The sequence below is a fragment of the Pagrus major genome, chromosome 1 (assembly GCF_040436345.1).
Source record: "Pagrus major chromosome 1, Pma_NU_1.0".
Taxonomy (NCBI): Eukaryota; Metazoa; Chordata; class Actinopteri; order Spariformes; family Sparidae; genus Pagrus; species Pagrus major.
Window position 1 is genome coordinate 7,792,327 of NC_133215.1, and position 61,726 is coordinate 7,854,052.

Sequence of the window (61,726 nt, forward strand, 5' to 3'; positions counted from 1 at the left end):
TCAGGGTAACACTGGAGAACATGTGTGTGTGTGTGTGTGTGTGTGTGTGTGTGTATGGTATCATTTCTCTGTGTGTTGTAGTTGGGTAACGATGGCCGGGATGGATGGCTCAGGAGGTTTCCAACAAAACTGAGCTGCAGGGTCAAAGTTAAAGGATGAGTGCAACCAAAAAAATGAAAATTCAGTCATCATCTACGCACCTCTGTGTCGATGGAAAGTCAGGGAAAGTTTCGTAGTCCACAAAACATTTCTGAAGCTTCACAGCAAAACAGTTTTGCAGTATTCTTCTAAACAACTGACGTAGATGGGGATTTGTTTTAAAATGTAAATCACACTAAAACAAAAAATGGCTCCATACTGCTCGTCCAGTATAATCCAAGTCTCTGGAAGTCCCACATTTATTTGTAAATACATTATTTCTACACTTTTAAAAGCCTAAATCTTCACTGTAGCCGCTATGCTAAAAGCATTAGCGTGCTCCCACTACTGTTGTTCTTTTATATTTAAAAAAAAAAGTCCCCATCTACTTCAGTTGTTTAGGAGAACGCTGCAACACTGTTTTGCTGTGAAGCTCCAGAAATGTTTTGTCGACTACGAAACTTAAGTCGACTTTCCATCGGCATGAGGGTGAGAAGATGACGACTGAATTTTACCTTTAAGAGTAAATTAATCTATATTAGTTCTTGATTATGATGCAAGAACACATGCCTGCCCCACTGTGCCACTGTCAGTTATCTTATATCATAAAACCAGTTGTTGTTTTCTTTCCGTCTTCAGAAATCTGTCTGTCTTTGTACGTTGAGCTGGTTCTTATTAACTTGTGTCAGACCTGTAATTCAGACGCTCCATCCTCCCGGACCAGACTGGTGAGAAAAGCCTTTGTTTTAAGATAAGGAACATAAATAATATCCCCCATCTGACCTTCTACACACACACACATACATGCACGGGTATTATATACACTAAATAATACAGGAATCCATCACCTCAATCCTGTCTGAGAACATCAAAGGAAGAGAAGAAGATGAGCAATTTCCTCTGAGGTCGTGGCTGCGTGTCTACAAATTGGAGCGTCTGTGTAATCTCTGTGAGGGTTTTGTGTTTATACCTGAAACAGCGAGACAATAAATTGGTCTGGTAATGCAGAGGCAGCTGACGCACGGTCAAACAAACTGTCTGGTGGGCACAGACAGGAAGTAGAGAAAGAGATATATATATATTTATATATATGTGTGTGTGTGTGCAAAGAGGAAGAAAAACAAACGTGTAATCCTGCGCTGACCTGCTGCCTCAGCAGAGGAAACAGAGTTGTGCGATGAACAATCATAGGCGTCTAACAAGTCAACTGTGACAACACTGCAATGCACTGTACTTACTGACTTACTTTCTCTGATACTAACAGCTTAATTTATTTATTTATTGAATTATTTAGAATTTGCATTATAATAATTGATATTAAATGAATAAATGCAGTCAGACAAAAGACAAAAGACTGTATAAAAGCTTATTAAATTCTTATTTTTTTCTAAATCAATAAATCATTCATCACTTTTGAACCGGCCGTAGGTGCATTTATTCTTTGAGTGCTGCTGTCTGAAGATCACAGAGCCTGTTTTCTGCTGAAAAAGGGTTTTACTGATTTTGTTTTCTCAGGAGAACATGTGGCCACTTCCTCAAGATAATGAGATCATTTGTCTACTTCATACGATTCATAAGAACAAGCCATGACGTACACACTCTGGTCTGGTGGGTGAGTTTGGGAGTTTCAAAGCAAACTTCATGAACTTGTTATGAACGTTTGCCATCTGGATGTTTCACGTATTGATTTGATATGAGGGTATTTGCATTACGGCTACAGTAAAGGAGGTGTAACAACAGTATTGTGCACTTGCTAGGAGTGGCGTGGAGTGTTTAGGTTATTTTTATTTTGTTATTAAAAGATACATAAACCCAGTATCACCAGAAAATAATCTTTGTTATCTCAAGGTAATGTCATTAAAAAGGTAACTGCACCTCAGACCATTCTGTGCTTTCATCCATGCAGGCCACCCAGCACCCATAAGCTGAGTATCACTACTGTATGACATCATTAACAGGAAGTGTAAAATTACACTTCTTGCACAGTGGGACAGCGCCGACGGTGATTTACGCCGTTATGCCAACCACCGAGGAGGATCTTTGATGTGAGATGGCAGCACGACAATAAATAATGTGTGGATCCAGTGTTTGGGCTTTCAGCATCTGTGTGATTTATGCGGGCCGCAGTCAGCAGGGAAGAAGGAGAGCAGGGCCTTTGACCGGCCCGGGATCCTCCCTTATCTGACAGAGGGAGAACAGATCATAGACAGCTGGAGATGAATGAGAACACATGGGGGAGAGGCTAACGCTGCTCAAGCCAGAGAGGAAGAGACATGGAGCCAAGGTGAGGTCACTGCCCTCTTTTCTCCTCAACGTTAAGACTCAAAGGTGAGGAGGCGATGACCGTGTTTTGATAATGTTGTTTGCTAATCTACGTCTGCTCACATCACATTTCAAGTCTGTCGTGCCATCTGTTTATCAGTTTTTTTTATATACTGACGGCATCGCCACGTATTTGCCTGTGTAGACCACACTGAAACAGGTAAGGTGTCAAAATAGATAACGACAAGATAAGAACAACAAAAAACTTTAATTATTTAATGAGTTTGTGTTCTGCCTGGAGGTGTTTTGCTGCTGCAACCTGCACGATGTTGTTCTTCCTATCTTTTTGTCTCCACAGCACAACATACAGTAAGGGTAGGACATCTGTGCCAGTATGAATTTACACATTATTCATACAGAAAGTAGATCCTAAACATTAAAACACTTTTACAGTGATTGATATGTCACTGAGGGCAACTTTCCCTGAGAAATCCTGAGAGTTTTATCCAGTAGGTCGTACCAGATGTTAGCCTGCCCTCTGCTGGAAGGAGGGGAAACTACAACCGTGGCATGAGTGATAACAGGACACTTGGTATGTTATATGTATGTTACTTGGTGTGTTGCAGGGTTGGAAAGTATATTTTTTCGTAGCCTGTTCAGTCCTCAAGACACAGTTTACTAATCCAAAGACACTATGACCTAATTCATAAGGATTTTAAAAATATGAATAAAAAATGTTTATAATGTGATGAGGTAGAGAATCAGTCTGCTGTTTTTAAGAGTCCATCATATATTACCGTCTCTATGAGGGCTGATACAGCTCAGGAAGGCCTACAAGCCATTTTTTTACACCTGTAAAATGTACTTACTGTACATGATCCTTTTTAATTTATCTTAAATGCAGTCTAATGAATATGATCCATTCCGCATTCAGTTCCGGGCTTTTTGCTCCTCTGCCAGTAACTCGTCATCTGTGAAATGGTCGTTGTCATCAAGGCGATCACCTTTGAAAGGCTGCAGTCGCTCACAGGATGCTTGGGGTCGACAATAAACATGTTTTTTTCGGGAGGGTCGGTGGGGGAAATGCCCAGACGTTTCATGCACATCCCCAGGTAGACGTCTTCAATGTACAGAGGTTTAATCTGCGGAGAGACTCCCAGGATCTTCCCAGGCAGGTCCAAGGACATGATGTAACACATGCCCAGAGGATATGGAGGGTACTCTGGCTCAGCAATCACATCCGTCGGCATGTAGAACTTGTTGAAAGGGTTTCTTAAAACCGGGCTGTGCCACCACACCAGACCCGTCATGTAGTTTTGTTTGGCTGTGCTGGGATCAAGCAGCAGTTTAACCAAATTCTTGACATGGAGTAACACGTCTGAGTCAATCTTCATGACATAGGAAGCCTCGACACAGTGCGCATTTACCCACTCCAGCATCATCATAGTCTTGATGGTCAGATTGCGGTAGCTGTCCTGGAAGTCGCTCTGGATCAGGTCGTGGTGCTGCAGGTTCTCCTGTTTGAGCTTCTCCTGCTGCTGCTCTGCAGCAGCTCCTCCAGGCAGGCCCAGTATGAAGAGAGTCTCCACCTTCTGATCCAGAACCAGTTTCTCACTACCCCACGTCTTTCGGATGGCATCCCGAGCTGCAACATTATTGGGCGCAACTGGAACCATCAGGAGCAGGAAAGGAGTCGTGTTCTTGCACGTCGGCGTGTCATCCATAATGAATTTGTAGTTTCGTGGATAGGCCACGTGATACGGCCCAGGATCCGCCCATTGTGGTTCTGGTGGAAGGTAGTAATATACAAGGAATAATGTCACTTCTACCAGGATGCAGATCAAGAAGTATTTTAAGCATCTCCTCCAGTTCTCCATTAACACTGTAAAGAAAAGAGACTTGCATTATCACGTGATGGCAGCACTTTGCTCGGCACATATAATTCAGCAACAACAAAACAAAGCAACAAACAATTCAATAGAGAAAAGAAACGTGATTGCAAGCAGAAAAGAAAATGGTCTTCAATATCAGTGTAAGATTATCAGTGGGGCTGGGCAATATGGTCTCGTAATATTTTTAGGCCATATTGCGATACACAAAATGTATCTCAGTATTTTTAATTCTCCTCAGAAGCACTTTGTAAATCCTCGGACCAGGTTACAAATAAAATATCAAAATATTTTTGACCAAATATCTTGACATTCAGACAAAATCATAGGGATGAGGGAAGATTTTTGGTAGGGAAATGACAACACTTATAACAATGTCCAAAACCTAAAACAATATATAGTTTCATAGCACGACATATACTAGTGCAGCTGCAGTATCTTAGTTTAGTTATCAATACCAATGATATCATTTTCAATACTCTATTTTGAGAAATAAAACTGTTTCTTCCTGTGTTACAAAAGAAGCTAAAATGCTCAAATGCTCCGTTGTCTTAACACAAATCTGCTGTACAAGTGCTTTGAAATGTTAAGCTTCAGTGCCGACACATTTCAGCTGATACCGACAAATTATTGTTTCCTATCCTGCACGTGTAAACCTGAAAGAGCTAAACTGGGTGACATGATGCAAATGCCAAGCTCCCCTTGGGCCATTTAAACAAAATCCAATGAAAACATTGCTTTGAAAAGGTACTGGAGCACCACGCAGGTGCACATGTGTAATGAGTCTTCAGAAATCTGTCTTCCTTGAGTCAAAGTCGTTGATATGACTTGTGTGTGTCGGGTCTGAGCCAATCACACTTTCTGCTCAGACTATAAGCTGCAACACAGAGAGAGACGCAGGCTTCACACTCGACACAGTGCAACACTACTGACTCAAGGGGTTGATAAGCGATCGCTTGCCTCATTTACATCAGCTTCCAACAGGTCAGTCAACATCATCCGAACTGGAAAAACTACCCACCTAATCAAATATCAACTGGTCTGAGAACGAGAGAGGGACGACAGACTGACGGGCTGCCACTCTGCTAACTTTAAGGAAGTGGTAGCTCTGCTCTGTTGCTGACAACCGTTGTTTTGACTTTCACTTTATAATTTCATACTCACTGTGTACCTTCCACGCCGCACACAAGCAGTGACCTGTCAGAGCAATACATCAACCAGACGTTTAAGTGACAAGAGTACAAACTAAGCGTCGCAAGTGCTCCACCAGTCCTCTCCACCGTGAAAGAGGAAGTGAAGTGCTCACATCCTGTTTACGTCAGACAGAAATCAAGCTCCGCCCCTCTAATCTAGTGAGATTTTATGAAGTTTAGACACGGGAGTTAGTACAAATCAGTTTTCTTTAGATAAAATACAAGATATTGAGACAGATAATAAAACTCTCAATGTAATCTCCATGTACCATTTGTAATATCTTAAACATTTTAACACTCTCCTCATCTCTCCTCCTCCGGCAAAGTTGGTTTGCCAGCAGCCAATAAACACAGAGAAGAAGAACAACAACTTCTTAAGTGAGCTTTTATGTGATACATAAAACATTTGCATTATTGCATTACACATTTTGACATTCATAAGGGTTCACTCTGCCGTGGCCACCCCACACTAGCTCTGTGTGCCGCCCCGTTCAAAATCTCCTGTCTACACCACTGCTGACGAACAAAGCCTCTCACTTGTACTGACTCGCCCCCCGACAGTGTTTTCATATGACTTCTGAACCAGTGGACGCTTTTTGCAATAAACTGGCATACGACTTTTTAGTATTAGATTTTCTTTTATGATTTTATATCACATGTACATTGTCAATTTGATCATTTTTCACAAAGTAGTTTGAATTGGGCTACTTTTTCTAACTAGCTTTAATTACCGGCACACTACAAAAGTTTTGGAAAAGAAATTCAAACACAGAAAGGTAATATTTCTGTTATTAAAGGGGCAGTATGTACGATTTTAACGTGGGGAGCTTAAAAATTGGCTAAAATGATCAAATGATGTGAAGAAAAAGCAGTTTTGATGTTATGACATCTGTGGATTGTGCTGCAGAAGTTAGCATGCTAACCGGCTAGCCCAAGGACGTTGTATTACATCTGGACACAGTGTTGGAGGCGGGAGCTAAAGTTTGTATCTACTCAGGTTTGCGTAAGAGACTTGGCAACTTTACGCACACAAACGCGCGTAAAGTTACGTCCGTCTCGTTGCCGCTCCTTACCTTTTACTGATCCGTGGCTCTCTTTAAGAGCACTGACGTCTTCTCTCCTGTGGTCAGACCCTCCTTGAGACCAGTGGCCGTATTATCGCAGGTTAGTTGATCCTGTGGAGAGAGCTGGCGGCCAGTGCAGCGCTCACCTTTACCTGCTGTGGCACCGCCCACCACGAGCTCCTCACTCCCCTGTTGAGTGCCACTGTAACCTGAAACCTCCTGGGCGGCCCCTGCAGAAGTCACTAAACATCCAGATCCTGACAGATAATTTAAATATTTAGTCCATACACAGATTTTTCTTATGGGCTATATAATTATTTTTTTTTAAAAAAAGGCCAAACATTCATGTTCCAGCTCTGTTACAGTGAGAAATATCAAAATCTTCCATCCATCTGCCTTACAGTAGGAAACATGTCTCGTGTATTGTGGGACGGATATAAAAGCACTTCAGTGGTTGTGGAGGGGAATGGATTGTGCAATAACTATCGTTGTTTACAGGGTTTTAGTCTTCTAATGCATTAGAAGACATAATATTAGACACAGACATAATATTCAATAGTTATGGGTGGCTTCATCTCCTTCAAAAAGGTCTGAGGGGTTGTTTTTATGTAGGTGTGTGTGAAGCGAGTACCCTTGTATTATAAATAAGATAGCAATATACATACATTCAGATATTCATAGTAATTTACTGTAATAAAATCACTCAACATATATCTGTGTTTCTACTCCAAACCTTACAAATAATCCCCAACAGATTAAATAAAAAAGTAACTCACTTCGGGACAATGTTATGGGCCTTTTCCACCACTAGATGTCACGCTGTGCTCAATGTTGACTAATCATTGGCTCAGTCATCCAAGTCAAATGAAGCTGATAACTTTGTTAAAGTCATACTATGACATAATTCATAAATGACCTCACTTAAATAAGAGTTATGATTAGTTCAAACACCATTAGAGTCAGATTATGTGTCACCCGATCATAAAAAGAAAGCAGATGTCTGTAATGTGAATCTTATCAGCTCCAGAGCTTTGCAATGCAAATCTTAATCCATAACACATTAACAGATGAGACCAGGGATGCCACCCCACACTGTAAACACAGACGTAGTTTTTTGTGTCCATATCTCACTCAGCTGTCTGCAAACATCATGGTAGAAAGGCAATACTATCAGAGGGCAGGGATGCCGCTCATGCATCACAAGACTGTGAATGCACCTTCGTATCCTGTCCTTGAATGTCACGCATGAACACCTGATGGGGAAAAAATACACCTGATGACAAAGCAACAGTGCAAGAAAACAGAAGAACAGAAACCTGCAGAGTTATATGTGCTAAATAGATCTGGGGAACACTTTCTAATGCTCCTTTTTTATGCCCACACACGTGCACGCACTACGCTGCAGCAGGTCGTGGTGGAAATGTAAGTTTAACTTATGCACTGACGTCGTAGTTAATCTGTGAGGCCTCGGACTGTCTTAAAGTTGACATTCTTTATGTTTGGAGGCTTTGAGTGTGCAGACGTTCAGATAAAATGGAGGCCTTGAGGATGTTCCAGACTCCCTTGATAATAGTGAATAAAAGACGGTTTTCTCTCCTCGCCGGAGGCCTGATTATACAGGAGTCCGTAAACAACTGAGGCTCGACGAGTTCTCCTTGTATTTCATTGAAATGAAGACTGGCCACATCACAGATCTACTGTACAAGCATGACAAAAACGTAAAAACAAATCCACCTTCCTGAATATGTCACCCATATTTACAAGCTTGTAAACTTGTTGCATATTCACAAACTGAAGAACTTAAAAAAGCGCCAGTTTACAATGTTTACAATGTCATAAAGTATTCTGTCGTATTCAAAGGTTGTGGCTTCCCCCTCTATTTACCCAGCAGAGAGCTAACAAAGTATATTTCATTTTCAGGAAACGTGAACTGTATCCTGCACTGGATCTCACATTTACAACTGAAAGGATCAGTGTTATAAAGTACTCAAAAGTCGTACTAGAGTAAATAAGATACCCTGTTAAATTATTGCTTTGGTAAAGTGAGAGTCATATAGTCTCAGAGTATATGATATTAAATACACCTAAGTATCAAAAATAGTCAAATTCAGCTGATTAGCCACCTGGACAAATATCGGATCCAAAATTCAGCATTTGTTGAGCGTTTGTGTTTGTTTTGTTTGTTTTTTTTACATTTAATTGCCATTAAAACAATCTAAAACTGCACTGCTTTGGCTCTGACGCAGCATGCAACCTGCAAACTAATAGCAACTTAAGTTTTCAAATACATGTAGTGAGTATAAAGTACAATATTTACCTCCAAATCGTAGCAGGTTTGAAGCATAAAGTAGCAGAAAAGGGGAAATAATCAAGTAAAGAAACTTTTCTTTACTTGATTATTTCTCTTCTCCGCTCAGCTCATAATTTACTTAAGTAAAGTACTTAGTTATATTCTATCACTGAAAAAAAACAAAACAATTGTAGCTTGTAATTCCTTAAATAATGTCAGTATTGTTTCATAAATGCAGCATAAACAGTTAAAAAAGGAGTTAAATGACAAAATATTATTGGATTCCTTTTGGTTTGGTTGTATGACATTTACAATTTGAGGGAAATATCACTTCATTGTCACATCTGTTATATTATTATTATTATCACATGTTCCTGACACTGTGATCTGCACATACTGTTGCTTTAGATAAAACAGCTTGTCACAAACTGTCTCTGTTCAGATACAAAGGCCGCAAGCGCTCAATCTCCTTGTTGCTCAAAGACAAGTTGGACCGGTAGTCCTCAGCCCTCTGGCTCCAAATAATCTCACTAAATCATCAGTGATGCTTCTGAAAAGTTCTGTAACATTTGAAATGAACCCACTGGGCTTTTAGGAGTGTAAGTTTAGCCTCGCGCCAAACAGTGACTCGCCATTCTCACATTCACATAAACGTCATCACGAGGCTTTGTGGCCATGTGTCTGCTGCAGCTCCAGTCTGAGTATTGCACCAGTGACGAAGGAAGGTAAAAGTAAACTTCCTCATGCCTCTGTGTTCTGTGTACTCTTTCTGAATGAGTCATTGCAAGATGCAGCTCTTCATTGGAATTCCTTATAATTACTCAACCCCCCACTGAAAAAAGTACTAAGACGATAAATATCAGGCTGAACTTCTCCAGTGTGAGGGTGTAGATTAAAAGGATGATAAGAGACACCAACAATTAAGGGTGATCAGAGAGACCAAAACAGATCCCCGTGGAGAAAAAAGGTTCTTCCTGAGCTTAATCTGTTGTTAGTTGCGAGTTATTTTCCTTTCTGTTTAGTAGGGGCTTTTAGAAATTACATCCAAGTGCTTTTTCTTCCTCCAGTTGAATTTTTATGAGAGGAAATAATACAGTACTTCCTCTTCTTCCTATCACGCAGCCAATAAGATTCAGTGCATGGCCACGAACAATAAATGTCTACAAGCACTATCCCTGCAAAGATCATGAACCCTCCCGTCAGTGCTGTCATATTGTAACTGTTATCATTTTGCATGCAAATATTCCAGTTTTTCCAGTTTAGGTTTTGATTGTGTTGGCGTTTTTACGTTCAACATGTGAAAGCTTGTTATTCACACCCCCGCAGCACTGTACACAGCCTACAACATCTACAGCACTCGTTTCTCTACCAACAGAAAATGCTCAGAAAACTGGTTAAGGTGCCAAATATCCCTTTCGAGCGAGTTCAACACACCCAGGATATGTTTCCATTATTTGGCTTCACTAACTCCAGCAATCAAAATCACAAAAGTGGTCACACCAAGATGGTTATCGACTAGATAAGTCAACCTAGGTTTTCCATATGTAGCCACGAGCACGTTCACATTAAAGAGGATGTGTTTGAGGAGCATGTGACCAGTCGCAAACGTGGACAAGTGTACTGACAGCAGAGTGGAAGAGAGCAAACTGAGCTGAAAAGAAGATGTTAAAGTGCATTTAACAGGCTAAAAACACAGTATCTGGCAGTCTGACAATGCTTTAGTGTTTCAATCTGCCTGTTGTAAAATGATCAGTATAATAAAAAAAAGCACAATGAAATGGCAAATATTGCCTTTGACACAGCCAACAGGAAAAAGGGAAATGACAGGCGTGGGCACACAGCAGAACACCTCATCTGACCTCACGACCTCGCGCACTCAGCTTAGATCCCTCGATCTCCTACGAATGATAAAACCACTCTCCAGAGAGTCGACTGGACAGAAGCCGGGGCTTTTTCTATGTGTCGATCTGTTGTCTTGAACGCAACCTGCTTCCCGGCACAGGCCTCTGGTTTCTGAAGCAGGATATGGTGTTTTAACACGTAAGAGGGATACTGGGAAAAGCTGGACATAACAAGGATCTGAATTATTTGACTCCCTGATATCGTATCGGCCCCAACAGTCCAGTATTAGTCAGGTTCTAACTTCGAGGGTTCCAGGACTTCACTTTGGGAACCTCGTGGATAGAAAACTCTGCTGTTCATGGCAAAATAATGACAGGAACGTAAGTAAGTGGATGTAAGTAAAGGATGTTACTGACGTCATGTACCTTACGTAGTCATTTTAACCCAAAGTATGATCTTTTCCTAACCCTAACCAAACCGTAAAGGCTTGACCTTAAAGCTGCTCTGAGCATTGTCAGTGTTTTAACTAACTTCCTGTCCGTTTTGCAGTCAGCGTTCCCCTCCCCCCGCTCCACGTCACCGCATGAACTTGCAGCATTAATCAGCAGACACAGCAGCAAACAGGAGGATCCTGCTCTCTGAGAGCTATAATACAGCTATTTAACACTTATTTTGATAAATAAGACATGTTGCTCAAAATAGTGTCAGTGGGGTATTCAATAGTTTGGCCTCTTTAATAGTAAAACATTTTTATATGTACATTCATCTTTAAAACAGACAGTAAAATAAGAACTGTTTAAGAACCCATATGGCTTATTTCCTATCAACCCTGCATTTGTTGTCATTAGATTCGAGTGCCTTTCCTGCACTGAATATGACTCATTGTTACCTTCACGCAGCATCCTGCAGTTACATTTACAAAAATCTGTGTCCATGCGTCCTAGTGCTCGAGGCATTAATGCCTGCCTTACATGTACAACCAAGATACAAACAATAAATAACCTTCTTGTCAAAGCATTTTCTCTACAGCTCCATTAGTGGTCAAAAGCTTCCCGGGGCACCTTTAATGACAGACATTAACATTTCCACCTTCACATGTCAAGATTAAAAAAGCATCACCTTCACAACATTTTTTGTTGGCAACACACGGAGTTTTAAATACACACAAATAAACCTCATCAAAATCCCCATTCTCATTTCTGAAATTAGGATGATATGGGAATTATATACCCGAACAAATAAAATAAGTTACCCTCCCCAAGTCCTTTCTCAGAACATCTGCAGTCATCATTGAGCACGTTTACATGCACACTGATTAAACTGCTGTGGTGTCCTAACAAGGAGCTCCAGGCTTCTTCAAGTCTGTCCAGTAATTCACCAACTCTTCTGAAGACCCAAGAATGTAGGTGATGATCTGGGAGTATTCACAGCGATCATATTTCCAGTTATAGGCCTTGAACTGAGTGGGATTTGGCGGTGGTGTGGGATCAAGTCCGAGCTTTTTCATGCACATCCCAATGTAAGCGTCCTCAATGTTGAAGGGTTTGATTGTTTTTGAGACCTCCACAAAACGCGCTGGAAGGTCATTGGAGAAGACATATCCCATGCCCAGACAGTAGGTCGGGTAAGTGGGGTCTGGGAACATCTCCTCAGGGACGTACCACTTGGAGTCCTTCGAACGCACGACCGGCCTATCCCACATTAGCATCCCCGTCAGATATTTCTCCTTGGGGATGTCCGGCTTCTGTAGCATGATCACCAGGTTGTTGATGTTCAGGAACATGTCCGAGTCAATCTTCATGGCGTATGCTGCCGTAGGGCAGCGCGTGGCCAGCCAGTCCATGATCACCATGGTTTTGATGGTCAGATTGATGTAAGTGTCCATGAAGTCACTCTGGATCAGGTCATGGTGCCGCAGATTTTCCTGTTTGAGCTTCTCCTGCAACTGCTCAACACCATCACCTCCAGGGAGGCCCAGCATGAACAGAGTAATCACCACCTCGCCCTGAACCAAGCTTCTGTTGGCCCATGTCTGCCGGATGGCATTTCGAGCTGCCAAGTTATGAGGTGCCACTGGAACCATCAGGACCAGGAAAGGGGTCCAGAGCTTGCACACGTCTGTGTTATCCATAATAAATTGGTAGTTGGGTGCATAGGCTTGGTGGTATTGAGTCCGTAGAGGTGGTCCAGCAGGACTTTCTGTGAGATTAAGGATATCCTTTAGTTTATCTCTGTGTTTTGGATGGACTCGATAAGCAGGTTTTGAATGGACCTCATTGGTCCTTAAAAAGCTCTGGTAGTGCTCATAGAACTGAGACCATGATGGAGAGCTGTCGAACAGCGTGTAACACAAGACAAGCACCAGACAGAGCAGGAGCAGGATCTGGAACCAGGACTGAAACAAAGACTTCTTCTGACGACACAACAGGTTCTCGACGAGTTGTCTACAAGGACAAGAAAGGTAAAGTTAAAACTGATGAAAACATATTGGGGGATGTAAACAGGAAGTATGATGTTGCATGAAAACTCATATTAATATCATATCATTTTGGTGCAGATAATATATAATAACATTTGTCAGATGGAAATGGAATGATCTTAATCTCAAAGGGTTAATTTACCCAAATTGCATGATAAGCAAAATTGAGATTATAATGCAGAAAAAGAAAGAAAGAAAGAATATTGGTTGATAAATCGATATTATTGGTATTGGCCCTCAAAAACGGCGCATCGGTCGTGCCCTCGCAAAAACAGTGCCCCTGTTGATAGTTTTGGAGTTTTATTGGGGTTTTTTTTTTGGTTTTATCTGCTGAAGTTTGGAGATTTGTGTCTCAAATGTTTTTTGTTGTGGTGCATAATTGAAAAAAGGGTGTATTTAAATATTGGATCATCCACAGAACACACCCAGGACAGTATTTTCATTACAACTGCTGTTAGTAGAAGCCATCCCATCCAACCGGATGACCAGGTTTTGAGCAGCCCAAACTTAATTAGATTCACCGTAGCATCGCAGTGAACTCTCAGAGATGGAGAACATCTGAGAGAAACTAAAGAAGAACATCTGTGAAGTTACAGAAGTAAGAAAATAAAGCTTACGTGAAGGATTAAGAGTCGAGTGTTTAAAAGTAAGGCATCTAAAAGCCCACTGATGTGAGTTAAAATAGCTTATGATGCTTATATTCACATGACAATATGAAACTGGACTTGTGATAGAAATCTTGTTTACATCTTTGTTGACCGAAAGTCAACAAAGGCAAATTACTAAATAGGAACCACTGGGCACAGGTCCAGGGTGCCAGAGCCAGAGCCTCTGTTTGCATTACTGAGAGAGCTCAGCAATGTCCTAATCTTATTGTTTTACTTTTGATCCTTTGATATTGAGCAAACAATATATAGATTTAATATTTATTCATACAGATAGACAGTGCATACTTCAGCTCCCCTAAACCCACATTAAAGCAAGTATAGCATTTTAATCGCTAGCGACGAGCTAATCCTTCAACATTCGGTTTAGTGGTTGAGTCAGACATAAATCATATGAATATGAGATAAGTATTAAGGTTAATTATTTAAGTAGGGATGCATATAATAATATATAATTGGCCTAATAATGGGAAATGTATATTATGGGCAGTTTATCTGCAATAATTTAATCATAGTCAATAAAAAGAGCTGATGACATAAAGCTTAAATGCTTTCATTGACTTAAAAAGCGCGGCAGCATCTACACACTGATGAACAAGGTGTTGGTATGAACCTTTAAAGTTGGTTTGTGACCTGTCAGTAGACTCAGGGATAAAGAAATAAGACGAGTGCAGCTGTGCTGATGCACCTGGTTAGGGCCACTCGTTTGCAGACTAGACAGTCAACCGTCGTTGCTTTTGTGGATGTTTTTTTTTACAGTTTCAGAGGAAAAAAAGTGAAACTATCTGTTCTCAGTATCAGCCATGAGAGGCAGTGCTTATCTGTGCTTTCAATGATATGCCACCAACACCAGCAGCTCCTGAGGCATGGTGTTTTTATTTCAAACAGAGGAAGGCCCGTGGTTGTGGTAAACACAGTGTGGTGGAGCTGAACAAGGGCTGTAATTGTTTTGCTTTCAGCAGACAGGAAACATTTCTCTCCAAAGTTTAACCAAATTAGGTCAGAATTATGAGGAGTTTTCAGTTTAAATAATCATGTACGGAATCTAAAAAGCTTAAAAGACTATTGCTTTACTCACATTTTTCAATTGTTGCTTCATTGCAAGTATTTAAATGTAGTTTAGACTAACTAAATGCTATTTACTGTGAGAACCAGCCACAGCAGTGTCGTCTGGTAATGATTTCTGTGTGTGTGTGTGTGTCATTGTGACGGAGCAGCTCTGTCTCTGACTGACTGCACATTTCCTGTCACCTCGCAGTTATCCCTCTCTCCCCTTAACCTTTTCCAGTGGCACCATTTGGTTGTTCTGCTGTTTGCTGTGCGAATGTATTCACACAAACATTATTTGACTGCATGGGTCATCTGGTCATCACCCATTCATAGATTTGACTGGCAAACAGAGGCGTATCAACTTCATTGTTAAATAAATACACACTGGGGAGAGGCTATCTGTTTAACGGGGGCCATCTTGGCCTAGTCTTGATCTTGTACAGTTTTTTTTCCCACCTTTTTGTAAATATTTGCACTGTTTGCACCTTGGGAAGCCGGTTTAATAAATGGACTGCGACAGTCATCGTGGCAAAACGTGTTCCCGGACACACCTACAGCGTCACAAAAGCAGTTATACAGTCTGTCTGACAGCACGTTTGCGTCACAACTGTACAAGATACAGTCAGGAGACTTTAGAGCTGCCAAGTTGAGATGTTAAATAAAGGCCGAGGCCAAAGATGGCGAGGTCTGAGCAAGGGGGCCCACGTTTGTTTTAATGCACTAACGAAACTTTTGCGTCGTTGAGATCAAAATTTTTTCAGATCAGTCTGATCCGACCCATCGGTAATGAGCACTGATGGAATAATAGTTGAATGACTTGGTGCTCGTGGGTCGTTGAGGTTGGTGTGATCCCACAGCAAGATGGTTTTAGTTTGCTGTAACAGAACGGGTATAGGTAGGCAGGTTGCGGTTTGGGCCAGATGGCACAAATGATGGCTGGCATGGAGGGATATGAGAATCAAGATCAGATGTGAGATGCTGCGGTTTCTCCCTCGGGCTGCTCCAGCTAAAATTCTGTGTGTCTGTGTATTTTGCGTGTTAAATGCAGATGATTCATTTCCCCATGGGGATCAATAAAGTCTAATTGTGTTATAACTATTGCGAGAGCTGAAAACAAATCTCTCAGCTCATTTCTACACTGTAAGTAAATGGGAGCAAATGACACACATACAGACACAGACCGTGCATGTAAATATGTGGTAAATACTGTACATACCAAGACCCCAGGATAAGCGCCAGGCTTTGAAGTGGATTTGACATAGTGGCCAAACCGTGTAATTACAGCGCGGCGAGACGCACGCTGGGCCTATAAGCTTAGGATGTTATTATCACGATGTGATCAGTTTGGTCCGATAACATGCTGAAAGTATAGAAGAACTGCTTTGTTAAATCATTTTATCCCCACTTAAGTTAGCGGACAGCTAACCAGGAAGTTAGCCGCTCAGCCAGTGGAAGTCTCCCAGTGTGCATTCCTGACAGTGCTGAAGCTATCAACGCTATTTAACAACCAGGAAGTCGCACTTTTTTGGCTTCATGTGCCACTCAGCAGCCTCCATTTTATTTAACAGGGCTCTGCCTCTGACGCTGTATCCAGATATCCCTTCATAGATCCATGATAAATACACACTGTACGTACGGGACATGATTTACACACATTAGTGTACACACTACTGCATACATACACCAAAAAACACAAAACACACATATTGACACACACAGACACACTCTCATGTCCAATTTTAAGAGTAAAAGCCCAAGATGGTCACCTTATCATAATAGAAAAGTCAATATGAGCCAGGCTTGTCAAGATAAAAGCCCTGAATGGTCCCTAAAACCTTTCCTTTCAAACTAAAAACCTCAAAGAGTGACTTTATTTCCGTAGGAGGCTAGGGATGATCCTTGCTTTTCAAATAAAAGCCTTACACGGTAACTGAACCTCATTTGGGACAATAATGTAGGAACCACCGGCTGACATTGTGCTTAAGTGGTGCCAACGACTTAACACATGCATGACCAAACTGACCAAAGTTCAGAGGAAAGACAAAAGGAAAGCAAAACATGGGAGGGGACAACGGGGTAAATCCAGACAGTGGGTTAAATGAGTCATCCCCTGTATCTAGGTAACCTTAAACAGGATGTATACTCATATTACTCAATTCATGTTGGACTGAAACACATGGTGAAAGTGGTAACCAAACCAGAGCCGAAAAAATTCACAATGTTTCTGAAGTTTTCAATCTTGTATCTTAAATAAAATAGATGTGTTTTGGACTTCATTACATGTTAATTTAAGTCAGTTTAAGCTACAAAACAAGGTCATAAACTTTTATAAGTGTGTATTTGAGCCACTGAGCTAAACAGTGTTGTCAAAATGGGGGTTATGGGGTAAAATGTGCCAGTGATGTTGAGTGTGTCACTGTTACAAGGTCACGTTAGTGTCAGATCACATTATGTTGATGTAATAATGCACAACACACACACGACTGTTGTACACGCAAGCACATTTAGACACACACTCACTCTTCCACACACACAGATTACAGCATGTATAGCAGGCCGACACAACGTTCAAAATGATCTCAAAACTGTTTGATTTGTATGTAAGTAAGTTTAACGGTGGCTGTTTACCCCCGGAGAGCTCAATTTACTCCCACCTTGGGGGGCAAGCTGTGCCATAGGACTACTTTTTTTTTAATTTATTGTAACTTTTTTAGTTTCCGTGGGCACACAACAACCTGAAGTGTATATAGTAACTATTATTTAAACAAATACACCTTATTTTAGTAAAATCAACATATGTAAAAAAGTGGGTCATCTTAACCTGTTGTCCCCTACACAGCTCTGATGGCATTTTACTACTACTACTACTAATAATAATAATAATATAGCCTATCTTTGTGTGACTATACTGTAAAATGGGACAACTTATCACAGGCAGACAGGCGGAGGGTGTTTATAGCTCTCCACAGGTCTCCAAGTGAAGCCGACGCGCGCCTCTGTGCGCACCTGATGGCTCAACTTGAGAGCCAGTTATCTGTCTGATGTGCTGCTCTACACTACATGTTTGATTTAGTAAAACAAAAACAAAAAAAGGAGGGGGAGTGAAGTGAATTTGAGCGCTTACCTTTTCGCCACACTCCCACCTGAGCCGCTCTCCTCCATGCCTGCCGCGAGCCTTCCTTCCTGCTTCTCTACCTATTCCGACCCAACACGGGCACTGACCGCACCGCTGCAGCTATGAAGACGAGCTTGTTGAGCTCGTTGAGCCCGTTGAGCCCGCTGACAAACTTCCACATAACACTGACTTCACTAATAAGCTGCGAGACAGTAATGACAGAGAGAGAGAGAGAGAGGAGGAGAGAGGGAGGGGAGGAGAGAGGGAGGGAGAGGGAGAGGATTTTTATTTATTTCTTGTATCAGTCAACATTTATTTGATCTATAAATGATTTAATGATTACATTTCCCTACTATAACATGGTTATAGACTGCTGTATATAATTGTGTTATTGTAATTCTGTAATTTATTTGATAACTTTGAATAATTCCTTCTACTATTGTCTTGATTTTACGAATTTTACTTTTGCTTTAATTTTATTGTAATCTCATTTTTACTTAACGCTTTGGCAACACTGTCTCTGTTACAGTCATGCCAATAAAGCATATTGAATTGAATTGAATTGAGAGGAGAGGAGAGAGAGAGGAGAGAGAGAGGGGGTGAGGGAGAGAGAGAGAGAGAGAGAGAGAGGAGAGAGAGGGAGAAGAGAAAGAGAGGGGAGGGCGGGAGTCTGTCAAAGTTTCACACCTTGGGTCAACTTTGCAGATTTGTCCTGTGTGGGAGTGTTTCCACGTATTCACCTGGTTTTACACACACACACACACACACACACACACACAAACACACACCCATAGGGGGACTATGACGGTGACAAGAATCCTGGTGTGGAGTTTTCCCCAAATTAAAAGCAGCTCATCCCTTCCACCACCACTTAGCTGTAATCTGAAAATTTATTGCATGGAGTCGTCATGCGGTCGCTTTCTTCGATTGTGTGTGTGTGTGTGTGTGTGAGAGACAGGGAGGAGGAGGAGGAGGAGGAGGAGGAGGAGGAAGGGGCTTCACCGCAGTGACTGAGCAGAAGGGAGGAGGCACATTCCTGTTGATGTTCAGGCTGGAAACACCACACTGTTATTTTCTTCTATCTTTTAAGAAGGAGTGATTAGTGCAAAATCGTTGTTTCATAACCATGTGGCCGCCCTCTCAGCTGTGTGAAAGTCACACAATAGGCCCCGATTGTACTGTAGATGAATGCACATGTTATTGCTGCCAGGGTCAGTGTTAATGAATCTGTCATCAAAATATTCGGTGGTTCTCAAAGTGTGGTCCTTGAGGGGTTTCCAGTGGGTTCCCAGCAAAAATGTGATTCATTATTTTCAACCCAGTCACCAGAACGAATGTTGGCCAAGTACGTTTTTTGCAAAACCACAGCTACGTTAAAACTTTATGTCGTAACTGTCCTCTTGTTTGTCCTTTGTCACAACTCTGTTCTCATTCCCTGTTTGAGTTTCAGCACAGAACCACTTGGTTCGGGTCAGGAAGACATGGTTTGGCTTAAAAATGCCTGTTTTGGTCGCCACAGTATGGATGGGGACGGTCCGACTTCCTGTGAAATACGACGCTTTTGGTTGCTGCACAAATCGCTGGAAATGTCCGCGGCACTCCTTTGAAAACACTGCTGGAGATGTCTCCACGGCAAAACCAGTTTCGTCGGCTGAAAAATGGCTGGAAATGTCTCCAGGCGTCGTCGAACTGCCTTGGGTTATTACAGTGGATTGTCATAAGAGGGTTCTTGACACGAACAAGTTTGACAACCGCTGATCCAGACTGTCAAACTGTGACGTTGCAAAATCTTTGTGACAGGCCACTTATTCACTTACTGCGAAGAGAATCTGACCAAATGACTGATGAGGCGTTCGCTGACTGACAAGTAGAAATTTCATTTGTTTCAACAAAACTACGACCATATTGTCAGTGTCTGGACGTCAAAGGCTACAGGAATGAGCTTTGTAGCTACATTATGTAACTTTTTTACCTTAAAATAACAGTTTTAAAGTCATGTTGATGGTACAGTGTCTCTTATACTGTACACGAGCTGTCTCTGTTAGCCGCGTGCTAACACCTTTATTTTTTTCATCCGTTTGTAATCCAAGTTTCCTGGTTTTGTTCTTTTCTTTTCTTATATTGTTATTTAAGGGTCCAAGTAGATGTTTGAGTCTCATTCCCAGCTTGTATAATACAGACGCTTCTGGTATTGTAGGTCGGGTCGGCCACCGTCATCCCAAAGCGTCACTATTTGACTTACCCACTTTTCTTTCTTCTAGTGATGAGAGATTTAAAGGTACCACATGGAGACTTTTTAAAGAGAGGGTCCCCGTTTCGTTCAGGAATTTAGGAAAACAAAACTTTGTTTTATATACAAAGAAGTCAACAGTGTGCCTTTTAACTTATCACACATACTTCATGTACCTCATTGTATGAGCTCAAAGTATTTAAAAACACAATTTTAAAACTTTAAGCTGCATTTTACTTCCATTTCATACCTTCACTCCTTCATTTATGTCCGCCAGGTAAAGGTCAGCAAAAACAAAATCCCACAAGTGATTAGTTCTCACTCTCTTCATCTAACCACAAAATAATAAACACATAATAAAAACATTAAACCTGACAGATCAGCCATTAATCGATCACAAAGTCCCTGTGATAAACTGCCCTTTTATTGCAGGCGACTGTGGTTTACCATTTAAACCCTCTCACCCACTAGAGAAGTAGATACAGCTGTCAGTTTTATATGATTCTGTTGGATTTTTTATTTTTTCATAACACCAAGGAAGATATTACTCATAGGGATATAAAAATAAATGATTAACTCTTCAGCTGCTCCACCCTCAGATCTATTTTTTTATTCAGGGGCAGATACTTTATCTGTGCCCTTCGACCTCCACGACGGCAGAGGCTTGAGTATATTTCCCCAAAATGTCAAGCTAATGATTTTTTTAAAAAACTACCTGAAACTGTAGAAATAAAATCTATAATCTAGAATATGAAGAAATGGAGAGAAACTTGAATTACAGACAGAAAAATGGTAAATGCTTGTCAGATCTCGAGGAGAGAAGATCTCCTGTGACGACTGAAGCTTTACGATAGTTACTTTACCTTTACTGAGTCATAATACAACTCAAACCCATCGGGAACCCATCTGTTTTCTCGCCATTTATATTTTCAGAAGATTTTCTTTTTACTTTTCCATTTTCTCGTTTTATTTTCATTGTTGCTTGTTTTTAAAATTCACTCAAATTAAATAAAAAGTTGTCTACCTGAGTAGAAAACCACGTATAAGTAGTTATTATTAGAAATGATCTTATCTCTAAGTCAACACTCGACTTAACACGAGTGATTTCAGGTGACTCACGTGTTCGGTCCTGTGTTGCACCTCGTATTAGCTTTATAAACTGTGTGATAGGAATTATTGATTAAAAGGTTTGAGGGATAATTTTTTTATAGACTTTGCATCAGTTAATATTTTGTAGGTGTTGTTTTTGTGTGTTTTGAATGATTGTTTGTCCTTTTCGCTCTTTTGTTTATTACATCTATTTGCATTGAACTTATATCCAATAAACATTTGAAGAAAAAAGTGTGATTAATTCATTTCCAGACCATTTATTTTTAATATCAGCCCCCGTTCTGTCTCTCTGCCACGCCTCCATCACTTTCGTGGCGACACATAGGTGAAAAACCTTCGATCTCCTACATCATGGCTGTGATCAGTTTAAGCTGATTTGAGATACGAGGATGAACCTGCTTAAAAAAAGGATTTTTATGCTCATCATCTTTTTATGAATCCACCGAAAGCACACTGTTGAAAAAAGACCTTCAGACTCCAGAACACAACAGGAGAGACCCATTTTTTTTCAGTTGTTTGTGTTTATTGACATAGAGTCATTGTCATAGTCATCAACACTGGTGACGTCCTTGGAAAGTGTTGCGGTGGCCCCGATGTACAAATCACATCTGTTGTCAAGTTATTCAATTTCAGTTTTCCTAAAATGTAATGAAAAGTAGGCTACATTTATACACTTTACATTTGTGTAAATATTTTTCCTATATTGTGTGATATATTTCAGCTGAAACACAAGGCACTTGGACACGTTTTGAAAATACTGATGAGGATAAATCGATGTGCAAACAAGAATACAAGAAAAATCAACACAGATACTGGCCTCATGTGGCCATTGTCAAACATTCACCCTTAAAAAACACTTGCGACAGTTTGTTTGGCTTCTTCTTATGTACCTTTTCATGTTGTAACATTCATCTGAAGCCAATGTGTACTCATTGTTGCCTAATACACACCTTTGTCGACCTTGTTCCAGGAAGAACGTTGTCCTTATCGATCCAATGCCACGTTGAGAGGCAGCGCTGATCCTGTCCAGATCATTGTCGGGGGAACGAGTGAATAGAAGAGCAAATAGCTGAGATAAAATGCAAGCGAGGGAGTTACGTTAAACCTACATTCAGTTGCGTCAACAGAGTTTCTTTCTTTCTTTCTCCTTGCGACTTGAAAGAAATCACAGGGTCAAACGGGGTAGCTCTGTGTGGATTATAGCCTCTTGTCACACATCGTAGTGTTGTTAATGTCCCGGACTAAGTCGAGGTCTCTCTGTGTTAACAAACTACAGATCAGCTGAGAGCTACGCTGAGATCACTTTACTACAGCAGATGATGTGTGGCATTTAACCTCCGGAGGTTCACTTTTCTGCTTATTAAAGGTCCCATATTGTGGAATTATTGAGCAGGTCCAGATGTTATATACATATGTCTAAACGCTCAGTCTATAAAGAAATGCACGCAGCCCGTATTCAGAAACTGCCTTTAAACGAGTCATCAGGAACTTCCTTAAAGTTGTGAACTATACACCCATGGCCCCGAGCCACGGCCATGGTTGCAAAACACCAGCAGAGTTGGCGTAGACACACGGTGGGTGGTGCCTGCTCCTGCTCAGGCCGCTCTCTGGGAGGGTGAATAGAGGTGATGCAGCGATGGACAGCATGTGAACATCTTGTACTAGACATCTTGATGAACCTGAAAATATAATATGGGACCTTTAAGTATGCTGTGGGCTTGAGAATGAAGCAGGTAAGGGGTTTTGCTCGGTGCACATGACAACTTATGTACGACTGTGAGTCAGACATCCAACGGTTTGACTCCAAATCACCTTAAATCCATTTTCTGACCAGACGACTGCATAAAATTTCCTTAAACACGTGAATATCTTGTAAACAGTTGATTTAAAATAACACCAACTGTCTGTTTTTGGGAGTTGGTGTCCAAATGAAAATTTAACCCCTTACTTGCACAAACTCTCAACCTTGCCTGAGAGGAAAAACACTGAAGATGGATCTTAATTCAGTCTACACTGCGTATTCCTAAATGTTACATTAAGTTTTGTTGTGTATGGATTATATGTTATTGCTCCCCATATTCCTGCCTCTCCCCTTATTCATTCATGAGTAAAAAAACGGGTCTGTAGAAGCAGTCGATGGGGGTTGTCGAACATAAAAACTACAAAGTGGTTAGTGTTCCTGCTCTTTTCATGACCTGGTTTAGTAAATCTAATACAGGTGATTGTCTGCTGCAAAATGTTTTTTTTGACCATAAACAAGGAGGAAGAATCGAGGGATATCAAAGGGTCAGCTCACTCAAATCCCATCAGGCCATGCAGATAGATGTGGTTTTGTGTCCAACCGTAGGTCAACACTGCAAGCAGCTTATTACGATGTTTATTATCAGGTGGCGACCTCGAGTGGCTGTCGTAATTATTAAGGCAGCAGTGGAGGAAGTCAGGTGAAGTAGTATAAAAGTCTGCAGATAGTGAAAAGGAAGGGTGGTCGGTTGGGTACGTTTCGTAATCCAAATCACGATGTTTCTCTAAACCTAACCAAGTAGTTTTAGTGCCTAGTCCTAACCAAAGTGCGAGCATACGACGAACATCCTGTGCGTCTGTCACTTGTACACTGCGGCGGCCATGTTTTTTTGGGAAAGGTGATATCTATAATTTTGGAGTCGCTGGCAATTGACCTATTCAGTTGTTTAGGTGTGAGAATGTGTTATTTGTGTCCATGGTTTTGAGATATCCACCTTGAAAAACATCCTCCACCTCCTTGATTTATATGTAATTTGATAAGTCTCATAACACTGCGACAGGACTAAGAGTCCAAAGTTGTGTCAAAACGTCAGCTGATAAAAACTGATCTGCATGGCAAGACATCTCTTGGGCTGAGCTTGTTTTCTTTGAAATTTGTGTGAATTGGCCCTTTAATGTTTTAGCAACCCAACACCCAAAGGTAGGTTAGGCTTTGTTCAGACTTCTGAGTCTTTCAGTCTGTCTTCAGGTGCTTCTGGAATGACTGAAGTGTTTTCTTTATGGCTCTGCAGGCGACCGTTGATCCCTCACATGCACACACACACACACACACACACACACTCATCGTAATCCTGCATGTATGACTGTGAGCACACACACAGACATACATTCATGCAAACATGAAAAACACACACACGCTCCCTAGTTTTATGCGATGCTGAGTGCACATTCTAGCTGACAATAGCTGGTTTGAGGAGGAGTGCCCTCGGTGGAACAACCACCCAGGACAACGGGTCGCTCCGTCTGGGCCCGACCCCTGCGGACAGGTTCAGCACTTCCCCCTCCTCTCCCTCGTCCTCTTCCTCCTCTCCTTCCGTCTCCTTGCCCACCATCTGTCCCAGACCTCTCAGAGCTCCCAGCCCTAACATCGACGCGGCTGAAAGTCCAAAGTGTAACAGAGGAGAGTCTGCGAGGCCGAGCGGCCCCAACCTGCCGCCTCCTCCTCCACCCACGGAGAAGAGTGGTGCCCCGTGGTGGCCCAGGGCTCTGGCGTGGCAAAAAGCAGAGAGAGGCAAAGAGGTCCCAAGGCCTCCGAGAAGAGCCGCAGCAGCCCCGGGGATGATGATGTGGGCCCCGCCTACAGGTGGCAGTTCGGCGGTGCTCTGGTGCCCGGGGAGGCCCAGACCTGTCCCCAGCCTGCTCGGAGCGCCTTGCTCCTGGGCAACAAAGTGCCCATGCGCCTTGATGTGCTTGCGTAGCGAGCTGGGATCTGTGTAGCGCTTCAGGCAGCCTGCCATCTTGCAGTAGTAAGGCTTGTCAACGTAGTGGGTGCGGGTGTGTTTGAAGCGGTCGCTAGAGTTGGAGTAACGTTTGCTGCAGCCTTCATAAGGGCAGATGTAGGGTTTTTCTCCTGGAGGAGGTGGAAGAGAGAGATAAGAACAAAAAAAACAAGAGTCAGAGGGACAGGAGAATGAGTACAGTACTCGATTACAGTAAAAAATACAAAGAAAGCCAGAGAAAGCAGGTGTAAACAAGTTTCACTGCAGTACATGATATGTGATTTTATTATTTATAACCTATTGCCATTGTGGCCAAGCTCTTTGATGAGGATAAAATAAATCTTGCTAACTCGTCACCAACCACACCATTTGTTCCTGGAGACAGGTATCGTAGTGGGAATTACTGCAGATGGGGTTTTACTGAGAGCTCATGTGATAATGTAGTAATCACTACTAAGTAGTCGTGGATTGTTACGTCTCTGCCGGTGTGATCCCAGCACAACAGGGTCTCTAGTCTAACTTGTCAATTTCTGGGGTGAACCTTTAAAATGACGAAATGAATAGTTCCTGAAAATGGATCCTGCGTCACTGCTTTCTAAAAACTTCAAGGTATCACATTTTCCACAGACGATATGACACAACTGCCGTCAGAGGCGATGTAGTTCTCCTCAGGATGAGACGTGTAAAAGCTCGATGTGTGAGCTCGCACTTTACTGAAAAACATAAGAAAATACTGCAGTAGCACGAGATGGCTAAGCTAAGCTAACAATCTACAATTCCACGACAGCAAGGCAAACTCTGTACCAAGTTTTTTTTACCCTTAAATACTGCACATTTCACATATTAAATATTGGGACCCAAACAAGAAAAAACTGCAATAAAAAGCATCACTACTAAGTGACACTAGAAAACAAGATTACATTCAGACGATCACTGATGAAGATCAGTTTCACTACCCACGTATAAGATCCTGTCTGAGAGAAAGAGAGGGCGATGGACAGGAATTTCAAGTAAGAGAATGAGGATTTCAAACCGAGGTCTCTGGAAAATGTGCAAACAGAAAATCCACAGTCACAAGGCACAATTTCCACAAGACCGACTCATCGGGTAGTACATGGTCGACCTGAAGGTCAGGGTTTGAAAACACTCCCACTCACCATGAAACAACATGTACGGTGTAAATACTGCTGAATTCTTAAAAACCTGTTCTTTGTCCTTTCTGTTCTTTGTTTCTTTGGTTCCTGATGTCTGTCTGCTGTTTTTGTGAGAACGGCCCACCTCACCGCCTCTTTGTTTCGGTGTAAATCACTGGTGTCTGGTGAAAGACTGAAAGTAGGGCTGTCACGCTATGACGGTATTGACAATAATCTTGATATTAAAAAAATGAAATGGTGATATCGTGGTAATCACACACACGTGATGACATCGCATGAATAATCCAGCACAGATGTTCGGCCTTGTGGATCTGTTTTTTTATTTATCAGTTCATCAGGTTGCCTTTTTCATTATTTATTAAGTGTACCTATTCTTTTTGTACACATTTATGGTTATAGACTCTCTTTCGACTCCTCACTGTTTTTTCATGATATCACGATGACAGTGTTACTGGGAATTCGTTTGGCCCCATGGTGACAATCTGTTATTGTCCCAGCCCTGATTGAAAGGTAGATAAAGTGATTTAAAAGTGTTTTCTTAAGATAATCTTTTGGCGTGTGCCTTTATTTGAGAGTGAGATTAGAGATACAAACAGTAAAAATCAGTGTTTCCCAGAAGCCCAAGATGACGTCGGCAGATGTCTTGTTTTGTCCGCAAGCCAAAGATATTCAGTTTACTAAAATATTCACATTTAAGAAGCTGGAATCAGAATTTTGACTTTTTCTTTTTCTTACAAAATGACTCAACCCACTTGATTGCTTATCAAAACAGCTGGCGATTAATTTATTGGTTGACAACCAATCATTGCAGCTGTATTTGCTGACAAACACTCACAGAAACAAACGAATGTAGAATAAATAAGTCCGTTTTCATGGTATATATATTTATATAACTCATCAAATCTGTAAGAAGAAATGCAATCATATTTTTTAACCCAAAAAACATCAGAGCAACTCTCGTGTTTATAACATCATGTCAGGGGTTTAAGTTTAAGTCGATAGGTTGAAGCAATCTTTTACTTTGGAATGAATTTTATTTAAGAAAATGTGTATTTAATATGTTATTTAAAAGACCATTTACAGTGTCATTTCGCTGTTGCACTAAGCTCTTATATCAGGCACAAAGTTAAGGAATTGGTAAAGAAAAAAATGGAAATGTCAGAGGGTCATAGTCATAACGATTTATCTTCTGGGGACCCTGAACGTCCAAATTTTCATTACACTCCATCCAATAATTACTGAGAGAGTTCAGTAAAAAAAACAAAAAGCTCAACCTCATTGTGAAGTAAATTTCAGGGGATCAACTAAAGTCTGTAAGATTCATCACCCGGGCACCGTGAATGTCTGTGTTAAATTTCACTGCAATCTATCCAGTAGTCGTTGAGATAGTTCAGTCTGGATCCACTGAACAGCAGATACACCGACGTCACCATCCCGAGCGCGGCTGAAAAAGCAGCTGCTCGCTCGTCGACTGTCAACATGTACAAACTGGCAAATTCCTGTGACACATGCAGTCGCCCCAGCACAACAACATCTCCAGATATGCAACAGCAGCTCATTTCCAGATAACCAGATTAAGAAAAACTGATGATTAGTGTAAAAAGCTGATGTGGAGAGAGGAAACTGTGAACTGACCCCGGCAGCACCGGAGGGAATTAAAGACAAAACAGTTTATGAAGGCTATCAAGAAAAGACACTTCAGGAAACGGTGGGAGAGTGATGCATTTCTGTTCTCAGACAACGTTATGTAATGAGAGTGGCTCCAATTAAAGGGGCAGTCCACCAACTTTACAGGTCAGCCGCTCGGGGATATCTCTCTCTCATTGGTTGTTGTGAAAGTACTGACGTAATCACAAATCACGGTCGTCCAGATTTTGAATCCGAGATAATCAAACACATTTGATATTTATCGGGGCGGCCCCGATGAGCCTGGATCAGTTCTGGAGGTTTTTAAGACTGGATCTGTAAACCCCTCACGTTAACAGATAATCTGGGCCGACCTTCGGGATCGACCGAGCTCTCTCTCCTCCCAGATTTCTCCTCTGATTGTCGGGAGGGACGAATCCTGGTTAAATCAGCTCAACACTCCTCTAGTCTGAGTCCAACCTTGGCAGTGAAAAAACCCAAAGTGCACATCAAATAATATTTTCCCAAAGATGGTTTCTGTTACATCACGCTGCTGCATGTTGAAGTGTTCGTTTTCCTGATACATTTGGTTTTAATTAGTTATTTGACGCTATAAAAAGGTTGTGTGATGTCTGATCGACTCTCCTGACTCCTCATATGGGACAACCCACTTCAAATCCCTGACACGTCATCGGCTGCCTGACCGCATTTTTTCTTCTTTGAACTCACCTGTGTGTGAGCGGGTGTGTATCTTCAGGTTCTCCAGACGCGAGAAGCTCTTGTTACAGGTGGGACAATGGTGTGGTTTCTCATTGGTGTGTGTGCGGATATGAATCAGCATTTTGTACCTATGAAACATGAAACACAGAAAGAAAATGTGTTTATAGAACACACACACACACACACAAACACACAATACATTGCTTTCGAGATGTCCAGTCTTTTTCTGAGGATGTGGCTGCTGATATTTGAGCTGCACGCACCCAACGCCTGACAACAGATATGCAGTTACATTAGGTGTGGTTTCAACTCTCTCTTGTTTGTACAGTTTGCAGTGTCGTTCAGCTAATGTTCCTCTTTGCTGCTAGAATTTCCTGTTCTGCGTTTGTTCTCGACCTGACTCACGCTCAAGCATTCTAGACAACTGTTTGACCACATTTTACATCTGTGTCTTGGTTTGTGATCCTTGAAAGCTCTCGAATAAAAATCCTGATTGTTGTGGAACCAATTTAAAGTTGATAAAGATACAGATAATTAGTACTTCGCTTGTTAGATATTCAAAAGTAGCACCAAAAATACGGGAGGCAGCATTTCAACTAGTAAAAGCAACAACTGCTGCTCACTCCACTCTATACGTTAGATATCTTATGATTAGCTGAGTTAGCATGGGAGCTAGCGGCCCTACTAGCTGACTTGAGTCGGCCACGGATCACAAAGACGGAGGCCGGTTTGATGATAGAGGAAACGGGATTATTTGGACCACACCAGAGTTGATTGTGGAAAGACAAGAAGAAGTTTAATTTGTTTATGTCGAGTTTGAACGAAGTGTTTATTACGATGACTTAACAAGGAAATTAAGCTCATCTTAGTTTGGTAAAAGACAGAAATTTAAATTCAGACAGTCTACAGTTGTAAATTTTTTTTTACTTATTAGAGTGTTGCACTGACCTAATTACGGGAGCTATCAGACTATCACCTCTTGCAGCCCTAAGTGGTATTCTTGACAGGACAGGCTTGGGCTAGCTCGTTAGCATGCTAACTTCAGCAGACATCTCTGCCACATACAGTAGTACTCAGACGTCCCATTCTGCTGATAATGTTACTTCATTTTCTGAACGTTATAAAGGTCCTACTTGTAAGGAAAGTTGATTTTTGAGTCTCATTCCCAACTTGTCAAATACCGATGCTGTGGGATGGCGGCCAACCCGACCTACAATCCCAGAGCGTCAGGGTTTAAGGAGTTGGGAATGAGACCCAAAAATACAGCTTCTTTCTTACGAATTGGACCTTTAAATTAAAATTCTGATCATATTTTACACACTGCACCTTTAAACCTGACTGATCGGTTGGTGGGTTTAAGCTCATGCAGTGCAGCCAATCATTGTTCAACACCAGCAAACTTTATTTTAAATGTGAGTAAATGTGATATTTTTACAATATTTCAACAAACATCGAGAAAAAGCAGATACAGAATATATAAACCTTAATATCACTTAATATACGGCGCAAAGTAGATGTCAGGCGGTGGTGAAATTAATCATTATAAGTTAACTGACCTTACATTAATGAATGACAATTGTAGTCTTCAGTACACTCTGTATTGTTTATACAGTAATAAAATAATCTGGTCTCAGCCTCTTAAATATGAGGCTGTAATTGTTTATCACTGTGACTTATAAGGCCTTTGTGTGTTTTTGACTATTTGCCTAGCAACAACACTTGGTGGCCCAACCTCAGACTATAGTTGACCTATAGGTTATCAGTGACCAGGAACCAGGAACCTGTTCCTGTTTCCTGTCCAGGTGCACGACTGAAGAGGTGTTGAGCTACAGCTGCTACAGGACGTCAACTCCGGAAAACAAAAAGCTCACTGTGCAAAAATCAGCATCTTCTTTTAAATCGCTCCTCAATTAATAATTATCTGAGCTTCATGTGTTTGTGTATGAGTTAACTTATCTCACATTGTGTGCATATTTAAATGTGTACATGAAATGTATCTTTTTTTCCCTTGTAGAGCTCTCAGTGGTCTCCAGTGAGTGCTATGTAAACAACACTATTACATAATATTACATATATTATCATCTATTATATCGTAGCAGTAGTATTTAGTTGTAGTATTATTATATTACTGGTATTATTAGTATTATTATTATTACATGAGTAATTTCCAGACATCATTTTGGGTGCTGATGGTCGATATCCTCCTGTTTATGACATTTTTTTAAAATTAAAACATAAAACAGTTAATCAAACAACAAATAAACAATAACTAATTGATAATAATCGTTAGTAATACTTAATACTGCAAACTACAGCTTGAAAAAATAAAAAAATAACATTCAAAAATCATGGATTTTAACTCAATATTGTTAATTTGTGTTCAACAGCAACACAAGCCAGTCACGAGGTTTAAGATTTATGTGCACAGTGGGAGAGATTAGTGACGCTAGTCCAAACTACATGTTTGTATTAAGATATGTCGGTTTGCAGTTTTTAGTGTGATGTGGTTCGGTGCAAACAGTGTGAACACACCTGGCGTTGAAGCCTCTCCCGTTGCGAGCGCAGCCCTCCCACTGGCAGCAGTACCCGGAGTCCTTGTCGGGCTTCACGTGGAAGTCGTTGATGTGATCCACCAAGTCCTGCAGCGAGTCGAACAGCAGGTGGCACTGGAGGACAGAGGAGAGAGGAGTGATACATACCGGCTGCAAACATGATGTAGTTTTATGTTGTTTTATGTGGCTTCATCTTTGTTTTGTATTTAAAGGTTTCCACTCAATAATGACTTGAAGTCACTGACTTTTACTTAAAACACAAAGGCTGCACAAGTGTCTTGACCTGAATGAATGCATAGAAACATAAAAACGTTTACATATTATCTTATAACACTTTAAATGAAGGCCTTGATCAATGTTACAATAACCTTTATGTTCACCTGTGTCATATTTGCAACTAATAATTCATAGTTAAGTCTTTAAAATCTCAGTGATAATTTTTGGTAAGTTTTCAGCACCACCTAATGGTCAAAGTCATAGTTGCAATATTCTTCTTCCAGTATAAAATCAGTGCATCTGATTGGCTTGTTTATGACTGATGAGGGCTGCACTCATCTCAGACTATTCATTGTATTCTGTGTGAGATGACTGTGAAGTGAATGTGATGCAGCCTGCAGCATTTTGCATCATTTGCTGAACTGCTCCTGAAATCTGTGTGTGTCTATATTTACCTTCATCCAACGGCAGGCCAGCTGACCATCCAATGAGGGCTCTGGTGAAACTTGCTTCTCTCTGTTCTGACTAATGAACATGGACGAGGGGAAGCTGTACGCCCTCGGTGGACTTCCGATCGGCAGGTAGAACGGATAACCCTGTGGCGAAGCTCTGCCTTCCACACCTCGATGACGAGCTGGTTCCTGCGAAAGGGTGAAGACGAAGAGAGGCGCGTCAACCGAGGAGGACAACCTCAAACTCGTGAGTCAGAGGCAGAGACGTTGGGTATTTGTGAATGCACCAGAGGGAGTGGGCCTAGTGTTCGACCCTGTGGTGCCTCACCTTTGACCTTACTGAAAAGAAAAATGATCTAACAGGAGCATGTGATAGTCTTGAAATATTACTGGATTATCACGCTTGTTAGAGCTTTACGATCTTTTTAACATTGTCAGATTTGTTGTCTAGGTGCACTGCTTGGGTAAATGCCACTGTTTTATATATTTTTGTAAAAACCGGAGGATAAATCCAAGGTGTTTTTCACAGATTGTTGGCATTTCTGCATGTTTACAATTGGAGTGGAAACTCACACTGCTCAGCTAAGTGAGTTATAATGGATAAAAAAAGCTGCTGCTAACACTTTCAAAGACATCTTCGAGGCATGTCTGGGGGATATAATGAGCGCTTCTCACGGTTCACTTTAATGTGTTTGACAGTTTAAAATTGGTACTTTCTGAGCTGAAAGATGAATCCGGGCCAAAAGAGAGGGGATTTGATGCTCTAACAAAGAAGCTGTGTGTTTCATGTTTTACCACTCGAGCACGGCTAGAATTTGATTTAGACCGAGTCACTGGACGGCTGTGTGCTGTGTGCAGACACTGCACCGACAAATTAGATTGACTCCCAGGATCCCAATTCAATTCAGTCCTGTTGAAGAAGAGCGGAGCGCATTCAGACACAATCAAGTGGCTGGCTGGAGAGAAGACTGTGGTTATAGACGAGATGAACTGCTGACGCACAGAGCAAAGTCCACCTTTATGTGACAGAAAGGTTTGATTCCTATCAAAGTTAAAGCACCTATAATCTTATCAAATAACAATATGTAAACAGTCTGACGATGTGAAAAGTATCGCTCATAATGAAGCTACAAAGAATAGAACGGTGGCATACTCCAAGTTGATTAGCATTTATAACGTTATTAACTCAAAAAGCCTCAGACAGATGTGTGTCCTCCCTGTTTCCAGTCTTGATGCTAAGCTAACAGGCTGCTGGCCGTAGCGTCTCATTACAGAATGAGAGTGGTATCGATCTTACAGCAAAGAAGCATATTTCCCAAAATGTCGAACTATTCCTTTAACCTGCAGCGACAGTTGTCATTTATGGAGGACTCAAACTGCCAAAATAAGAAAAATAAACAAACAAATAAATAAATAAGTGGTTCGATCAAAAATAATGGTGAAAATAAATGTCGGCATTAATGTGACATGGATTGATAATTCTGTTTTAATTTGACTCTGTATTTATTCAACACTTAATTAACTTTTTTGCATTATTCTCTTTGCATTTATATTTATAAGTATATATTTTGCTTTCTATCTGTTATTCTTACACTTTTGTTTAATGCAAAGCTGTCTTACAATGTTTTACTCATATGGGGCCTGATTATGATTTCATACATTTTCATTCCTGGATATCGACACCGGCTGTGTTGTGAGAATTATTTGTCTTTTCTTTTTTCTCACTCCATCACTGCACAGTGTTCATGTTGCACCTGTCAGCCTGACCACATCCATATCTGCTGTTTCAGTGCTTGAAATCATAAAACCAGGTCCTGTTTCACCATATTTGCATCATACGTGCTGTGATTTGCAACATGAGCTCATTTCCTCTCCCACGAATTGTTTCACTAATCAAAACAAACACTTAACTTATGTGAGCAATGCCAGAGCCCCGTAGGACTCTTTATTTGTGAGCGACAATCATTTATGAGACTTGACCTCGCCAGCATTTGCTATCAGTGTGTAACAGTGCTTACAAAATCACAGAAGTGGAACGGATAAGGTTTCTTTCTAATCACATCTCCAAACCAGATATGGAGATTGTGAGGCTCTCTGAGTGCTCCACATCCTCAATGAAGCCACACTGTGCATCAAATTCAATATTTGAAATCAAATCTAAAAATCCACTTTAAAATGAAAAAATGGGACTGTGTGGTCGTGACTATCGGATCTGATGTTTCCCTCGTATACGACCGTTAGTGTCGTCTCTCCGTGCGAAAACACCTGGACTCACCCGTGAGAAGAGGTGTGGCTGAGGGCTCCTGCTGCTGTGAGGGGACTCCATGGGAGAGGAAGGGGAGAGGGAGGAGGGGGAGGAGGGAGACGGGGAGAGGGAGGAGGCGTGGCGGGACGAGGGTGACAGGCTGAGGTCCATGGCTGGAGGGCTGAAGCAGGACCCGGGTCGTTCTTGAGAGGGGGACCGGGAATCTAGAGTGGAGATCACAGTTAGAGTAGGATGATGTTACATTTGTCACACTGAAGTGAAAGTTTTCCTCGTAAGCAACCTCTTAAATATGTTATGTAGCCTATTGTAGCGTAGCTAGCTTATAACTGAGCTTTAAAAGTTGGTGTCAGTTTACATTTGGATATTTTACCTGAACTGGAGAAGATCTTTGAGCATTTATTACAGTTTGGATGAACTTTAAAAACTCAGAGAAACGAGGTGAAACAAGGACATGAAGACTAGCGATTGAGACCATAAACTCATCAGGAAACTCCTGACTGAGGTACTAAACCAAGTGAGAAGTAGGCTCACTTTCTCATAAGCTTATATTCTGTACAATCAGACTTTATGAAACCAGTCAAGGCAATTAGGAAGACCTCGCACTTTGGCATTTTCTTCACCTTTTAGACCACTATTTATACTGGTGTATGGGAAAAACACTGTGGCTTTGCTTCTTCTTCTTTTTCTTCTTCTTCCTCTGCTTCTTCTTATTCCTCTTCTTCTTCTTCTTCTTCTTCTTCTTCTTCTTCTTCCTCTTCTTCTTCTCTTCTTCCTCTTCTTCTTCCTCTTCTTCTTCTTCTTCTCTTCTTCGTCTTCCTCTTCCTCCTCTTCTTCTTCTTCTTCTTCTTCTTCTTCTTCTTCTTCTTCTTCCTCTTCTTCTTCTTGTTCTTCCTCTGCTTCTTCTCTTCCTCTGCTTCTTCTTCTCTTCTTCTTCTTCTTCTTCTTCTTCTTCTTCCTCTTCTTCTTCTTCCTCTTCTTCTTCTCTTCTTCTTCTCCTCATTCTTCTCCTTCTTCTCTTCTTCTGCTTCTTCTTCTCTTCTTCTTCTTCTTCTTCTTCTTCTTCCTCTTCTTCTTCTCTTCTTCTTCTCCTCATTCTTCTCCTTCTTCTTCTTCTTCTTCTTCTTCTTCTTCTTCTTCTTCTTCTTCTTCTTCTTCTCCTTCTTCTTCTTCTTCTTCTTCTTCTTCTTCTTCTTCTTCTTCTCCTTCTCCTTCTTCTTCTGCACGACCATATTGTATAAATACTAGGCCATTCAGAGCTTTCTTAGAGACGTGAAGATGTTATTTACACCCTTTATAATGCTGAAATCTTCACTGCAGCTGCTGAGCTAAAAGCGTGCACTGTGTCTGAAGAGGGTCCACAAGCTCCACTGGTAGTCAAGGCTGTAAAAATGTTTTATTTCTCTTTTCAAATCGATTTGACACACTCCATAAATATTCTCTATTCTTATACGGCCTAATAAACTCGGTCTGGAGCTGGAAGGTGTTTGAAGAGTTGCCAACCTTGTCTGTGGACCTGCCCCAAAGACAAAATGATCAAGAGGCTAAACATGTAGGAGGAACCCCTTCAGATATGACATACAGCAGCCATTTGATTCAATGTTATTATAAACATACTGATTAATATTGCTTTAAGTGCACAGTTTTCTAGTACAGCCCGCCTTTCAGTTGTGAATCTTCCCTTGAATACTTGCTGACCCATGGTGCCCCTTGTGCCTCCATTTAGGATCATTAGCACATTTAGCTTCACTGAACAAATGAGGATCACAGGTGGCAGACTAATGTGAGGTCAGAAGGGCTTTACTAAACACACATTAGATATTCTGCACATAACTGAGCCCCTGGGCTGTAAAGTGTGAGGGTTATGGAGTCCATTCAGACCGCCACAGAGGCCGTGTTGTGGTTATCTTTTGGACAGCTTAATGTCAGCGTCACGCTCTTCTCGTGATGAGCCGCGCTGACAAATCTGTAGACAATGTACGTCTATTGGAGGACAGGGGAGAGCTACCGTTCATTGGATTTACAATATTGAGTTACTGGGAAAGTGAGAACATAAAATCCACTTATTATACTATTGCATTATCACGGTGCTAGTCTTAATCACAGCAACACGGCAGCAGCAAAGGCATGTCATGAGTGTGTTGGAGAGAGAGGAGGAACGATGCCCGGTCGAGAAGAATACTGTACGTTGTGCTGCGGTGCTCCTGGTTACCTGGGGAGGAGGGTGGCGAGGGAAAGGTCGTGCATAGCAGGCGTGGTCGCGTGGCGCCGAGAGGGGCGCAGATGGACGAAGGACAAGCCCTCTTTCCTAATCTCATGGGACCATCCGTCCGTCCTGAGGGAAGCTTCAAGTCCAGCGGCTCGTCCACTGACAGCATGGCTGCTGGTTATTTCTGCCCACCTGAGGAGAGAGAGACGCATCATTCAGTCAAGTGGTCACAAATAACTGTCAATATTCATTTTTTGATCAGTGATTTTTCCTCATATTCAGCAGTTGTTTTTGGATTCATGCTTAAACCAGCTTGAGTTATCTTTTTTGATGTTTTTTGGCCACTTGGCAGCAGTCGAGAAGCTGTAAACACACCACTTACATGTTGTCGCCTCATAAAGTTGATATGATAAATTCGTCTGCAAACCACTGACACAAGCAATTCATTGAAAGTTTGTTGCGAGTCTTCACCAGCTCACCAGGGAAATATCCGGTCCTATAGCTGCTAAATGCTCCTGTATGTTAACAGTAACTGTTTCTGTCTGACATTTAGTGCTGGTGGCGGTGGTCGGTTTATCAGAGCTTTATCAGAAAACACCTGCTGCAGCTCTAAATGACCCTTACAAGAGCCGTAAGAGTGAATCACAACAGTAAAGTTGTGCACCATCAAGCCACAATGAGTTTTGAGTTAACCCCATGTTGAGAACTGCAGTGTCAAGTCATAAACCTTACCACGAATGGACATTTCCTTTATTGTTATATAGAAAAATATTGATTACAGCAGCTTTAAAATAAAATTTGTGTTAAAAAATATTCGTTCACAAGATTTGTCTCAGTCTAAACAAATGGTTTGACTACTTCTTGAAGCATAAATGTAATTGATATGTATAAAAAGCTGATGCTAAACCGATGATAAGCCTAAAAAAAACTAACTTGGTAGCTTTGCTTCAACATCAACACCCTTCGGTAGGAACTAAACATTTTCCTGAGGAAAGGGAGGAAAAAACAAAGCTCACCCGGTTATCAAAGTTAGCCGAGGTGCTGGAGCTGTTAGACTTCAAAGTAGGACAGAAAAAAAGCATCTGCACACTCGATTTTTCAGTTTTTCCAGTTTTCAGTCTGAGGCTAAAAAACATCCTGCTCGTGTGTATCTGAATGTGTAGGCCAACCGTGACGTATCAGATGATCAAATGATGAATCAATAACGATGAGGAGGGTCCACCTTTTACAATCACAACTTAAAAAGTGTGTTAAATCGAGAAAGAAATCAAGCTTTCACATAAAAGGGCCTGGATTTAGCTGTTGTCCAGTTGCTCTGAAACTATCCAGTCAATCTGAGAACAGCAGAGTTCAGCTCTGTGTTGTGAATTTTAGCTGTTGCTCCGTTCTTGAGGGAGAAAACCTCTGAGATGCATTATGTTGTGGGTTTGTTACTGCGATCCTCTACATTTCTGTGGTCGGCCTTCACTGAGGGGCTTAACCAGATTTTGCAGTAGTTTTCCACCCGTAGTGGAATGATACTCTGGATGAAGCATGAGACAAAAAGCTACCCTGGTCCATGACTCAACTCATGAGTTCTTGTTAGTGCGAATGACTCAAGACCCAGATATCTGCTTCAAAGGGAAAAAAAATCTCACAGGAGGAAACCAGAGGGGGAAAAATCTGCAGTGAAGTGGACCGAACGTGCGAACAAATGCTCGACAGCTGCTGTGAAAGTTGACACAGCCTGCACTCTGTTTTTTAGATGGTTACACAACATTCACACCTGAGAGCTGCCGGGCTCGACCCCAGCGGTTGTTTTTAGAAATACTTCACCACTCACCATCTTTCTGCAAATGTGACATCTTATAAAGGCAAGTCGAGAATGAAGCCTGACTGATATTATCATTTATTAACCATATATATTTTATTGTATATCATTATTATCACATCATAATCTTATCAGGTCACTTGACTGATGAGTCACATGACACTAAAAGTACAGTGATGTCAAGAATAAGGAGACAAACCTGATTGGTTCATATCGTGGTTTTAATTATTTAACAATCAAATGAAACCTTCGTGTTTTGTTGAATTTGGCTTAAAAAATATACTTCCTAATTATTCTGACCCCATTAAATCCCAGTATGTGGAAAAGTATTAACATGGCAAGCCTTTCATTTGCCACAAACTGGGCTTGAACGTGACAGAGTAAAGATATTATAAAGCATTATTATTACCCCAATTATGGAATATATGGGCTGTTACTTGTTTAATCTCGTCGCCTCTCTAAACCCTCGTGGCACATGTTTGTTGGATGGCAGTCGTGTTGAATAAATTGTTGTTTTAAATTGTACCTGTTGTTCACCAAGAGATTGTTGTAACTCCCCGTAAATCACAACTTGTTGCTTTACATCTCTGTCTGTGTTTACCCAGATATACTGTGTTAATCTCTAAGCTTTAGTGGTGTTAGGTGTGTTTATTTTTTTACTTTGGACAGGGCCAGGCGAGCTATTTCCTTTCCATTTCCAGTCTTTAAGCTAAGCTAAGCTAATCGCCTATTCTATTCTTTTAACTCAGGTTTGGTACTTTTCACTTTCACGTGAAACTTTACACCCACAGCTAAAGAAATGTGTTCAGATACCTGTTTTTCCAGCCACTTGCTGTATGTTCAGCCAGTATTTACCTCCTGTGGACCTCCTAAACGGCGCCAGACGTGGGCTTGCAATGTGACACAACTGCAGGACCTCCATTGGGTCTCTGGCTGTATGGCTCTTTAATGATAGCTGGCAGTAAGAGCGATCTTAATTTACTTTCACTGGCTGGGTTTCCAAACACAGTCTGGGGACTCAAACTGGCAACTCTCCAGCTACACGTACACCTCTTTAACTCCTAAACTTGCTGTCACCACAGATTCTTCCACAATCAACCGGCAGGATCCCCCCCGACATAATATGAGGCAGAGGCTAAACCACAATGAAGTCAGTGTTTAGGTCCTTCTGCCGGCCTTGCCAGCTACCTCACCACACTGGTTTCACATTCCTCAGCAACCTCGCTGACTTCTCTCTCACACACACACACACACACACACACACGCTGTTATTTGGAGGTATTGTGACGGCACGCACATACAGGACCATATGTATCCAGGCACGCATGCAGACTGAAGTCACACCAGCAGGCATGCGCAAAACTCACAACCACACGTGAGCCCCCCGTTCCCCCGTCCCGCCTCCCACCTCCAGCAGCTCCTCCTCCTCCTCTTTTCCCTCAATGACCTGCGTTTGGGCAACATGCCCGGACCCTCTTATGGATCCCCTACCGCCTCGCAAAACACATACTTTGACTAGTCACACACTTGCACACAAACATATGTACTTGTCCACACTTGCACGCACACATACTATAATGTATATTCTAAACACATGTAAGGAGTAGCCCTTACACACACACATACATCCGTCTTTTCTGCGCTTGTGAGCCCCCTCGTTGACAGAAACCATTCACTAACCTCTAACCCTGATCTCAACCATCACACCCCAACGCTAAATCTAAACCCAGTCTTAACACTAAGTCTTAAAGGAACAGTTCACCCAACATTGACGAAACTAGCCGTTATCTTAGTCACCCTCATGCTGATAGAAAGTTTTGAACTCCACGAAACATTTCTGGAGTTTCGCAGCCAAACAACATCGCAGCATTCTCCTAAACAACTGAAGTAGATGGGGACTTGTTTTTAAAATGTTAAAAAACAACCAAAACAACCCTTTTATGAGCTGAAATCTTAATTGTTCCTGCTAGGCTAAAAGTGTTAGCATGCACCCCGTCTGAAGTGGGTTCACGAGCCCTACTGTGCATCGAGCGTGTAAATAACATCTTTTTAAATCAATTTGGGAGCTCTGGGCTTCTGTAGACTTGACCTTCTCCGAGGAGGTTATGTTTTGGCCCGTGTCGATTTGATGCTTGGTTGGTTGGTTGGTTGGTTGGTTTGTCGGCAGGATTACATAAAAATCGTTGAAAGGATTACCGCTAAACTTGGATGGCGGATTGTTCTCGGCCCAGAATAGACCCCATTAACTGTTGGTGTGGATCCAAATAAAGGCATGGATCCAGGAAGTTTTTTCTCACTTTCTTTAACATTGTGAGATAGGGCTATTTTTGACATATTAGGGCTTTTCACACACAGATTGTTAACCCAGGGCTAACCTGAGCCCAGGGCTATAAAGTGCTTTAAAGTGAAGCTGAACTTTCAAGAATGTTGTGTTACTGGTCCATTTACTTTAGCCTTGTTTTACACTGGCAACTCTTAGCCCCAGGCTTTTTTTTTTTTCCTGGGATAACCCCACATATTCGGGGCTAACCCTGCTACACAGCGGGGCCAGTAAGCTGTAGGCGAAAGTCGGGATTTGGACCGACACTATTGAATATGTCAGTGTGAATGCTTTCTTGTTAATTTCTCAGGGAATAATGCCTGAAACTTGATGATCTATCAGATTTAAATTAGTTTAGTTCGATCTTGGATTAGACTTGTTTGGATTAAATGATACTGTTGGGCCTTGGCGGAGGTATGCACTCTCTCTAGTTCTCATTTAATTTTTTTTGCATTTTAAATCAAGTCCCCATCTGCTTCAGTTGCTTAGGAGACTGCTGCAACACTGTTTTGCTGTAAAGCTCCAGAAATCTCTACAAAACTTCACCTACTTTCCATCGGCATGAGGGTGAGTAGATGATGACTGAACTTGAATTTTGGGATGAACTGTTCCTTTAACCTTCAAACGGTCCTGTGAAGTACTGAGGAACGACCAAAATGTCGCCATCCATACAAACATTGATTCACACTTAAAGGGATAGTTCGGGTCAGCTCTCCCCGTGTGGAGAAGCAGCGAGTAGCACCGACAGGAAGAAGAGCATTGGACTGCTGTCAACCGAACCAGCAGCAAGACGTTATTATCATTATATTCATTTAAGTGTTCACTAACAGCCTTTTTCTTTGGCAGAACATTCCCTCAACCGTACAACATCTGTACGCATAAGTGGATAAAGCGCCAAAAACATTCAAAACATAGCGTACCCTTAAACTGATATATATATTTTTAGTTGGGACTTATTTTAAGTGGTTAAAATCCGTCTTGCTGCTGGTTCGGTCTACAGCAGTACAATGCTCTGCTTCCTGTCGGTGCTACGTGCTGCTTCGCCACACAGCCGGAGAGCTGACGGTCGTCTACTGCAGGTAACACACTGACGAGGGATAATTACCTCATACAACCCCACATCACAAGACCCGAACTATCACTTCAAGCTAATGACACAAGGAGAAACGAAACACTTGCAGAGTACTGTGCAGAGCATAGGCCTACGCATACATACGCTCTTAAATGCACACAGCGTACACATACAAATACACCAAATCTCACTTATAAATGATGAACTCTTATAGAAACATACTAAAAACTAAATTCACACAATCATATGTTAAAGTGTACAGACACACAAACACAGTGGATGCCCCCCTTGGGTGTAACACACACTAACACACACACGAGAGTCTTTCCCCCTCTCACAGGAAACCTTTGCTTCCACGGCGCCCTGATCTGGCCTCTCCCTCCCCATTTTTCTACTCCTCTCACTCTCCCTCTCCGCTTCCCTCCCTCTCGCGGTCCTTCCTGTGGTTTTCCTCTCCCAGTCCTCCAGCAGAGCATACCTCTCCTGTTCTCCTCCCCTCTCCTCTGCCCTCTGCACCTCCCACTCCTTTTTTTCTTCTCTCCCATTTTTTGAACTCCCTTTTTTTCCCATTTTTCTCCATTTTTCTTGTCGTAGCAGAAACGCATCGCATCACTCTTTATGAGAAAAGTCATTCTCACTTCAGGGTATTTTGCCTCCTCGTGTATATGTTAAGACATAAAAATTTATCTCTGGGGGTAAAAATTGAGAAGACTGAATCTGAATCTCTCAATTCTTCATAAAATGGCTTTTAAAAGCTGAGTATTTGAAGTTTTCTGGTGAAGATTGATGGATTTCAGTGGGAGGTAGAGGCTGAAGACGGTCCTGTCACGATGGAGCGATGTCAGCGCTTGTTTTTTTAGGGGTTACATCCTTTGATCCCTTCATCCCACGTCCATATAAGGTATTACGCAATGCCCCTGCAACAGCGAGGATGACAGGAGGCTTTGTTTTCCTGACCCGGAGGCATACAGAGACAGGAGGAGAGAGACCGACTCTAAAGGGCTGAGGTGCATTCATGTGAAGTGGCTGAAACTGGACACCTGTTTGAACAGCAAGAACGTTTAAATGGGCAAAAACAAAAAGGACAGGGTGGTTTTGCGTCGGGGAGAAAAAAGGGAATCTGAGGACATAGAGAGGGCTGAGAAGCATGTAGAAAGCATCAGGGGGTTTCTCTTATAACACAAGCTGTGGTGAGATGGAGACGACAAGCAAAACACACTGAAGTTTCTTGGAGGCGAAAGCTTTTTTCCAAAGAAGGCAGACAAACAAGAGCTCTTCTTTTTCTCACTGACATCTAAGTTTTACAATATGTTTTCTGACTATTTACAAGAGCCCGGGCCTACACAAGAGCATCCAAGACAGTAATGACCATATCACGTTTCAAAACTGAAGACACAAAAAACAAAACCACCACCGCTGCAGTTAGGCGGTTTCTGACGCCACAGGAGCGAAAGGAAATTTACTGTCACTGTTCACAGCTTGTGAATGTGTTGAACCACTGTTGTATATTATGTCAGCTCTGATTCACGGCCCGCTCTCGGTGCCAGCGCTCAGGAGAGCGGATTTTCTCCGTGGACGAGAAAAAAAAATGGAAACGCGCGGGGGTGACGGGAGAGTGAGCAGGCGGTGACACAGACAAATATGAAAACTGAGAGAGAAAGAAAGAAAGGAGGGAGGAGAGGGACATGAAACTGTGGGAGTCAGACGTGGGCTCCCACCCTTTTCTTCTCCTCCTCACACTTTTCCCATTATTCCTCTCGGTATTACCCTCCCCTCCCTCTCTTGTGTCTCGGCAGCGCTAAGTGATGCAACTCTGCAGAGCGAGGCTGCAATAGCCACCAGTAGAGCCTGCAGTGTCTCTCTCGCACTGACACTGGCGTCTTTACCATTTAGGAGGGGAGTGGTGGCGGCTGTCAGGGGAGGAGGAGCGGGGGAGTCATTTCTCAAGGCAGGGATTATTAGTCCCCTCACTTTAAAAAATGTTCTTTCCAGACAGTCTGTACATCTCTAAACTTGTCTTTGAATCACTTTAAAAGTTCTTGCAGCAGATAGGTTTGACAACTGGCTGCTCGTTACAGGCGAGGGTTTCATCAAAACTGCAGAGCTTGTTTGCAGCAGCCACTTTAGGGACTGAATATTCCCCAAAGCGACGGAAGAGGGGACCAGAATTATCTTTCTCTACTTATACCAAAGAATTAATGACAATAAGGCAGCAGGAAGTGTGGTTGCACACACGACGCTGTTTGAAATGTCTTCTACTTGTAGTCCTTTAAAGTGTCAAGCAGACTAAAACAACTTCTGCAGCAGTTATTTGATGATTTATTCTATTTTCTATTCTTTCTGTCTTTGATGAGTTCAAAAGCATCATGGCTTGATTCCACTGGACACCTTCCAGCTGCAACATGGTTTTGTTCAGCGCGTCTTTGTACCCTTCTCAGATTTTAACCATGCGGGTCTGCAATTAAATGGTTTCTTTCAATCAGGAGTCTGCGCAGGTTGTTTTATTTTGAAAATGATCCAGACGGAGGCACGGCTTCCTCGAGGCACGACTTCCTTCCTCCCTTCAGATTTTTGATAGAGCTGCTGAACAATAATGGACAACCCCTCCCCTCATTTGTCTCTCTTGCCACCAGTGTTGCCACTACACTGGAATTTCTCATTTCGACACCGTGCCTTGAAAAATATGGGTATTTGTTACCATGTTGGATACCACAGGGGAAAACTGAGACAATATTGAGGGCATAAAACTTCAGATTTATATGAAAAGATAAATATAACAAGGTTTGTGTACTGTGTGTTGAGCACAACTGCCGGTTAAATTACTTCTGACCCGAAGTGTGTGTGTGTCAACTCGCTGTTGGATACAAGATAGAGCGAGAAAGCACAGCTGGTATCTGAATCCATACTGTGGAAAATGAGTATGAAAACAGATATTTAACAATATTTCCATTTGACAACACTAGTTGCCACCAATTCAAAATGACTTTATGAATTAGTCCGTCCTCTGTTACAGTGAGAGATAAATCCAGATATGTCAGCAAAGAGATTTAAGTTAATTTAATATATCCTAAGAGGGGAGTTGAATTTTGTGCTGTGAAACTACCATCTCCTGTTTAACTATCATTTCATAATTCATTTATCCTGCAGGAAGCAGAAGATTATAAGGCTGTTAAACTAAACATATTCAAACTGACCGTGAAGGGGAGTCGGATAATTTTGTAAGACCGGAGCCGAACGCAGCCGTGCAGATGATTTTACTGTCAGTGAATCAGAATCTCCAATTTTTTCATGTTACCTGTAATAAACAAATATATTCCCTGAAAAACACCAGTAAGATCATTCTGAGACAATACGGAGACAGGAGAGAAATATTTCGAGTCACATGATAAGGGGATCAGCTGGGGGGGAGGCGGAGAGACGCAGCAGGGCTGTAATAAAGGATAAATCCACATCATCCCGTTTTATCCCCCCGGTAGCTCAAAGATGAACTTATCCATGTATAGTCATGATATACAAACTCCAAGCTGATACCATTTTGGAGGAAGTTCATGTGAACTGTCAGGGAGTAACCCTGCTGAAGTGGTCGCCGCTCCCTTTCTGGATCGAGGACACTGATTTTGACTAATTGAAATCATTTTATTAATGAGAGTAGATAATCCTTACTAACATATTTAGAAGCTGCACTAAACAATATATATACAGTTTATATCAACAATGGATCAAATATGAAAAAATGAATTGAAATACACTATATTGAATGTTTTACCTCCTGAACTTCATTGTTTTTTGTAAATATATCTGCTTATTCTGAATTTTATGCCAGCAATACTTTTCAAACAAGTTGGGAAAGGGGGCAACAAAAGACTGGGGGGAAGTTGTGAAACGCTCCACAAACACCTGTTCGGATCATCCCACAGGTAAACAACATGATTGGGTATGAAAGGGACGTCCTTGAAAGGCTCAGCTGGTCACAAGCAAGCATGAGGCGAGGTTCACCACTTTGTGAAACACACGACTGTATAAAGAACATTACTACATGTGCTCGGGAACACTTCGTCAAACCGTTGTCGGTAAACACAGTTTTTTATTTCACACAGCGTCCCAACATTTTTTTTTTTTTGGGGAATCAGGGTTGCGGTATTTTCTTCCAGCCTTCCTCATTTATTTCTCACTCTATCCCTTCTCCTCGCTCATAACCCCTACCCATAATCCCTTGCACCACCACCAATACCAGCATCCGACCGTTTTGGCAGCGGGACAAGGTCAACACAGAACTCTCTCCACTTCTCCTCTCTGCTTTCCCTCCCTGTAATTCTTCGCATCGGCGGACCGGCAGATCCCTCCCTCCCCCCCTCCTCCCCGATCCTATCATCCGCCGCCCGCCGCCCTCTGAGGAGCGAGGGGAAGGGGAAAGACTAAAGATGGAGAGGAGAGGACGAAAGGGATCCTGGGTCGTGTTGAAAGTATGAAGGCACGGGAGGACGAAAGGAAAGAGGGACATTAGGAAATGAAAGACATAGAAAGACTGAGAGTGTTTTTAACCTTTGTCGAGAGCAGTCTGCATCCCACAAATCAATCTCCGTTTCTCTCCCTCTCACTCATTTTCCTACTCTCTTTCTCTCTTGTTGTTTCTTTCTCTTTAAATTCTTTCTTCTTCGCCATCCCTCTTTCATTCCCTCAGCTCTGTCATCCAGACCTAAAACACACAAACACATGCGCCTCACATTCCTACGTGCAGAGCAGATTCACCCAATTTGTTTCCACTGCGTGTGTGTGTGTGTGTGTGTGTGTGTGTGTGTGTGTGTGTGTGTGTGTGTGTGTGTGCCAAGCCAGTAAATAATAACCAATCCCAGCTGTACTGTAGGCCGTTCCTCTCGTTCTCGGTGGAGAAACAAAGAGGGGCAGAGAGGAAAAAGGCTCCATCAAATAAGAGAGTAATGAGCTGGAAAAAAGTCAGCAGAGAGTTAAGCAGGAAGAATTAATAAAGTTTTAATGCTAACAGACATTACGAGTCCTGTAGAGTTGGTAGTCAGTGCTCTCCACGTACAACAGTTACATGCCAATTGAAAGAAATCCAGTTGGACTCGTGTCAATGGGGAGCTTCAGCGTAAAAAAAAAAACCTTAATACTTTTCCATCCCGCCAGAAAGTTTTTTTTTTTTAGGGGGCTGTGCTGCTACGCAGGTAAGTGAACGCCACAGTTTCCTTTATAATTCCTTAAAAACAATCGCTCGTTAAGTTGGCTTCCTGACGTTGGAGAACGTAACCTAGAAATTTCATCCTGAGCTAATTCAGCTAGGCTGAATCTGAACAAAAACAGAGGAGGGGATGAGGGGAGAACAACAGAGGTGAGGAGCAGTGAACAATATAGATCGACGAAGAAAGAGTCACAGATGGATATGAACAGAGTCAGCAAATAAAAAAGTAAACTCTTGTAGGTTTAAAGTTGACTTGAACGCAGCATTTAATACATGAATCCTTATGTTCAAAACGCAGATGTTTTCCCCTTGTGCCTGGGGCCAGTTCTGTATTAAATACAGAAAACTTTTAACTGGCATGCTTATATGAAACTGCCAGGTCAAGTTCAACTTTGGTATGTTACATATTTATGCAACAAAAGTGCAAATTATGCAATTAAATGACTTATTTTCTGTTTGCAGCCAAGTTCCTAACAGCTGGTTAGAAAGTAGAAAACCATTAATATTTGTGACTAGCATGTTCCAGGTTAGCTCGGCAGCCAAGGTAGCTCAAAGACTAGCACTGGCTGTACCAATAGAAAGTATGTACTTTATGTAGCAAGTATACAGTCGGTATCTTCTATATATCCCTGTACCATCATTGGGTAGGTTCAGTCCAGTATTCGAGTTTAAATCAGTTGGATTTTACGCAAACCAATTAAACCTCCATTTGCAGCTGGAGGTAGAAATAGCTATTAGCATGCAGCTAGTTAGCAGGAGCCTCAGGATGGCTAATTAGGTCAGCGCCACAAGGTGCTACCTCCCTATGTTTTGTTTCTGGTCTGTCTATGTTACACGCTACGATACTTTAGTAGGAAGCCTAGATTTGATCCACTTCCTGTGTCCATTTCAAATTAAAAGCTCTGTAAAACATTAGCAGGAAGATGTTGTCGAAAACTCACGGACTTGCATGTAGCTACTGCCATCATTTCTCAAGTTGCACTCGGTCGATGTCTTTATTATTTTGATGTGAAAGTTCAAGAAGAAAAGTTGACACAGTTGTCCTGATGGACTGTGGTGAGTCACATGTGATACCTAGTGGTAAAATTCGGTATTACCGGTCCGGTCCAGTGTTTGAAAATGTTTGCATTGGACCAACCCTACATCACTGACCTGGAATTGTTGTTCGTCTTTTTACTGTTGTTGCCTTAACTATAGTTTATTTCCCATAAAACCTATCTTTCCAGAACCAATCAGTTATTGTGAGAATAATCCAATAACAAACTTCTTGTCTGGTGGTATGGTTGCAGCTAACCAATGAAGTGGTAAAGCCAGTATTTCCAGTATTTTGTGAGGAGATTATGAGTGTCAATATTTTACCAAAGCCAAAAATTTGTAACCTATCACTTGATTTAATCCAATCATTAATGGCAAATATGGTGACTCTAATCCATTAAATCACAGAGTGGAGGGCTGAAACAATAAAAGGTTTAATTGACTGACGATCGCTCCTTTATTCTGTTTTAGTTTATGGCCGAAGATCTCCACACTTTAAAACATTTAAACACATTTGGACCTGGTAAATTGTGCATTAACAGTATTTTCATACATTTTAGACAGCTGATTATTTGAAGATATAATCATCAGATTACAAACGACCAAAGTATTCGGTGTTGCGGCGCTGATGGAACTAAAGACCTGTGGAGGCTGACACCAAAGCAACGGGTCTACATCATCAAAGAAGCCGTAAGAAAAGGGCGTTATGAAAGAAGAAGAAGAAGCTAACAGTCCGTCCATTGTAGTCCCCATCTTTGAGCCACTGGGACGCAGAAAAAGTCGACTTCTGACTCGACGCCCATCTGCCATGGCACTTGATCCCCCTTTACAATCATAACTCCCTCCGCTGCCAAGACATCTTTTTTTCTTTATCCATTTTTTCCTCTCCTTCTCGGCTCACGGCTCACTCCCTCTCTTTGTCAGGCCTTTTTTTTTTTTCGCGTGGAGGCCAGAATTTCGTCCTCAAACACAAGACTAAAAAGAAAGAGAAGTGAGAGGCAGCGAGTGGGAGGGAGGGAGGGAGGGAGGGGAGAGGAGAATAAGAAGGGGGGAGAGAGTGATGGAGGGAGAGGGGGAGTGGTGTCGGGGTGGGGTTTGCGGAATTTGGTCTATGTTTGGTTTGGAAGTAAAGGCCCCGGCGCTGGGCTCTCAGGAGGATAATGGAAAAGAGAGGGAGAAGAAAGGGAGGTTTATGGATGTGTGTGTACCCTCACAGGTGGTCGCCACATACTGATGGGGGGCCTTTTGTGAGTCAGAATGTGTGTGTGTGTGTTTACTGAGTTGTGTCTGCACGTTTGGCGAAGCTACGAGCATGCGTGTGCGTTCGTCTGTTTATTTGCAGATGTTGGCACAGATGCACGTAAGCTTTTAGCATGTAGGAATCGGAGGAGGAAGACAGAGAAAGAGAGAGAGAGAGAGAGAGAGGAGGTGAATAAGACATTCCTACGCTGGAGGAGGAGGAGGAAGAGGAGGAGGAGGAGGAGGAGGAGGAGGAGGGGGAGACGCAGGGAGCCAGTGGTTAGTTAGCGGTTAGAAACTAAGAGGAGAAAAATGAATGTCTGGTCCAGGGCCGGGCCCGAAAACGATACCGCAACCAGCCAGCGAGCCAGCGAGCCAAAGGGAGAGGAAGAGGAGAGGAAGAGGAGAGGAGAGGAGAGGAGAGAAGAGGAGAGGAGAGAAATAAATATGAAAAGAGTAAAAGAGGAGAACCGGGGGGGGGGCCTCCTCCTCTCACCCTCCTCCCATATGAGGCCTGCTAACTCCTGCCTCTGCCGCAGGGGAGAAAAGTGCTTTTATAGCTGAGCTGAACCCGATGAACCCATCATGTGCAAACAGCAGGCAAAGTATGGAGACAAGAGAGGGCCAGCAGCCACGCTGAGGGGGAGCCTTCAGTAGGGGGGGAGTCTCAGGTTTGGGGAGTACAGGGGGTCTGGAGGAGTAGAGTGATGGAGGAGGAGGAGGAGGAGGAGGCTGCAGGTATCCTCATATGTTCAGCTGCACACCATCAGTCTGGGTTCTGGTCTTTCTTTCCTTCACTTGTTACTTATTTTGTTTGCCGTTCTTTACTCGCTCCACCTTCTTTCTCCCCTCCCTCCTTTCTTCAATTTCTTTCTCTGGCGACCTCGCTTCGTTTCTTTCCTTCCTTTTTTTTCATTCCTTCTCTTCCTCCTTTTTTCTTTTCTTCCCGCCTGCTGTTATTCCGACTGTACCCTCTTTTCTCCCTTCCTATCCATTCATTTCTGCTGTTGTTCGTTCTTTCTTTCTTTCTTTCTTTCTTTCTTTCTTTCTGTCTGTCTTTCTTTCTTTCTTTCTTTCTTTCTTTCTTTCTTTCTTTCTTTCTGTCTGTCTGTCTGTCACCCCTTGTGTCATTCCTTCTTTCTGGCATTGTTTGCCTCGAATTTCCTTTCACTTTTTCTTTGCTTACTCACTTCTTTTTCCCTTTTCTTCATAACTTTTTTCCTCCTCGATTTCTTTCTTCCTTCACTTTTATTTTTCACTTTTGTCCTGCCATAGTCACTGTTTTCCTTTTCTTGGCTCCATCCCCTTGCTTCCCTCTCCTATTTCTTTCTTTCCTTTAAAATTTTCTTTCCTTCTTACATTCTTTCTTTCCTCACTTTCCATCTTCTTTCCATCATCCCTTCTTTCTTCTATTGTTTGCTTCCTTTGCTTTTTACTTCACAGACTCTTTCTCAACTTTTTTTCTAGATTACTTCTCGTGCCATATTTTCCTTCATGCCTCCATTCCTCCAGCCATTCCTTGCATCCTTTCGTCTTCTAAAAGTACTTTTTCGGGCATTTTATGCCTTTACTAGAGAGTCGGCAATAGAGATGACAAAAAAAACTCTGGCCAGACTCAGCCCAGGGATATTACATTTGGTTTGTGTTATGAACCCATGTGGCCCCCGCTTCTTTTTTGTTTACTTCACTTGTTGCCTTCATCACTTTCTTCTTCTCCCAACTTTATTTTTATCTTATTTTGCTTACTTTGTTTCTGTCTTTAAACATTTTTCTTCCTTTCTTCTTTTTTTGGTCCCTTTCTCTTCATTCCTTTTAATAAACTCTTATTTCCCTCCCCTCTCTATCATTATTCACTAGCTTCCTTCCTTCGTTTGTAAATACACCTATTTTAAAACTCATACATGCACAAGCACACGCACGCACGCACACACACGCAAACACACTCACATAGGCCATATGTTTGAGCGACACTCCCACCCTGCAGCAGACAGTGTGGGTGGAAGTGGGCTGTAAGGCAGACGCACCCAACAACAACAGGAAAAGAGTTTGCTTGGCTCCGGGCCTTTTTTTAAAAATCCATCCATGAGCGTCCGTCCAACCTTTGGAGAACAGCATGATGCAACGGGCCTGCAACCTGCAGAGTGCTGCCGTCACACAAAAAAACCCCACAGAAACGTTTCACCCTGACCACCGTGATGCATCTCAGAAAACTCAAGAAAAGGGGCTCAAGTGGGTCACTCCCTAAACCTGCCCTGCCTCTGGGGACCCTGCAGAGCTCTGGGTTTAAAGTAGAGGCTTAAAATCAGCTCAGCTGGAGTTAGGATGTTTTTCCAGCGGGGAGGTGGACTCATCCTTTAGGGAGGATGGGGAGTCGTGATCGCTGATGTGCAGTGGTGTCATGGGGGTGGAGGACTTGTGGGATTTGATGAACCAAACTGCTGCTAGGAAAAAAAAGGGAAGTGAAGGTCTTGTCTCCACCCTGTTTCACTTGGGAGTTGGTACAGTGTATGTGGGAGTATAAACTGAGGTTACTGTTCTTTAATAGGTACACCAGGCGGTAGCTGTTAAAGGTCCAGTCTGTTGGATTTAGGGGGACGTTTGAACCCTCTATATCTACAGAAGGAGCCTGTCATCTTCAACACTGACTGTCACGCTACGCCGCCACCTGTCTACAGGAGCCTGGACTGGACAAACTACACCATGACTCTACAGAGGGCCCTGGGGAGGGTGAAACAAAAGATGTTCAGTTGGTCGCAATCTAGATGCCACTAAATCCTACGCAATGGACCTTTAATTGCCTTGTAGTCAGAATATGGTCCCGCTGTGGATCACCACGGGATCACATATACATTGACATGATGTCCATTGAAAGTTCAGGCAAGAAGATAACTTTGTCACACTTTCTGCTTTGTGACTGAACGTATGGGTTGTTTGAGACATAATGTAGTTGTTTTCCTGATGAGGAGACCTGACATGTATATATATATGAGTTTATGTGTTCAAAATGAATGCTAAAGATATTCAGTTTATCGTCTAAACATAATATGAGTGATACATAAAAGCAGCAAATCTTCACGTTTAAAAGCTGGAACAACCAATTATCTTGTATTGTATATAAAAAAATCCTGAATCACTTCACAGTTCTTGACATTATTTGACTGAAAAATCAATTAATGATTTAAATTAGATTAATGAAATTCAGCCTTCTTCTTCCAATCCAAACATACCAATCTTTTTTTAGATTAACAAGCACAATCACACACTACAATGATGACAATCCTGCCAAACCCCTGAATACGATATGACCAGCAAAACACTCCTGATTTAAAATACATCAACATAATCAGCAAAGTGGTCCAGCGACAACAGCATAATCACAATCAGCACGACTGTGTGATAGTAAATACAACAACTGTGACGGTAAAACTAACCATTGGTGGTCCACTTTCTGTACTTTTACCAGGTTTATAAGAATGACCTGTGGGCCCAGGATAGATCCCTGAGGAGCTCCGGTCAGTTAGGAGCTGTGGATGAGGAGAATGCCACTGGAGGCCAATCAAAACACTGAGAGTGGGAAATAAAACTCTCCAGCTGACTTGTGCCAAGCTCACATAACAGCCATTGGCACGAACAGATGTTCAGAGCTACAGGTTTTATGTTCATTAACTCTTAGTGGATGTGGACCTCAACACTTGCACAATGTTGATTTTCAAACTAAATGCACACATGGCCTTAAAATAACACTGCAGTATGTTCAGGCTATATACTATCAATTACTCAATTAAGAGTGAAAAGGCAACCAGATGAACTCATGAAAAAAAAAAGATGCCGAACATGTTTTGGATTATTCAGACCATATTATCATGTCTGTATTATTAAAAGAGATGTTAATATTATTTTTTTTAGTATCACATTATTGTTATATTACAATATTGTGGCACCACTAATCTCCATATTATGAAATGCCCCCAAAATGCGAGGACTGGGTGGTAAAATCAAACATAATTATATATTTTTTATTGACACTGATTTTCTGATAAATAGTCGACGGTAATGAGGATATAATTACTAACTGGAGGAAGTTAAAGGTGCACTACGTAGTTTTAATTAATTTTAAAGTCAAAGATCTTCACTGACTTTATAATTAATTAAACAAACTCTCTTTGTTTTTATGACTGAATAAACAAACTGACAACACAATTTCATACTGTTTTACTTTGTTTATATGTGGCGGACCCTGCCACCTCTCTAGCTTCAAACAGCTTGTTTATTCACTTATGGAAAAAACTTTTTTTTTTAAATTTGTATTATTACCTCATTAATATAGCTAATAAATATTTAAAGTCTGAGTTTAAAGGACCCATTTGTAAGAAAAGTAGATTTTTTTTGCCTCCTCAAATAAAGACGCTCTGGGCTGGCAGCCGACCCGTCCTACTAATCCCAAAGCGTCAGGTTTTGGCGAGGCAAATCGTCTGGAATGAGACTCAAAAATCAACTTTTTCTTACAGATAGCTCCTTTTAAATTTCTTCTCCAACACCACACGGTGCCCCTTTAATATTCAGAAGCCGGGTTAGTTCAGAAAATGAGCCTGTAAGATTTCCGATGTGCTTTAAAGACATTGAAAATCAAAGACAACACATCACGATAATGATATAAATATCGATATATCGCCCAGGTGTCACAAATACTTGTAACTTCGCAGCACGGGAACATGCAGAGAGGAACATGAAGGTTTTATTAGATTAATGTTAGAATAAAGAGGAGCAGTGTGAGGATTTACCTTTCAAACAGCCTGTAGACAGTCACACAGCCTCCTCTGCTCCCTGTAGTCTGACTCAAGATGCTTCCAACACGCACGAACCCGAGGACACCAAGTGACTGAAAATCAAGCGAGTCTGCCCGTCGTTTCCCGAAACATCTTCGATTAAGTTATCAGTTGTCTCTCTGTGGCTGTGATAATTTTAAGAAAAGGCAAAATCCTCCCACAGGGGATCGTTCAGGAGGGGGAGAGAGAGCGCGCGCCTGCTGCGAGTGGTCAGTTCTCAGATACGCAACAAAAAAAAAAAAGCAAACAACCGAAAACCTTGTCTTGTGAGTAGTTTTTTTTTTCTCTCCGAGTTAGAAAGACGTGAGCTAAAGACAATCACAAAAAAAAGAAAAAATGCGCTTGTGCGGTGTGAACGTCAAATCCGCCGCTGGAAGGTAGAGAGGCTCTCCTGGAGGCGCATCGCTCAGTTGCGACGCTGGTCAACTGAAGCTTCCAGCCGGCGGAGAGGAGAGGAAGAGGCTGGGAGGGAGGGAGGGAGGGAGGAGAGAGAGGGGGAGAGAGAGGGGGGAGAGGGGTGGAGAGACACTGAGAGAGACTGGGCGAGAGAGAGAGAGAGAGAGAGAGAGGTGGAGAGGAGCAACAGAGAGGGAAATAAATGCCAGAGTGGAGATCCAACTTCCTCCACCAGCTGTTGACTCTCACGACAGTCTGAAGTGTGTGTGTGTGTGTGTGTGTGTGTGTGTGTTATCCTGACACCTCTACTGGCTGATATTAAAGGATAAGTTCACCCAAGAATGAAAATTGAAATGAAAAGTCATCATCTCCTCACGCTGATGGAAAGTCGGGTGAAGTTTTTTTTAAAAGTCTGCGAAACATTTTCCGCAGCTCCTAAACAACTGAAGTAGATGGGGACTTGTTTTAAAACGTTAAAAAACAACTGAGAAGAGAATAAAAATGGGTTTCTACAGCCTATCTGGCGTTATCCAAGTCTCTACGGAAGCCCAGAGAGCACAAACTGATTAGAAATAGACTTTATTTACATACTTGACATGCGGTCGAGCTTCAGACGTGCTAACGCTTTTAGCACAGCAGCTTCAGTGACGTTTTTTGGCTTTAAAAAGGGTGTAAATAACGTCCTCTGGACTTTCGGAGACTTGGATGTTTTAAACGTGAAAAGAAACAAAACACAAATGGCGTAAAGTCTCCAGATTAGCTAACCCTAACACAAACTGATTTAAAAAGATGTTGTTCACATCCGTGAGGCGCCGTCATGCACATGCCCCGAACTGACGGTAACACTTTTAGCTTCACAGTTACATTAAAGACTTCAGCTTTTTTTTTTCAAAAAGGCTGAAATAATAATAAACTTTATTTATACAGCACCTTAAAAAACAGAGTTTACAAAGTGCTTTGGCACTCAGCAGTCAAGCAAAACACAAGGAAGCCTCGTCGAGTTAAAACAAGAAGGCAGAACAGAAAATGTAAAAACAAAAACCTCTTTTCTATTAAATTTGGGATCTTTGGGCTTCCATAGATGTGGATTACACCACTCCAGCCATATGGAGACATTTTAATTACTTTTTTTTCTCATCATGACTGAATTTTCTTTTTTTTTTGGTGAACTTATCTTACAATGCTTCCTGTGCCAATGAAGACAATTATTGTTTTAACAAAAAAACAGGATTAGGGAGGCAGGGATGGTTTTAACACTTTTTTTGTCTCAGCACCTATTACTCTCAAATTTCGACGCGATGTACTCTTCAAACTACCCGAACCATAATCACATAATCCATTAATTTACGTCAAATATATATATATATATATATATATATATATATATATATATATATATATATATATATATATATATATATATATATCATACCAGTGTGAGATGAAGCCTAACACAACCTGAGGTAAGTTGCAGTGGACCTAACAGTATGAGTGAAGACTTGAAATTGAGACCACGTCACAAAATATGCATTTGAAGACGTTTATTTTACTTCACATAAAGTCTGGGGACCATCCAGGATGTTGTTCTCATCACATGACACACTTTTTTAATGTTTGATGTCGTAAGCAAACTTCCTGATTAGCACAAAGATTAAATTATATCTTTTTAAAATCTAATAAATGTAAAAAAAAATTGCCCGAGAATCAGTGTGTTGGCTGTAAAATCTGCTCACACAGCTATGCAATTTCACATGCACATGACTCTTGGGTCATTTCTGGCAGTCGTCCCAATCAAGTAGAATACAAATAGTTGCACAGTTGCACAAAATGAGCCAGCTGCCTTTATTTAAAAACCTTTTACAGTCCTGTTTTGCTCTGCTGTGTTTTTAATACAGGCCTATTGCATATCATCACACAAGTCAATAGTCTGAGAGTGTATAATGTCTCCCTCTGGTGATCTGACCTGGGAACTCACAATTTTTGACTCCACTCAGTACGATGAAGATTTCCAGTGAGAGTTTGTAGGTCGGGTCCAGCTTCAGTCTTGCAGACCACACTTCACTTCACTGCACAACGAGTCCCTCTGAGATCTTTTCCTGGCCTGGACAAGTAGTTTGGTGTCAGGTGTGTCTTGTATCTGCTATTTGTCAGGTGGCCAGAAACACAACTCCTCATGATTCCTACTGCTGTTCTGTGTCTGACGGGTGTGTAGCAATAGTTTGTTAAAACATTAGTCATAATGCTTCACAAGTCCAGAGCATGTCAGGAGTAACCGGGTCTGGATTTCTGGAAAGATACTTTGTTTGTTGAGTTTTTCAATGTTTTTTCTTTGGCGTTTTTAAGGACAGCAAGCTGCCATCGACTTCTATTAGATCTGAGCGAAGGCAGACGGCCTACAGTGGCCCTGAAGGTCAAACATTTCAGAAAACACAACAACATTTCACAAAGTTTCAGAAAACACAAAAACTTTACAGATGACACAACAACATTGCACAAAACACAACTTTATAGTTAACACAACATTTCACAAAACACAACAACATTGCGCAAAACACAACTTTATAGTTAACACAACATTTCACAAAACACAACAACATTTCACAAAACACAACGGCTTTATAGTAAACACAACAACGTTACAGTAAACACAACAACATTTCACAAAGCACATTTCACAACACTTCACAAAGTTACATAAAACACAGCAACACGAGAAAACACAGCTCGTGGTTTCTCGTGGACATTGTGGTTCACACTTCTCACAGAGCTGAAGGCTGATACATCTTGTGTAACACGTGTTGTGCAATTTCAACATTAGCAGTCAACTGTTAGAGGTTGATAAGGCAAACTTCATGAACATTTTTTTAAAATCTGCAGCAAGTTTCCAGGAAGTTTAATAAATTAGATATACGAGATATCTGGTTTTCTCGAGAAGACACACACCTTACCGATCAGTGTGCACATGACCAACAGTCCTGTCTGACTGGTGAGTTATATCTATATATTTTTTGGATTTGCTTGAATGTAGTCATGAAGAACATAAATATCTAATATTTAAGATGAATATATTGATTATTTCCTTCTGGTTTTAAGTTTAGAGACTACAACAGCCATGTTGTCGGCAGAGTGTTTGTTTCTGGGCTTCATCTTGTTCGTATCAGGTACGAATGATTGTTTACTCTTTTTTATACGCTGATACATTGTTGACAGGATCCTCTGTCGTCTGCAGGTGTAACATGATTGTTGAATTCAGATCTATAGATTTCACACATGAAGGTCACCTCACTCATCCCGACTCAGCCGGTGGAAACATGATCTCCTCAATCTGACGATGCTGTCGTAAAAGGGTGTAATGTTCACTATGAATGTCTTTAGTATTTAATCATAAAAAAAACAAAGTACTGGACTAATAGGATTTTTTAACACATCGTGGTGCAGACAAAAAGTTAAGTGATGATTAAAGCACTAATTTTATAACTAAAAGGGACGAAGTGACATCTCCGCCTGTTTTTCTTTTTTTTTTTTTACATTTTCAATTAACATAATGAGGAAATGTTGTTAATTAACGTAGTAAGAAAAGTTGATTTTTGAGTCTCCCAACTTGTCAAATACTGACGCTTTGAGATGGCGGCCAGCCCGACCTACAACCACAATGGGAATGAGACTCAAAAATCTCCTTTTCTTACAAATAGCACCTTTAAGAAGAACTTCTACAAAAACATAATGTGTGTTTTTTTTAAAAAAAAGTTATACATTTCAACTTTCTGTCTCCTGTAATAAATCACACAACTAGTTATTCAATCTACACACATTTATTAAACATGATAGAAAAACTTCAATGGAAAATTCACATGTAACTAAAGTACTTAAGGTCATTGATTTAGGATTAGTTACTTCTTCTATTTTTGAGTATACTGCAGGGTTTTTTTTGGTTTTTACCACAAAACAAAGTCAGCAGCAACTTGAAAGATTTTATTTTTCATTTACATTTAACCAAAATGACGATCATTCTCTACAAAAGGGCCTAAATATAACTATAGACTGTTGTGAACACACACCCGTGACTGACAGTCCTGCACTTTGTCTGCTCACTCAAAGACACGTCCGTGATACATAATCCAGGAAGCCATTACACTGTTCAGCACAACATAGCCATGAACAATGAAGTAATATGCACACGTCATTTCCAGGAGACAGGCCGGCCAGATGATGTCACACTAAAATCTCTGTTGAATCCATTTAACTGTAATCTGTGAACTGATTGTGATGTTTTTAAAATCATGAACAATATGATCTGAAAAGTAATAAATCCGTCCAGATGTTTGCTAATGTAAGTTTCCTTTTAAAGGGGTTCAGGGCCGCGTAGACAGAATCTGTGCTTTGAAAGGTTCATCGGTGGATGTGCCCTGCTCACCTGAACTCCCCACTTCAAGCGTTGACTGGTACACGGTACGGTGGGACGAGGGCAAATACTTACGGGATAACGTCTCTGCAGATGGATATCGTACAACGTACAACATATTCGGAGCGAGTAACTTCACTCTAACGATAAAAGATCTACGAGAGAATGATACAAATTTTTACTGCTGTGGAAATACAGACAACCCTGTTGGATACTGCTGGTACTACAGAACTAAGCTCCAGGTTACAGGTACAGTCGTTTATTTAACGTCACCGACATTTGTTAAGTTCAGAATTTCATCTGTATTAATTCACCTTGTCCTCACCATCATCTCAGACCTGCAGGTGAAGGTGATTCCCTCCACAGAGGGACTCACAGTAACACTGATGTGTAGCACCAGCTGTCCTCTGACTGAAAACCCTGCAGCCTACATCTGGTACAAGAACAGAGAGTTTCTCTATGAGGACTGGTCTCCCTGGTACCAACAGCTGGTCAGCAGTGAGGAAGCAGTCAGATACTCCTGTGCTATCAAAGGCTACGAGGATCTCAGAGCCCCTGAAGTCTCAGTGGGTGAGTGACAACCATTAACTCCTTATCATGATAAAAAAACCTTTATTAATCATGCACTGGAGCCTTAAATCATAAATCTTTTCAAGTACTGTGACTGCGTACACTAGCCAAAATAATGTCTCACATTTCTTTTTGTCCAGATTCTGTCACATCAGCCTGCTTCAGTGTGACCTATGCTAAAGGGAGAATGTGTTCTTATACACAGAGATCAGAGGATGAGCCCTGCTCCATCACATATCCAACAGGTGTAGTTTTTCAACATCCACAAACATACAAATGTGATTACGTGATTACTCTCCAATCTCTAAAATTCCTTTAACAGAACAGTTCATTCAAAAATTAAGATCCAGTCTTTATCTACTCACGTCCACAAAACATTTCAGGAGCTTTTCGCAGCAAAACAATTTTAAAAACGTAAAAAAAAAATGTTTTTAAAAAACTGAAAAAGAGAATAAAATGGCTTCATGCAGTTTATCTGATGTTATCTATCTCTGTTGTCTACAGAAGCCCCTAGACCACAAATTGATTAGAAATAGACAATATTGTACATGCTAACGCTTTTAGCATAGCATTCAGAGAAGATGTTTTGGCTTTAAAAAGGGCGTAAAAAACGTCTTTTGGTCCTCCGGAGCGAGACGAGCTCTGTTATGTTTGCTTTTTTTAACGATTTAAAACAAGTCCCCAGCTACTTCAGGTGTTCAGAAGAATGACGCAACGCTGTTTTTCTGTGAAGCTCCAGAAATGTTTTTGTTCACCTGAATTTCTATCAGCCTGGGGGTGAGTAGATAACGACTGACTTTCATTTTTTTTTTTCGTTGAAATGCTCCTTTAAAGTCATATTTTCACAATAGAGATAGGAAGCTATGTTACTATCTATGATCATGTTGTACTGAATTTTATTTATCATCTCCGAACAGAAGTAAGCATTCAAAGTATTCCTACGGGGGACAAAATGACCTACAGACTGACCTGTACCCCCAACTGTCCTCTGACCGACAATCGAACTGCCTACAGGTGGTACAAATCCAAACACCTTTACGAATACTCAGAGAGTCAACACTTTACAGCAGACACTCTTGACGTCTCCTGCGCTGTAAAAGGCCACAAGGATCTGTCCGCTGTTAAAGTCTGTGAGTATGAACCAGCTGTTAATGGTCTGTGGTAATTCTTCATGTCATTGGCCTGAGGGCTTGAAAAAACATATATAATAAATATCATTTAAATAATGTTTGGACAGTCAAAGTTGTCATTATACGGAGGCCCAGAGAAGCAAAACTTCTTTCCTCTTCTTTTTTCTGCTGACGGGTAAAAAAAGGTTTGCCAGAATAATCTTTGCCCAACAGGTGGAAGAAAAGTTTTGGCAGGAGAATTTTTTCATTTTTTATTTTTTATTTTTTGTGTTTGCTAGCAAGTAATTTGCTTTAGCCTCTCGTGGCCAATAAGAATTTATTACAACAACAATTAGACAAACAATTATTCTGACAAAACTTTTTGTTTTCACCTTTTTTTTCACAGATGTAAAAAAAAGTAAATTAGCAACATTATCTTGGCAAAACCGTGTTGTTTCATCTCGCAAATCCCCACGTTCGTCGAGTCCAAAATGATTTCTGACAGTTGATTCCAGCTTCTAACGAGGTTTGTGAGCCAGCAGTAAAACTCTGTTGGTATCACGTCATCTGTGTTTCGTCAGCTATCAAGAGTCTTGGTTGTTGCCAGTTTTTTTTTAATTGCAGATTTCTCCAGTATGTGCCCAGCATAGCATTAGCAGCATTAGTGTTAGCTAACATTAGTGGTAGCTGGCATTAGCGACGTTAGCGTTAACAACAAACTGGAGAGCATCACCAACAGAGAATCATCACCTGAATCTTTATCTCACTTTATGACAATGTTCAGCTTATAATGTTCAGCTGTCCGGTCCTAAATTTCCGCTGTACAACATTTTGGTCTTTCATTTGTATTTCAGGTAACAAAGACACAAGCTGCAGCAGCAAGAACTATGTCAGCAGGAGAATCTGTGCTGTGGAAGGCTCCTCTGTGAACATGATTGATGAATACTTTCCCCTCTGGCAATCTTACTGTAAAAAAGCTTGGTTTAAAATGAAAAGAAGTGGTGAGGATGATGCTGAAGAGCTCGCAGAGGATGCTGGTCGTCTGGAGTATCGCGACAACATGGACGGCAGCTACGTCCTCAGAATTAAAAAGCTGAGGAAGGACGACTCGGGAGAATATGCATTCAGATGCCTAAACGAACACAGAGGATGGAAATGGTCCGATTATCCTGGAGTGACTTTGGTCGTCACAGGTGAGACTCAGCTGAGCTATCACCTCTCCAGTTCTGCACTTTATGGCCATCAGTGTGTTTTTTTACGCTATGATAGCCATTTATATAGCTTTATTAACTATAATGACTGCAAGTCAAGTTTCAAAGATGTGTCTTTAATTCATTTACCGACTGCTGTACCCGTCTTTCAGATCTGAAGGTGACGATCACTCCTTCTGCAGTGGTGACAGAGGGTCAGAGAGTCACACTGACCTGCAACACCAGCTGTCCTCTGAACGCAGACTACACCTGGTACCTGAACGGTCGACCTCTGACCCTG

At 41.6% G+C, this 61,726-nt stretch overlaps 3 protein-coding genes across 3 annotated transcripts; all 3 read right to left on the minus strand.

Moving 5' to 3' along the window:
• Nucleotides 1-2,700: 2,700 nt before the first annotated feature.
• LOC141001216 (beta-1,3-galactosyltransferase 5-like) lies at nt 2,701-6,577 on the minus strand. Its single transcript, XM_073472225.1, has 2 exons — nt 6,556-6,577; nt 2,701-4,282 (listed from the first exon to the last, which is right to left on the minus strand). The coding sequence occupies exon 2, from the start codon at nt 4,275-4,277 to the stop codon at nt 3,306-3,308; it is 972 nt and encodes a 323-aa protein (XP_073328326.1). The 5' UTR covers nt 4,278-4,282; nt 6,556-6,577; the 3' UTR covers nt 2,701-3,305.
• A 5,434-nt stretch (nt 6,578-12,011) lies between these two features.
• LOC141005029 (beta-1,3-galactosyltransferase 2-like) lies at nt 12,012-18,168 on the minus strand. The gene is made up of 2 exons (XM_073476765.1): nt 18,068-18,168; nt 12,012-13,122 (listed from the first exon to the last, which is right to left on the minus strand). Exons 1-2 carry the CDS (start codon nt 18,166-18,168, stop codon nt 12,012-12,014), a joined length of 1,212 nt encoding a protein of 403 aa, XP_073332866.1.
• A 3,689-nt stretch (nt 18,169-21,857) lies between these two features.
• Nucleotides 21,858-53,845, minus strand: LOC140995449 (zinc finger protein GLIS2-like). Its single transcript, XM_073465451.1, has 7 exons — nt 53,714-53,845; nt 36,263-36,451; nt 34,063-34,256; nt 31,791-31,976; nt 31,100-31,233; nt 28,577-28,695; nt 21,858-25,198 (listed from the first exon to the last, which is right to left on the minus strand). The coding sequence occupies exons 2-7, from the start codon at nt 36,426-36,428 to the stop codon at nt 24,519-24,521; spliced, it is 1,479 nt and encodes a 492-aa protein (XP_073321552.1). The 5' UTR covers nt 36,429-36,451; nt 53,714-53,845; the 3' UTR covers nt 21,858-24,518.
• Between the last annotated feature and the right edge of the window lie 7,881 nt (nt 53,846-61,726).

Excerpts from the sequence above, each read along its gene's own strand:
- LOC141001216 (XM_073472225.1), bottom strand. The coding sequence starts at position 4,277 with ATGGAGAACTGGAGGAGATGCTTAAAATACTTCTTGATCTGCATCCTG.
- LOC141005029 (XM_073476765.1), bottom strand. The coding sequence starts at position 18,168 with ATGTGGAAGTTTGTCAGCGGGCTCAACGGGCTCAACGAGCTCAACAAG. Across the intron at positions 13,123-18,067 it reads CCCGTGTTGGGTCGGAATAG|ACAACTCGTCGAGAACCTGT; the intron begins GTAGAGAAGCAG and ends TTGTCCTTGTAG.
- LOC140995449 (XM_073465451.1), bottom strand. The coding sequence starts at position 36,428 with ATGCTGTCAGTGGACGAGCCGCTGGACTTGAAGCTTCCCTCAGGACGG. Across the intron at positions 31,977-34,062 it reads AGCCACACCTCTTCTCACGG|GAACCAGCTCGTCATCGAGG; the intron begins GTGAGTCCAGGT and ends ACCCTTTCGCAG. Across the intron at positions 28,696-31,099 it reads GGGAGAGGCTTCAACGCCAG|GTACAAAATGCTGATTCATA; the intron begins GTGTGTTCACAC and ends CATGTTTCATAG.